Raw genomic sequence first — 60948 nt, forward strand, 5'->3', positions numbered from 1 at the left:
CACCAATCACCCCGCCCGCCTCTAAGAATCCTATCTAAACCTTAAAGTCTTAAAGCTGTCAAGTTTGAACATCCCTGGGTTTTTTTTCCTCAAGGGTTAGGGGTGCAAGGGTCTTGTAACTTGACAGCTTTAAGACTTGCGTGCTTCAAATGCCAGGGTTTCTGAGCCAACACTTTGGTTGCTAAGCAAGAGCGTTGTTAAGTGAGTTTCACCACATTTTACAAGTTGACCACGCCCACCCAGTCAGATGGCTGGCAAGCCACTCCCATCCGGTCACATGGCCAGCAAGCCACTCCCACAAAGCAGGCCACACCTACAGAAGAGATTCTAAAAAAATTTGAAACCCACCACTGACACTCACACATACAGAGAGAGAGAGAGAGAGAGAGAGAGAGATGTTGCAATATTTGATCTATTTTTTTATGAAAGATCTCAAACTGTAAACAAACTGAATGGACCCCATTATTGCTTTTAGTGTATTGTGTTTTTTGAGACCATGACTGAGCTCATCCCCTAAAAGACATCACGGTTTTTGTCACCATGGCGTAAAAAAGATGTTAAGAGTCTAGAAAAGTGCAGAGAAGAGCAACAAAGATGATTAGGGGACTGGAAGCTAAAACATATGAGGAATGGTTGCATGAGTTGTGGGTATGTCTAGTTTTATGAAAAGAAGAACTAGGAGCGACATGATGATAGCAATGATCCAACATCTCAGAGGCTGCCACAAAGGAGAGGGAAGCAAGTTATTCTCCAAAGCACCAGAAGGCAGGACAAGAAGTCCTGGTTGGAAACTAATGAAGAAGAGAAGCAAACTAGAACTAAGGAGAAATTTCCTGACAGTGAGAACAATTAACCTGTAGAACAACTTGCCTCCAGAAGTTGTGAATGTTCCAACACTGGAAGTTTTTAAGAAGAAATTGGACAATTATTTGTCTGAAATGGTATAGGGTTTCCTGCCTGAGCAGGAGGGTTGGAGTAGAAGACCTCCAAAGTCCCTTCCAACTCTGTTCTATTTTATTCTATTTGATTCTATACAGAGGTGGGTTCCTACCGGTTCGCACCAGTTCGGTAGAACCGGTTCGTCAAATCTACCGAACCGGTGAGAAGAGGTTCCACCAGTGGACCCGGAAAGCAGGCCACACCTACAGAAGAGCTTCCAAAAATTTTTGAAACCCACCACTGGTCCTTGGATATGATTATTCTACACTATCATGCTCATATTTATAAAACTCAGTGCCTCTGTGAAAGGTAAGGATGACTACTGCGTTTGTGGTGCAATCAGAACATTGCGTGTGTTGAAGTTGTTTTAACGCAAACCAAAGATGCCTTTTAAAAAACAAGTTTACATCATATTCTTATGCATGCCAGTGCTGTGGGTGAGGTAATTTAAGGTGGTTCTGACAAGTGTCGTCGGCATCTTCATATCCGGTCCCATGGGCGGCAAGCCACTCCCATCCAGTCACATGGCCGGCAAGCCACTCCCACAAAGGAGGCCACACCCACATTAAAAAAAACCAATTTTTGAAACCCACCACTGATTCTATACTTGTCACATACTCATTGTGTAAGGCCACAGTAGTGTGTTAAGATTCCTTTGACCTACACACAACCCTTATTAGGATGATGGAGAGCTGAAGATATTTTAGAATAATGATATCATCTTCGAGAAAATAGCTGGTGAAAAGCTTGGGCCACAACTAATTAACTTATTAAAACAGCTGTGTTTGTTTTCTACCTATTGAAGTGTCAAAGACTGTGTAATCAAGAATATTAGATTAATAGTACCCATGATAATCTTGTCGGGGCCACACCTATTATATAAACGAGGATTTAGAAATTGAAGTGTGGGGAGATTACAGATTCTCCCTCAGTCTTGCAACATATATAGCAATACTTACTATATGCTTAAGAAGATCCACTTATATCTAAGAAGTAATGGTTGTCGCTGGATTGTGTGTGTGTGTGTGTGTGTGTGTGTATATATATATATATATATATATATATATGTGTGTGTGTGTGTGTGTGTGTGTGTGTGTGTGTGTGTGTGTTATATTTATGCTGATAAATAAATAAAGGGAGACTAGTATAGATCTATTTCAAGCTATTTAGCTCTCATCAGCTAGCCATACCCAAGTTTTTTGGGAATCGAACCTGTGCTCCATTGCCTCCCAGGCAGGGAGTTAATCATTTGAGCTACAGAGAACGACTCCTTACATTTGTTATATTTATGCTGATAAATATGTAACAAAAAAGGCAACAGTAAAAAATATTGGGTTTCTGTCTGGATGGTCTCTTGTGACGAGCCTAATGACAGAGAGTGGAAGTGTGACCTTCCTCCCATACTTGGGCATACCAGGGGTTGTGACTTTAAGTATATACCTCCCACCCTGGCTGGCTGATAAAGGAGTCGTTCTCTGTAGCTCAAATGGTTAACTCCCTGCCTGGGAGGCAATAGAGCACAGGTTCGATTCCCAAACTTGGGTATGACTAGCTGATGAGAGCTAAATAGCTTGAAATAGATCTATACTAGTCTCCCTTTATTTATTTATCAGCATAAATATAACAAATGTAACAAAAAAGGCAACAGTAAAAAATATTGGGTTTCTGTCTGGATGGTCTCTTGTGACGAGCCTAATGACAGAGAGTGGAAGTGTGACCTTCCTCCCATACTTGGGCATATCAGGGGTTGTGACTTTAAGTATATACCTCCCACCCTGGCTGGCTGATAAAGGAGTCGTTCTCTGTAGCTCAAATGGTTAACTCCCTGCCTGGGAGGCAATAGAGCACAGGTTCGATTCCCAAACTTTATATATATATATATATATATATATATATATATATATATATATATATATATATATATATATATATATATATATATATATATATATATATATATATATATATATATTTAGTGTCACAACCCCTGGTAAGCCCCAATTATGGGAGGAAGCTAACTGCTTCCATCATCTGTCAATCGGCTCGTCACAAGAGTCCATCACGACAGAAACCCAATATTTTTACTGTTGCCTTTGTTATATTTGTGTTTTATTTGTGCTGATAAATAAATAAAGGGAGACTAGTATAGATCTATTTCAAGCTATTTAGCTCTCATCAGTTAGCCATACCCTTGCTGGGAATCGAACCTGTGCTCTATTGCCTCTTAGGCAGTTGGGCATACCAGGGGTTGTGACTTTAAATATATATATATATATATATATATATATATATATATATATATGTATGTATGTATGTATGTATGTATGTATGTATGTATGTATGTGTGTGTATATATATATATATATATAATGTGTTTTTTGTTTTGTGTTGGAGGCAGTTAGCTTCCTCCCATAATTGGGGCTTACCAGGGGTTGTGACACTAATATATATATATATATATATATATATATATATATATATATATATATATATATATATATATATATATATATGGTTGTGATTTTTCATATGTCTTGGGTTTTTTTTCTCCTTTTATTTATAAGGCACTGAGTCATTAAGGAATCAGGAGAACAGAAAATGGAAACAGTCCAAGAAATCAACCCATATGGAATACTTCTCTCTGAATGGGTTGAGAAGTTTTTCTAACATGAATGAGAAAAGGCCCTTCCACACATAAGGAGGGGCTTAAATGGAGAGGGAACTTTCATTGGTCTTGGAGGCTGGATAGATGAGGAGGAATGTTGTCCATCAATAAACCAGGATGGCTTATGGTTGCATCCTTCATAGGCAGAGGGGTATAAGAAACTGAGTCTTTGGCTTGCTCGGGAGACAGCCAAACTCCCAATAGGGCATCTGTCTTCAAAAGATGGCAGTTGCAATGGTGTGCAACCACAGCCGGGGCCTGCTTGCCCATCGGTCGCCCATCCTACTCAGCCATGACCAGCCGCGGCTCAACCATCTCCAGCTGCATTCCCCGCTCCGCGCCACCACCAGCCTCTAGCCGCAGCAAGAGAAGGACTCCTACCTTCGAACTTTCCCGCGGGCTCGGGGGCCGGGCCTTCCAGTCTGATGCCTCACAGCAGCAGACCTCCTCCTCCATCGATGATGGACACTCCCTCTCTCCAGCATTCACACCGCGTGCACAGAAGACTGGCCTACCTCAAGGACTACGCATGCGCTGTCTGGGGGGAAGGGATGTTGTGTCCTGTCAACGCAGCCGGCAGGCGGGGCCAGAGCCTCAGTCAGAAGTGGTGAGCCTCCTCATCAACATGCCACTCCAGCCCGCCCCTGCTATGAATATTCCTAGTGACGCGAGGGCGAAGAATATGAGTATTCATAGCGGGGGCGGGCCGGAGCGGCATGTTGATGAGGACGTGGAGCTGGAAGCAGCAGACTCCACAGCCCTGCCGTGAACTGAGATAAGTGTGGTGCGGTCGTAACCGACAGTCCCAGGAGTAGACTCTCTGTGCCGGCCTGACTGGAGAGAGGCGTGCACTGTTCCCGCGCTCCTCTCCTGCGGGTCCTCCCTCGCCGCGCTGATGACATGTGTGCGCACGGCACGCATGCCTTACCAGCAGCCCCTGCGCTCAGAAAGGGGCGGCGGCGATACAGTAAGTGAGTGTGGGTGGGGGAGATCACACGTCCCGCCCCCCCGTTCCTCCAGCACAGATTCTTTCATCCTCGGCGGCCTGCAGAAGTGTTTTTCTGGTTTTCTGCACTCCCGCACTTGCGCGCCAGGGAGCTACACTTCCATTTTCCGGTACTCGAACGCACGCACGTACTCCCGTTTTGGCACTTGGTGCCGAAAAGGTTCTCCAACGCTGGTATAGGGTCTCCTGCTTGAGCAGGGGGTTGGATTAGAAGACCTCCAAGTTCCCTTCAAGCTTTATTCTGGTTGATTGATTAATGAACAAGGAAGCATTACCACTACGAAGCACTTCTTTCAGACCTCTCCCTTCCAGAGACAGGACTCCAAGCCAACAGAAGATCCTACCATCAAATCCAAAGGTCTAAGCTTCATAAAAGCATATTTTTTTCCTGGTTACAAAACCAGGAGCTAAAAGCAAAGATCTGACAGACCAGGAGCAAGCTGGATCCTGGGAAGAAGGCTTCCTGCCCTCTCTACAGAATGATAGTAAATTCTGTTTCCTCCATTACTCCTGTAGACATATTTCTCCATCCCACACACAGCTGTTCCCCTGAGGCAGACACAGAAAAATGGGGGACAGTTGAGGTACCATCTACAGAGATATCAGAGGGGGGGTGCTTCCTTAAAGGAGACTGGGTTAGTTGCACAAAGGGATACAAGCTCCTCCTCAAAATCACAATGGTTGACAACAGCGAAGGTCTCAGACATAACCCTTTGGCTAGAGCAAAGGTGATATTCAGCCAGTTCTGACCGATTCTTATGAAACGGTAGAGGAAATTTTGAGTAGTTTGTAGAACCGGCAAACACCACTTCTGACTGGCCCCCACCCCATCTATTCGCTGCTTCCCAAGTCCCAGCTGATCGGCTGGGTCTTCTTTTGTTACCCTTGTGCAAGAGAAGGGAGCTGGAAAGCAGGTAAGAGGGGTGGGGAGAGAATGGGGATTTTGCAGTATTCTTCCCCTGCCGTGCCCACCAAGCCACACCCACAGAACCGGTAGTAAAAAAAAAATGTGAATCCCACCACTGGCAGAGATTAGAACCTGGATCAATATGATTATCCACTGGGGTAACGTCTTCAAGAAAACAAGCAAGCTCAGAGAGTACCAAAGATACATCGTAATGTATATTTTGTAATAAACTTCTGCTACAAGTTTCTTAATTACTTTGGAGTAGGGGTGTCAAACTCAATTTCACTGAGGGCCACATCAATAGCAATAGCAATAGCAGTTAGACTTATATACCACTTCATAGGGCTTTCAGTCCTCTCTAAGCGGTTTACAGAGTCAGCATATCGCCTCCACAGTCTGGGTCCTCATTTTACCCACCTCGGAAGGATGGAAGGCTGAGTCAACCCTGAGCCGGTGAGATTTGAACAGCCGAACTGCAGATAACAGTCAGCTGAAGTGGCCTGCAGTACAGCACTCTAACCACTGCGCCACCTCGGCTCTTCAGGGTTGTGTTTGACCTCGGGGGACCAGGGTGGGCATGGCCAGCTTGACGTCACTTGTGTTGTGGGCACCTGTAATAGCCTGAGTGCTCTGCCAGAGAAAACAGGCTCCAGAGTACTGTTTTTGGCTGCAACGGCCTCCTACAACCCTCTGCCATTGAAAGCGGAACTCCATTTTCGCTGGCAGAGGCCCTGCATGCCAGTCTTTCACGATTTCCAGGGTGGCCCCATGGCTCAGACCAGTGGTGGGTTGCAGACGGTACGCCACTGTATGGGTGTACCAGAGCCTGCCTAGAGCACCAGATACCGTTCCGGTACAGTGCTCCGGAGGGCCCACCCACCCACCCGAGCTCCTTACCTGTCTTTTATGGCTTCTGTGCTTCCGCGCATGCACATGGCGCATACAACACTTGCACAATGTTCCGCGGAGCAGCTGGAGCATCACGGAGGCTCACGGAGGCGCTAAGACACATGTCCACGCTGCGCATGTCCATGTGGATGACACCGGGCCTGTTCCAACTGTACTGGTTGGAACGAGATCTGGAACCCACCACTGGTCCAAACCTAAGCACCCTACAGACCGGATTCGTCCCCTGGGCCTTGAGTTTGACACCCCTGCTTTAGAGCTTCCAGCGCCTTTCAGTATAGACTCTGCTTTTCTGGGGGTTGTTCCCTGTGTCCTGGAATAACCTTCCAATCCCCAAAACAACCAGTGGTACCTGAATTTCAACAGTAACAAGATATCCTTGGACTACTGCAGCATTCAACAGGTATCACAAGAGGCTTACTGTAATTACTACTGCTGCTAGTAAGAAATGCTGCTCTAATGGGCATTGACTTTTGTTTCCACATCATTTCTACGAAAGCTGCAATTTTCACGTTGACATTCTCCAATTCCAGTTGCGTTTCATCCCAGTGCCCAGCTGAAGCATGACAATTGTCACTGGATGTCCTCCACCCAGAACTGCCGAATATGAACCAATTTGTATTCTGTATATTCCTAATCAGAGGTAATATTCAGCCGGTTCGGACTAGTTCAGGTGAACCGGTAGCAAAGATTCCATGTGGATGGTGCTATGCCGTCCTATTTGGCCATGTTTTTGAGGCCGGGCACATGTGTGGAAGGCACATATGCGAGCACAGTGCATGCACAGAATCCGGGAGCATGCAGGGAAAATGCGCACACGGGGTGAACCGGTTGTAAAAAATAAGTGAAACCCACCGCTGTTCCTAATGTATTTATCCAACAGGGCTAGAGATTTTGTTTTTATTTAAAATATTAATACTATGGAATGTAACAAGGATATACAGTAGATCCCTAGGAGTGGAGGTTTGCATTCTAGAAGAGAAAGACACAACATAATCCGCAACTTGGGAGTCCTCCTGGACCCTCAGCTGACTTTTGAACACCATTTGTCAGCTGTGACCAGGGGGGCATTTGCCCAGGTTCGCCTGGTGCACCAGTTGCGTCCCTACCTGAACCGGGAGGCTCTCACAACAGTCACTCGTGCCCTTGTGACCTCTAGGCTGGAGTACTGCAACGTGCTCTACATGGGGCTGCCCTTGAAGAGTATTCGGCGACTTCAGCTTGTCCAGAATGCAGCCGCGCGAGCGATCGTGGGTGCACCTCGTTTCACCCACGTAACACCTATCCTCCGTGAGCTGCACTGGCTGCCTGTTGATCTCCGGGTACGGTTCAAGGTACTAGTCATCACCTACAAAGCCCTTCATGGTATTGGATCTGGGTACTTGAGAGACCACCTACTGCCAATTACCTCCACTAGACCAATAAGATCCCACAGACTAGGCCTCCTCCGAATTCCATCAGCCGGCCAGTGTCGACTGGCGACTACCAGGAGGAGGGCCTTCTCTGTGGCTGCTCCGACCCTCTGGAACGAACTCCCCGTGGAGATTCGTACCCTCACCACCCTCCAGGCCTTCCGCATAGCCCTTAAAACCTGGCTGTTCCGACAGGCCTGGGGCTAAAGACTTGCAGCCCCACTTCGAATGGTATGATTGTTGTGCTTTTTAATTGTGTATGGTTTTTATGTTTTGTAACTTGTCTGTTTTTCCCCTCCCTCGAGTTGTGAGCCGCCCTGAGTCCCTTTCAGGGAAAAGGGCGGCATACAAATAAAGCAAAATGAAATGAAATGAAATGAAATCCAGATATTATATGCAGAGAAAAGAGGGTAAAGATAGTACATACCTAATGAAAGTATATTGTAGCTGCAAATACGTAGTAGGATCCTCGGTCTGCCAAGATTTTGGGCAGAGGTGTGAAACCATAAAGAACTCAGCTTGGAAGACTTGTCATGTTTCATTCTTGCTTTGGAGGCCGATGTAGTTTTTTGGAAATCTCTTTCGCTCATACTGAAGCTTCATTACCAAAGCAACTAAGGATGAAATGTATGTTAAATCCACAGCAGAGAAATGTTATTAGGAAAAAGCTCAGGGTTGGAACACTCTAGGTGTGGTCTTACTAAGGCTTTATAGAATGGTATTAGTACCTCCCTTGATCATGATTGTATCCCTCTGTTAATGCAACTTAGGATTGCATTGTCTTTTGTTGTTGTTGTTGTTTCTTCTTCCCAATTTCCTTTCTTTCTCTCACTGGAATCTGAAGTAGAAGTTTAACTGTTTAACTGTTTAATAAATTTATAGGCTGCCCAATCCCGAAGGACTCCGGGCAGCTTACAGAAATACATTTCCAAAAATAAAAATTAAAATAGAGAGAATAAAAACAGATTAAAAGATCACTTCATACACTCAATCTAGGCATGAGGTCAACCGTGACCCGTCAAAACCGCGGAGGACAAAATCGCGCTCGACGAAAGCGCGCATTTGACATCATCACAGTGCGACGAAAAAAATTAAAAATTGAAATAAAAATAAAATTAAAGCAAGCCGATTCACATAAAGGTAAGGGTTAGGTTTAGGGTTAGGGTTAGGGTTAGGTTAAGGGTTAGGGTTAGGTTTAGAGCGTTAGGGTTACGTTTAGTGTTAGGTTAAGGGTTAGCGTTAGGTTAAGGGTTACGTTTAGGGTTAGATTTAGGGTTAGGTTAAGGGTTAGGTTTAGGGTTAGATTTGGGGGGGTTAGGGTAAGGTTTTCGCTTTATTTTTACATTTTTCGATCACAGCGCGATGTTTTCGTCGCGCTGTGATGACGTCAAATGCGCGCTTTCGTCGAGCGCGATTTTGTCCTCCGCGGTTTTGTGGTGGAACCGAGGTCAACAGCCCCAGGCCTACCAGAAGAGCCAGGTTTTGATAGCTTTTTGGAAGGCCGTGAGAGTGGGAAGGTCCGAATCTCCGGGGGTAGATCGTTCCATAGGGTTGGAGAAGTTTAAATGAGAAGATGATTGGAAATTACACTTAGGAGGCAATTACAATTACCCAGAATTGTTCATTACATGCCCAATGTATTTGGTTGATAAGCAGTAATAATCTAATACAGTTAGTTGCAGTTCCAATACTCGCTGTCACAATACTTTCTTTCATGAAAAAATAGCAATAGCAATAGCAGTTAGACTTATATACCGCTTCATAGGGCTTTCAGCCCTCTCTAAGCAGTTTTCAGAGTCAGCATATCACCCCCACAGTCTGGGTCCTCATTTCACCCACCTTGGAAGGATGAGTCAACCTTGAGCCGGTGGGATTAGAACCGCTGAACTACAGATAACAGTCAGCTGAAGTAAGCAATATATTCCGTGGCCCCAGAATTTCTCTCTACAAGATATACAATACAGTAACTGCATTAATAGTTTTACTAAGAAGAGGAAGGAAGGAAGGAAGGAAGGAAGGAAGGAAGGAAAACAAAGAGAGATTCAGGGAGGGAGGAAGGGAAGAAGGAAGGAAGGAAGGAAGGAAGGAAGGAAGGAAGGAAGGCAGGCACGCAGGAAGGCAGGAAGGAAGGAAGGAAAAAGCTCAGATATATATCTCCCCAATCCTAACCCTAACCCATACTATAACTTTGCAACTTTGCAACTTTAATAAGATTTGTATGCCGCCCACTCCCTAGGAACTCCCTAGGGATAACCCATACCAGAGGTGTCAAACTCAAGGCCCATGGGCCACATCCAGCCTACAGGGTGATTATCTATTTAGTCACTAAGTGTCCACAATGAGTTAATGGCATATAATCACTATGCTGACATTATTTCTAGGTTGATGGTATGTAATCAAGCAATCAGATGATCTGTCAGGACACCATGTATAGCATAAACTGTAAACGAATATTCATAACATATAATTTATTGCTCCACAGCAACCACAATCAAACACATCGGCTCAGTTCATCATGAATGAATGAGCCGTTTAAGGTGTGTGCTTAGTCATCTAGTTTACAACCACTTGGCGCAGGGTGACACATCCATTTCACTTCCTTGAACCCAGCTTGCAATGATCTAATTTAGAGATACTTTCGCCATTTCCAACTTTCAGATGCAGATTTCGGCTTTCAGAGGTTCTCCTTTTCCAATAGCAATCAACTCAAATTAGGATACCAACACACAATACTCAAGTAAGAGGCAACAATCTATATACCAGGGGTGAAATTCAGCAGCTTCTGACCAGTTCTGGAGAACCGATAGCGGAAATTTTGAGTAGTTTGGAGAACTGGAAAACGCCACCTCTGGCTGGCCCCACCCCCATCTTTTCTCCGCCTCCCAAGTCCCAGCTGATTGGGAGGGAACGGGGATTTTGCAGTATCCTTCCCCCCGGAGTGAGGAGGGAATGGGGATTTTGCAGTATCCTTCCCCTGGAGTGAGGAGGGAATGGGGATTTTGCAGTATCCTTCCCCTGGAGTGTGGAGGGAATGGGGATTTTGTAGTATCCTTCCCCCAGGAGTGAAGAGGGAATGGGGATTTTGCAGTATCCTTCCCCTGGAGTGGGGTGGGAATGGGGATTTTGCAGTATCCTTCCCCTGGAGTGGGGTGGGAATGGGGATTTTGCAGTATCCTTCCCCTGGAGTGGGGTGGGAATGGGGATTTTGCAGTATCCTTCCCCTGGAGTGGGGTGGGAATGGGGATTTTGTAGTATCCTTCCCCAGGAGTGAGGAGGGAATGGGGATTTTGCAGTATCCTTCCCCTGGAGTGGGGTGGGAATGGGGATTTTGCAGTATCCTTCGCCTGGAGTGGGGTGGGAATGGGAATTTTGTAGTATCTTTCCCCCAGGAGTGAGGAGGGAATGGGGATTTTGATGAAAGCTAACTAATTGGTTTATTTTCAACCCTCTTTTTCTTCTATCTTTTGAAATGTCAAGAATTATGAAATCAAGGATGGTGGAGTAATCGCATCTACGTGATCTTGCTTAGCCACACCTGTTATATATATAGGAAGATTTAGAAACTGAACTGTGGAGAGCACATTACAGATTCCCTCTCATTCTCCCAAGACACAATTCTATAATATATATATTTTTAAATCCACTTATAACTGGTGAGTAAGGGCTGATTTTTTTTTTGGAAGGGTGGGTTGCAGGTGTTACAGATATTGAGTTCATCCTCTGGTTGGTTGTGATTTTACTTATCTGTGTTGCTTCTCTCTCTGTCTCTGTCTCTCTCTCTTTCTCTCGCTATCTCTTTCTCTCTTTCTCCCTCTCTCTCTCCCTTTCTCTCTCTCTCTCTCCCTTTCTCTCTCTCTCTCTCCCTTTCTCTCTCTATCTCTGTCTGTCTGTCTGTTTGTCTCTACTTCTGTCTCTCTGACTCTTTGTGTCTCTGTAATTATCTCTCTCTTTCTCTTTCTCTCTCTCCCTTTCTCTCTCTCTCTCTCCCTTTCTCTCTCTATCTCTGTCTGTCTGTTTGTCTCTACCTCTGTCTCTCTGTCTCTTTGTGTCTCTGTCTTTATCTGTGTGTGTGGGCGCGCACGTGTGCGCGTGTGTCTTTCTCTCCTCATCTGTCTCATCTTCCTATATATATAGGCCGAGGTGGCGCAGTGGTTAAATGCAGCACTGCAGGCTACTTCAGCTGACTGCAGTTCAGCAGTTCGGCTGTTCAAATCCCACTAGGCTCAAGGTTGACTCAGCCTTCCATCCTTCCGAGGTGGGTAAAATGAGGACCCAGATTGTTGTTGGGGGCGATATGCTGACTCTGTAAACCGCTTAGAGAGGGCTGAAAGCCCTATGAAGCGGTATATAAGTCTAACTGCTATTGCTATTGCTATTGTCTCTCTCGCTCTTTGTCTCTCTCTGTCTCTCTCTGTCTCTCTCTCTATCTCCCTCCCTCTCTTCCACTCTGTCTCTCTCTGTCTCTCTTTTGTAAGCCACCGAGTCATTATGGAATTGGAAGGTGTGCAAATGGAAATGGTTCAAATGTGTATGGAATGCTTCCCTGTGGTTAGGCTGGAAGTTTTACTAACCTGGATGAGAAGAAACCCTTCCTGGGTTTCTGAAGGAAACTTAAGCTCAACTTAAATTTTATTAATTTGGTCTCACTTTTATTAGTTTTATTGTTTTTATATGAGGTTTTATATTCTTGTAAGCCACCTAACAGGGACATATCGCCTCAATGGTTAAGACGCTGAGCTTATCAATCAGAAAGATCAGCAGCTCAGTGGTTCAAATCCCTAGCGCTGCATAACGGAGTGAGCTCCCGTTACTTACCCCAGCTTTTGCCAACCTAGCAGTGCGAAAGCATGTAAAAATGCAAGTAGAAAAATAAGAACCACCTTTGGTGGAAGATAACTGTGTTCCGTGCACCTTTGGTGTTTAGTCATGCCGGCCACATGACCACGGAGATGTCTTCAGGATAGCGCTGGCTCTTCGGCTTTGAAACGGAAGTGAGCACCGCCCCCTAGAGTTGGGAATGACTAGCACATATGTGCGAGGAGATCCTTTATAGTTATCTTTAAGCTGCCTTGAGTTGCCATTTGTGAATTGGCGACAATATAAATGTCCAAATAAATAAACTTTCCCTGGTCTTCAAGTCCAGGTCAATGAGGAAGAATGATGTGCACCAATCACATAGGATGGCTTCTCATTGCCCTCTTGATAGGCCGGGGACTGTAAGGCACTGAGTCCTGGACTTGAAGAGCTGAGGTGGCGCAGTGGTTAAATGCAGCACTGCAGGCTACTTCAGCTGACTGCAGTTCTGCAGTTCGGCGGTTCAAATCTCACCGGCTCAGGGTTGACTCAGCCTTCCATCCTTCCGAGGTGGGTAAAATGAGGAGCCGGATTGTTGTTGGGGGCAACATGCTGACTCTGTAAACCGCTTAGAGAGGGCTGAAAGCCCTATGAAGCGGTATATAAGTCTAACTGCTATTGCTATTACTTGCTCCAGAGACAAACCAGATATTGGAGGGTGGGGTGGAGACAGCATTCACTCAGCCATTATGGCAAGGTCATTTTCCTCCTAACCTGGCGTCCTTTGTAGGAACTGAATAGAAGGAATGGTATGATTGTAAAGAGCCTTCATCGTGGTTTACGCTGATGGCACCTTGCTTTCTCTTTGCAGTCAGTTGTCTGAACGTTGACGGTGGACTTGAATGAACGGGCCAGGGTTGAGCCTAGAGGATAAGGACACTCTAGTTTCTCATGACCCGTCAAAACCGCGTTCCACAAAACCGCGGTCAACGAAATCGCGTATGTGATGTCATCACAACGCGACGAAAAAGATCGAAAAATTGAAATAAAAATTAAATTACATAAAGGTAAGGGTTAGGTTAAGGGTTAGGGTTAGGGTTAGAGCGTTAGCGTTACGTTTAGCGTTAGGTTAAGGGTTAGCGTTAGGTTTTTCGTTACGTTAAGGGTTAGGTTTAGGGTTAGGTTTGGGGGGGTTAGGGTAAGGTTTTTGCTTTATTTTTACATTTTTCGATCTTTTCCGTCGCGCTGTGATGAGGTCACATACGCGCTTTCGTCGACCGCGATTTTGTCGTCCGCGGTTTTGTGGTAGAACCCTAGTTTCTTTCTTAGGCTAGCTCTGGAGATGGTTAACAAACTAGCCCTTTAGTTAACACTGTGCTTATGGTTGTCCCAAACGTGTTTTTTTTCACCAGAAGTAACTGGACTTTCTGGATTTTCTTTTTTTTATTGAAAGTTTTAAAGAGTTTTGCAAATATATACCTTCCCTCCCCACCCCCCCCACATCCCCACCTCCCCGCCGACCCCAGAACCTCCCAGAGCAAATACAGGGTATAAATATTTAACAACCATCTACCAAAATAAACTAACTAACTTTAGCATCATCCCTCGCTTGTACTTTAACTCCCCTTTTCTAAAGCTAACTTTAGATAAGTTGTAACATTCCTTGCTCATTCACTCATAAGCTACCTGGGGTTTCTCAGTCCCATATTTATTTTGAATGTAGCACTGGATTTTCTTTGAAGACATTTCACTTCTCAGCCCAGAAACTTCTTCAGGAAGCTCCTGGGATGAGAAGCAAAATATCTTCAAAGAAAAACCAGAAAATCCAGTGGCTTCTGGAAAAAAGCACCTTCGGGACAACCATGAGTTGGAGGACTGAGAATCTCCATAGATATTTTTGCTTATGGCCCTGCAAAAGGTGAGGATTGGTTGTATAGTTACTTTTTTCTTCATCTTCACACCTTGAACAGTTGCTGTACCAGTCAATCATTAGGTGAGGACTATTATGATTATAAAGGTAAGGTGGCTCAATGGCTAAGACGCTGAGATTCTCAATCAGAATGGCCAGCAGTTCGGTGGTTCGAATCCCTAGTGCCGTGGAACGGAGTGAGCTCTCATTACCTGTCCCAGCTTCTGCCAACCTAGCAGTTCGAAAGCACATAAAAACACAAGTAGAAAAATAGGAACCACCTTTGGTGGAAAGGTAACAGCGTTCCATGCACCTTTGGTGTTTAGTCATGCCGGCCACATGACCATGGAGACATCTTCGGGCAGTGCTGGCTCTTCGGCTTCGAAACAGAGATAAGCACTGCCCCCTAGAGTCAGGAATGACTAGCACATATGTGCGAGGGGAACATTTCCCTTTCCCTATTATGATTATGGTTGGCTGGATGGTCAGTCAGATGTTTAGACTGGATTTGGTATTTTTCATCCACTTATCAAGTCCTTTCCAAAAAAACTGGGATTAGCAGATGTTGATGGTATTAAATATACAACATTTAAAAGTAATATCAGTATGTGTTAAAACCACCTTATAATGCCTTGGTAAGGCCACACTTGGAATCCTGCATTCAGTTTTGGTTGCCACGATGTAGAAAAGATGTGGAGACTCTAGAAAGAGTGCAGAGAAGAGGATTAGGGGACTGGAGACTAAAACATATAAAGAACAGTTGCAGGAACTGGGTATGTCTAGTTTAATAGAAAGAAGGACTAGGGGAGACATGATAGCAGCCTTCCAATATCTCAGTGGCTTCCCCAAAGAAGAGAGAGTCAAAATATTCTCCAAGATACCTGAGAGTAGAACAAGAAGCAATGGGTGGAAACTAAACAAGGAGAGAAGCAACTTAGAACTAAGGAGAAATTTCCTGACAGTGAGAACAATTAATCAGTGGAACAACTTGCCTCCAGAAGTTGTGAATGCCCCAACACTGGAAGTCTTTAAGAAGATGTTGGATAGCCATCTGTCTGAAACGGTATAGGGTTTCCTGCCTAGACAGGAGGTTGGACTAGAAGACCTCCAAGGTCCCTTCCAACTCTGCTATTGTATTGTATTGTATTGTATTGTATTGTATTGTATGTTGTTAAAAGGAAACTATTGTGTTAAATGCATTGCAGATATTCTGGGACACCATTGTTGCTCCTTTGTTGTTGTTTACAGTCGGTCTGCACAATCTTCTGGCAACAGCTAACAAGGTGGCCTATTGTTTTCATCAACTTCTTTGCAGAGACAGCATTTGCCAAATCTAGTTTTCTAAGGCAGCTTTGCCTGATGCATTTTGTGTCTGCGTGTGCTTGTGGGTGCGCCAGCCATGGCATAGTTTGCTTTGTCCTGAGTCTTCCCTGTTCTAGTCTTCATTGAGCCTTTCTTGTGGGTCAGTTTACTCTCTCAAATGCTGGGATAATGCTCTCCCCCCACATGTCCTTCTTTTCTCTAAACTAGCCAAAACCCAAATCCTCCAACCGTTCTTCATATGTTTTAGTCAGAGGTGGGTTCCTGCCAGTTCTAGCCTCTTCTATAGAAGAGGTTCCACAAATCTTCAGTGCCCTTTAGAACCGGTTCCATCTCCCTCCCCCCGTCCATCCGCACATCATCAAGATGAAGAGCGAGAGAGGGAATTCTGGGAGTTGAAGTCCACAAGTCTTAAAGCTGTCAAGTTTGAACACTCCTGGGTTTTTTTTCTAAAGGGTTAGGGGTGCAAGGCTCTTGTAACTTGACAGCTTTAAGACTTGCACACTTCAATGCCAGAGTTCCTGAGCCAACATGACTGGAAGAGGAATTCTGGGAGTTGAAGTCCACAAGTCTTAAAGCTGTCAAGTTTGAACACTCCTGGGTTTTTTTTTCTAAAGGGTTAGGGGTGCAAGGCTCTTGTAACTTGACAGCTTTAAGACTTGCACACTTCAATGCCAGAGTTCCTGAGCCAACATGACTGGAAGAGGAATTCTGGGAGTTGAAGTCCACAAGTCTTAAAGCTGTCAAGTTTGAACACCCCTGGGTTTTTTTTTTTCTAAAGGGTTAGGAGTGGAAGGGTCTTGTAACTTGACAGCTTTAAGACTTGCACACTTCAATGCCAGAGTTTCTGAGCCAACATTTTGGTTGCTAAGCAAGAGCGTTATTGTTTTTTTAGCAGATGTTTTTTATTATTTTTTCCCTTCTACAACACCTTACAGTCATTACATCAACATTGTTATGTCATCATACCTGTACATGTATATAAAATTTCGCTTCTATATTGACACACTTTATACACAGTTCTATATATATTTATATATATTGTTTTTTGGCTTAATTAATTTTATTCTTGTTTTGCAGCCATTTGTACCAATTGTTCCAAATTTCATAATATTCCGACTCTTCTTTATCTTTTAATTTCAGTGTTAATTTGTCCATCTCTGCACAATCCAGAGTTTTTTGTATCACTAATTCATCCAAGGGGGTATTATTTTGTTTCCAGCATTGTGCAAATGCTATTCTTGCTGTGGTTAGCAGATGTGCTAATATGTACTTAATTTTCTTTGTATATTTCCCTTTGATTATTCCCAGTAGAAAGATTTTGGGTTTGTATTTTATCTGTCCTCCGGTAATTTCTTGCACGCATTTCCATTTTTTTGTCCAATAAGAGCGTTGTTAAGTGAGTTTTATCACATTTTACAAGTTGGGCCACGGCCACCCAGTCACATGACTGCCAAACCACTCCCACTCAGTCACATGGCTGGCAAGCCACTCCCACAAAGCAGGCCATACCTACAGAAGAGGTTCTAAAAAAAATTTGAAACCCACCACTGGTTTTAGTCTCCAGGCTTTTTCAACAGGTCTTCTTGCTCTTCAACTTCTTTTCTTTCACTTGTTCGAGCTTTCAAACGTAACCTGTTCATCTTATTTCCCAGACGGATCTTTCATTTGGGAGATGCACCATTTGTTTGTGTTTCCTTGTTGGTATATTTGGCATCCAAGTCATTCAGTTATAACTCCAGCCATGTTGTATATTAGTTGATTTGTTTCTTGCAACTCCCCTCCTCATGCTTGGACAGGAGACCTTATACCCGTGATAGGGGGGAGAGCCTATGGCACACATGCCACAGCCCTCTCTACGGGCACGCGAGCCGTCTCCCTAGCTCAGCTCCACCCACTCATGTGTCCATGCCTCCCACTGGCCAGGTGGTTTTTCAGGTCTCTGCTGCACATGTGTGGGTGGTGAGGCACATGTGGAAGACATATGCGCATGCACAAGGGAGGTGAGGGAGTCATGCATGCATGCATGGGGGGTACCACAGGGGATGTGCCACACACCACCACCACAGCCCATTTTTGGTTCCAGGAGGCTGCAGGGAGGCCTATTAAGCCCAAAACGGGGTACGGTGGGGGAGTCGTGCATTCATGCATGCATGGGGAGGGAAGGGGAAGTGTGGGGGTGTCACACATGCATGTGCACGGAGGCCAGGAGCACACGCAGTGCATTATGGGTCCAGGCTCGCAGGCTTTCGGCAAACAACAGCAAAACGTTTAGCCATCACTGTCTTATGCCTTCCCAGACAAATAGCTGTGCAATCTTTTTCTTTTTTTAAAAGTTTTCTTTTATTGTTTTAATTAAACAAAAACACACACAAAAAAAGAATCATCCTTCATTACATCTTGTAGAAAACGTGTTGATTGGTTACAAATACATTTCGTGAGTTTCTTCCGCAATCCTTATATATATACTTCATACTGAATTGTACATTTTAAATCGAAAATCTTTATGTATTTTACTATCAATGTACCCCAATTCTCATTCAAACTACAATTATTTAAGCGTGCTTTTATCTGAAATCATTTGTATTTAAAGACGCAACCACCTGCTGGCATTCATTCACAATTTCAATAAACCTCCAATAACATCACACCTTTTGTTCTGACCCCCCCCTCTTCGCTCGTTCACAAACGACAGTCAGACCGAACTTCAAAGGAAATATCTTTATCAGTCCTGGCTCAAGCTGGCTGCGAGCCCAAAAATAAACGTAGATAAAGTCTCTGGCAAAAAGTTACACAGCAAATGCAAAAACAAAAACTCTTACAGCAAACCAGGTTTACAGAAAGCAAATCACTTATCCAAGTGCCTCCAATTACCTCCCAAAGATCCATTAGATCGCACAGGGTCGGCCTCCTCCGGGTTCCGTGTACCAGACAATGCCATCTGGCTACGACCCGGGGGAGGGCCTTCTCTGTTGCAGCTCCGGCCCTTTGGAACGAACTCCCCGTGGAGATTCGGACCCTCACCTCTCTCCTGGCCTTCCAAAAAGCCGTTAAAACCTGGCTGTGTCGGGAGGCCTGGGGTTGATGAGCTCCCTTCCCCTCTCGACAGGTGTGGCTGTTGGCTATCTTAAATGCTTGTCTTGTATTTGTGTGTCCCCTTTCCCGCTTGAGTTGTTCGCCGCCCTGAGTCCCTTTTGGGAATAGGGCGGCATATAAATAAAACAAACCTCAACCTCTTTGAATCAGGTTTACAGAAAGCAAATCACTTATCCAAGTGCCTCTTTGAATCACGAAACTGAACTCACGAAAAAATGAACGATGAACCACAAACGATGAACGATGAACGACGTTGACTTCTGCCACTAAGGCGTGGCACCATCCATCTTTTATCTGCAGGAGAAGACCCTACTGAGCAACAGCTGCTCATTATTCCTGCGTCCCGACACAACTCACAGCAAGCTTCTGCTGAGTCACAACACCTTTACAACATATTCTGAAACAAAATCAGTTAATAAGATATCTAAGCATTTCCCCTGTGCAATCTTTTCTTGAAAACCTCCCGGCAATGGAGCACCAGGAACTCTAGATGGCAAACTGTTCCACTGATTGACGGTTTTCACCCTTAGGAAATGTTTCCTTTGTTTCAGATTGGAACCCTCCTTAGAATAGGTTGACCCCCACCCTCTTCTTTCTGACAGCCCATCAAATTTTGGAAGATTACTATCCTGTCACCCTTAATCCTTCTCTTTAGTAGACTAGACATACCCTGAAGCCATTCCTCATATTCATTCCTCAAACCCCCACAGCTTCAACCTCAAACTGTCTCCCGTGGACCTCACCCCCTTCCTAGGAGGTCCATAAAGGGGGCATACATAAGTGCACCAGCATGCCTACTGTCCCTGTCCTACAGTCCCCATATATTCGTAGCCATTTCCTATCCAATATAAAGTGTTAATGTCACTTTATAATGCCTTGGTAAGGCTACACTTAGACTCCTGCATTCAGTTTCACTTGGACTCCTGCATTCAGAGCCGAGGTGGCACAGTGGTTAGGGTGCAGTACTGCAGGCCACTTCAGCTGACTCTTATCTGCAGTTCAGCGGTTCTAATCTCACCGGCTCAAGGTTGACTCAGCCTTCCATCCTTCCGAGGTGGGTGAAATGGGGACCCAGACTGTGGGGGCGATATGCTGACTCTGTAAACCGCTTAGAGAGGGCTGAAAGCTCTATGAAGCGGTGTATAAGTCTAACTGCTATTGCTATTGCTAGTTTTGGTTGCCATGATGTAGAAAATATGTGGAGACTCTAGAAAGAGTGCAGAGAAGAGCAACAAAGATGATTAGGGGACGGGAGGCTAAAACATATAAAGAACAGTTGCTGGAATTGGGTATGTCTAGTTTAAGAAGGACTAGGGGAGACATGATAGCAGCCTTCCAATATCTCAGGGGCTGCCACAAAGAAGAGGGAGTCAAACTATTCTCCAAGGCACCTGAGGGTAGAACAAGAGGTGGAAACTAGTCAAGGAGAGAAGCAACTGAGGAGAAATTTCCTGACAGTGAGAACAATTAATCAGTGGAACAACTTGCCTCCAGAAGTTGTGAATGCCCCAACACTGGAAGTATTTAAGAAGATGTTGGATAGCCATTTGTCTGGAACGGTATAGGGTTTCCTGCCTAGGCAAGGGGTTGGACTAGAAGTCCTCCAAGGTCCCTTCCAACTCTGCTATTGTATTGTATTGTATTGTATGTGTGATATCATGTGTCTTCCTACTAGATCCTGCCACCAAGAACTTGGAAATGAAGGATCCCATGTCTTTGGTTGGCGCTTACTATGCTGGGAAGTCAGTCCTTGTTACAGGAGTCACAGGGTTTATGGGCAAAGTCTTGGTCGAGAAGCTTCTCCGTTCTTGCCACGATGTGAAAGCCATCTATGTGTGTGTGCGGCCCAAAGCTGGACATTCCATACAAACCCGAGTAGAGAATATGCTGAAATGCAAGGTAAGGACATTCAAAGGTGGGGAAGAACAGGTAGCAGCTGGTAGGGTTTCGCTGAGTCAGACAGAGCCATTTGTCCATTTGGTGCTGTGGTGAGGAAGCAAATCTATCCATAGGGGCAAAGATGAGTTTTCTTGAATGACATCCATGGTTTTACTTCACCCAGCACTCGTAAAGACAGGTAGGCTGGGAGCTGCTGCTATCAAACTTAAATATTCAGAGGGAACGCCAAATATTTATTTTCAGAAGGGAGTACGTATTTTTTTGGAGTATAAGACGCACCTTTTACCCTCAAAGAAGAAGCTGAAAATCTGGGTGCATCTTATACACTGAATACAGCATTTTTTTGCCTCCCGAAACCCCTCCCCCTTCCCCAAAATCGCTGTGCATAGCCTTTAGGAGGCTTCCAGAGTGCTCTTGGGGACTGGAGAGGGCAGAAATGAGTGAAAAATGTGCCGTTCTTTGCTCAATTTTGCCCCCCAGCCCTCAGGAGCAGTCTGCGAGCACCCTTAAAGTCTATTCTTACCTTTTTTGGGAAAACACACAGGCCCATTTTCATGAAAAATGGCCTGGTTTTGGGAGGTTTGCAGAGGTGCAAATACCTTTTTTTTAAAAATTGCCTCTTCAAAACTTTGGTGCATCTTATACTCCAGTGCATCTTATACTCTGAAAAATATGGTAAGTGTTGGAATCCATTATTGGAATGCATCTCTGTGCAACAACTACAATAATATTCAGCCAGTGGATGGCAGTATTTACAAGTTTGGATCTATGGTATAGACCGTGAATGGCAAACCTATGGCATGCGTGCCACAGGTGGCACACGGAGCTATATTTGGTGGCATGCCAGCCGTCAGCTCCGGCGCACATGCACGTGCCAGCCAGCTGATTCTTTGCCAATCCAAAGGTCCAGGGGAAGCTGTTTTCACCCTCCCCAGACTTCAGGAAGGCTCCAGGTCATGTGCGCATGCGCCAGTGGGCAGGGAGATTGAGTGGGCATGCGTGCGCATGCGATAGTGCACGTGCACACAATTTTGGCACACTGTAAGAAAAAGGTTCACCATCACTTTTGTTTCTCTTTTGTTCTAAGCAGAGTTTCCTGTTTGTGTTACCCTTATATAGTTGAACAGTAAAGCACATGGTGACTGTACTCTTTGTTTGTGATGCTTTATATAATCTGAATTTCTAATAGTAAGAAACATTTTTTAAAAATTATATCCAAAGCTAATATATTCTTAAATTAACCCATAAATTTGAAATATCTGCTCAGCAGTCATTTTGGCTCTATCTGCCAGCATATTAATAATATAAAATAAATTAAATCTTAGTGGATTTCGATTCGAGGAACCTGGAGCATTTTTGTTATTAATTACGTGACTATTGTCTCGAACTCTAGGTGTTTGATAGAGTCCGGGAAGAATGGCCCAATTTCCATGAGAAGATTAAGCCCATCAGTGCTGAGTTCACCCAGCCAAACCTGGCCATCTCTTCCGAAGACATGGAGCAGCTGCTCCCTCAGGTCAATGTGATCTTCCATTGTGCTGCAACGGTTCGATTTGATGAGCCTCTGAAGTAAGTTCTCCTTCCTTTCTTCTTTGTTTTGTTGAAAATCACCACTCTGCTATCACAAGCTTCAGGCCATTCCTGAAGTCATTCTCAGAGAGGAAAAATTAACTACAAAGAAAAAAGCAATAGATGGTGGGTTTGTTTTGGTTTTTGTTTGGTTAAACAATTTGCAAATTCAACCAAGCCATGGTATTTCCAATTTTACAGCAGAGACAGAGGTGGTATTAAGCCGGTTCGGATCAGTTTGGACCGGTTTGCCCGAACTGGTAGTGGAAATCACAGGTGGCCCTGCTTTATACCGTCCTATTTAGGAACGTTTTTGAGGCTGGGTGTTTTCACGGAAGGCGCGTGAGAAAGCAAATCGCATGTGGGGAAGGCTGGGTACATGTGCAGAAGTGGTGCACATGCCTGCATAGCAGGCGCACGCGGGAGGCCAACCAGTAGTAACAAAATGTGAAACCCACCGCTGAACAGAGACCTTTTGTAAGAAGATGTAGATTCCACCTGTGGTCTTCTCTATGAAACGTGAGATACTACTGAAGTCAATCCAGGGAGGAGAGATTTCTAAATCCAGCAATGCAGTTTTATCTCTGTGAAATGATGTTCAATCCTCGAAGACATTCTCAGAAGAGCCAAACAAGATGTGTTAGATCTCAATGTAATGTGACTTCACATGTATACTTCAGCTTGTCCAGAATGCAGCCGCCTGCGAAGCGATCGTGGGTGCGCCTCGGATCACCCATGTAACACCTATCCTCCGCGAGCTGCACTGGCTGCCTGTTGATCTCCGGGTACGCTTCAAGGTGCTAGTCGTCACCTACAAAGCCCTTCATGGTATTGGACCTGGGTACTTGAGAGACCGCCTACTGCCAATTACCTCCACTAGACCAATTAGATCCCACAGACTAGGCCTCCTCCGAATTCCATCAGCCGGCCAGTGTCGACTGGCGACTACCCGGAGGAGAGCCTTCTCTGTGGCTGCTCCGACCCTCTGGAACGAACTCCCCATGGAGATTCGTACCCTCACCACTCTCCAGGCCTTCCGCATAGCCCTTAAAACCTGGCTGTTCCGACAGGCCTGGGGCTAGAGACTCGCTGCCCCACTTTGAATGGTATGATCGTTGTGCTTTTAACTATGTATGGTTTTTATGTTTTTATGTTTTTTTGTTACTCTGTTTGTATTTCCCCTCCCCTTTTGAGTTGTGAGCCGCCCTGAGTCCCCTCAGGGAAAAGGGCGGCATACAAATAAATTAAACCTAACCTAACCTTTTTTAAAAAAAAATTCTTTAAAAATAGGATAGGCCAAGTATATTGACATGTAGCGGAAATACACCAAGGAGAGGAGGAGTGGGAAAGAAGAAAGATGGGCAGAGAGGGATGGGAGAGAGGGTGGGAGGGAAAGGTGAGAAGGAAGGGGGGGAGTGGATGTGGAGAGAGGAGTGGTAGAGCGGGAGGGGAAGTAGGGTAGAGGGGGATGATGGAGGGAAGATAGAAAGTTGGAGGATGGTGGAAGAAAAAGGTGTATGGAGAGCGGAAGAGTTATATTGGGTTTCTATTTTCTGGGGCATTGTTGACAAAGAGGAATTGATGCAATTATTGTTTAATGCTGTATGGCGTTGGCTATGTGCAGTATGCATGTGAGTGTATGAAAATGAAAATGAAAGGAAAAAAAAGAAAAAAAAGAAGAGCCAAAAGGATTAATTTGGACCTTAGTCTCATACCAGCTGGACCTCATCCTAGTTTTTTGTTCCTTCTTGAGCAGGGATGCTCTTCTCCTGAATGTTATGGGTACCCAGCAGCTCCTGAGGCTGGCCCACCAGATGAAGAACCTCGAAGCTCTCATCCACGTTTCAACGGCCTATTCAAACTGTAGATGATAGATAGATGATAGATAGAGGATAGATAGAGGGATGGATGGATGGATGGATGGATGGATGGAGATAGATAGATAGATAGATGATAGATAGATAGATGATAGATAGAGCGATAGAGAGAGATAGAGAGAGAGAAGCCCTCACATGCCTCCCTTATATAGACAGCTTCTTAACCCTGCTGACTCATTCTCATTTCATCATCTTGGTTTACAGCCTTACAGCAGCTGGTCAGCTACTAAATCATCATTGCCTTAACAGATATGCTCTTTAGGAACTATGGGGGAGAGGCTCTGATTTTCCCATTGCCAAAAAGCAAATGGCCTTAAAAGTCAGGGTCCAGGTATCTTTTAAATTCACCTGGTAGTCAAAAGTGGACTTTGTCTTCACTGTAGGTGATGCTGTTATCTTTATTTGTTGGGGGTGGGTGGAGGGGGTTGGTCAACTAATTTGTACCAAGCCACGGTCGTTTCCACTACTAGCAGAGATCTCTCATAAGGTGATGTAGACTATACCTGTGGTCTTCTCCACACTACATGAGATATCTTGCCATCAAGATGTTCTGAAGCTCCTGAGGCAACTCTCAGAAGAGCCAAGAGGACCTCACACCAGCAGGACCTCATCCTAGCTTTTTGTTCCTTCTTGAGCAGGGATGCTCTTCTCCTGAATGTTATGGGTACCCAGCAGCTCCTGAGGCTGGCCCACCAAATGAAGAACCTCGAAGCTCTCATCCACGTTTCAACGGCCTTTTCAAACTGTAATCGGAGGCACATAGAGGAGGTCTTCTATCCTGTTCCTGTGGAACCAACGAAGCTTTTGGACCTGCTGACGTAAGTAATGGAAGCAACCCTCCCTCGGTTGTGATGTATTTGCAAGTGCGTTTGAAGGAATACCTGTTGTCTTCTCCTATACACTTTCTTCAAAAAAGAGAGGATTTGTGGTAGCAAAGTTTCAGAAATGTACAAGAGTTACATAGATGCCTCATGCAAAGAGTATTGTTACAATATAGAATATAATTCCTTATTGGCCAAGTGTGATTGGACATAGAAGGAATTTGTCTCTGTTGCAGAAGCTCTCAGTATCCATGCGAGCAATAAGTAGTAAATCAGGATCATAATCATAAATACAATAATTTTATGATATAATGAGCTTTGTCCTGATATATGGTAATGGAGGAGGAGGAAACACACATACTCTGACAGCAGAGCATCAACCACCATTGTGTTGCCTTCTTGTCTCTTTGGACCACAGATTCAGGCCACCACAGTTCTCAATAGCAATAGACTTATATACCACTTCACAGTGCTTTACAGCCCTCTCTAAGTGGTTCAGAGTAAGCCTCTTGCCCCCAACAATCTGGGTCCTGATTTTACCCACCTCGGAAACATGGAAGGCTGAGTCAACCTTGAGCCCGGTGAGATTTGAACTGCCAAATTGCAGGCAGCCAGCAGTCAGCAGAAATAGCTTGCAGTACTGCACTCTAACCACTCTGTCACTGTGGCTCCATGGTCTTTTTGTTGTTGTTAGTTGCGAAGTTGTGTCCAACCCATCGCAACCCCATTTGGAGGTTGGAGGAACAATGTTCCTCCATACCTTTCTGTCCTCTGGAGTCCATTTAAGCTCATGCCGACTGCTTTGGTGACTCCATCCAGCAACCTCATTCTCCGTCGTCTCCTTCTTCTTTTGCCCTCCATCGTTCCCAGCATGAGGCTCTTCCCCAGGGAGTCCTTCCTTCTCATTAGGTGGCCAAAGCACTTGAGTTTCATCTTCAGGATCTGGCCTTCTAAAGAGTAGTCAGGGTTGATCTCCTCTAGGACTGACTGGTTGGATCGCCTTGCAGTCCAAGGGACTCGCAGGAATCTTCTCCAGCACCAGAGTTCAAAGGCCTCCATTCTTTGGCGCTCAGCCTTCCTTATGGTCCAACTTTCACAGCCATCCATTGCAACTGGGAAAACCATAGCCTTGACTATACACACTTTTGTTGGCAGGGTGATGTCTCTGCTTTTTAGGATGCTGTCTAGATATGCCATAGCTTTCCTCCATCACCTGATAAACAGTGCTCCCTCTGTCCCTGGGGTCTATGGGGAGCCTAGAAGATATATGATGTCATCAGCCCCCCGCAATCTCATATACAATGTGAGAAACATGAGATGCATATGAGTTCCCTGTCTTAAATTTAGCAGCGATTTCTAACTTCTTCTTTAGAGGCGAGTTGGAAAATTATTTTTGATTTAAGGTAGCCATCAGCAGAACAGGATATAATTCCATTTATAGAAGGCACTTCGGTTTTCTTGTACTGCAAGACTCAAAGAAGCTGATTTTTAAATTTAATTTTATTACCCTTCAATGGAGATTAATACCCTCCTTTCAGGATAAGCTTCTATTGTGCCCAACAATTGTTCCTTTTGGGAACAAATGTATTACATCCATTATCTCAGATCTGAGATACGATATTTTCACATGTTTGTGTTATTTTCCAATGTATTCTTATCGCGGGTTTATTCCTATTTCAATAGCTATAACTGTAACTATAACTCCCCTAAAGTTAGCTTAATAAAAGGGGAATTAAAGTACAAGAGTGAGGTAGGATGCTAAAGTTAATTAGCTTATGTCAGTGTATGATTGTTAAATGTTTATACCCTGTATTTTGCTCTGGAGGTTGGGGGGAGGGAGGGTTGGAGGGGGGCAGGGCTGGGGCGGAGGGAGGGAAGAGGAAGGGGAAACATTTGTAAAATCTATTAAAACTCTTTAATAAAAAAAATAGCTATGGATGATCATAATGAAATATGATTTTCATTCAATGGAAGATTTATTGGGTTCCACCACAAAACCGCGGACGACAAAATTGCGGTCGACGAAAGCGCGCATTTGACGTCATCACAGCACGACGAAAACATCGCGCTGTGATCGAAAAATGTAAAAATAAAGCGAAAACCTTACCCTAACCCCCCCAAACCTAACCCTAAATCTAACCCTAAACCTAACCGTTAACCTAATGCTAAACCTAACACCAACCCTTAACCTAACGCTAAACGTAACCCTAATGCTCTAAACCTAACCCTAACCCTTAACCTAACCCTAAACCTAACCCTTACCTTTATGTGAATCGGCTTGCTTTAATTTAATTTTTATCTCAATTTTTAATTTTTTTCATCGCGCTGTGATGACGTCAAATGCGCGCTTTCGTCGATCGCGCTTTTGTGGACCGCGGTTTTGACGGGTCACGGATTTATTGTACAATTCCAGTGCACACATGTGACATTGTGAACATATTCCCCATGTCTTTCTCTTCTTTTAGTTTTCGCTTTTGGTTTCTTTTGAATATATCAAAATCAAAACCATTAAAACACTTACATACATTGCACCGAATTCTCTGTTCTTCTTCACCTGCAGCCATTTCTGCTTATTTACGTCTACTTAGTTGTATAAAGGAAGCTAAGCCATGTAATAGAAATTTAACTTTTACAAGGATATGCATATGAAAAGATATTAGGACAACTGCTTCCCGCTCCCATGGATAGCTCCAGAGGTGGTCTTCAGCCACTTCTGACCGGTTCGCCTGAATCGGTAGTGTAAATTGCAGGTGGGCCTTCCCACCCACCCCAGCTCTATGTTTTTGTAACCAGGCAGATGTGTGTATGGCACATGAGCAAGCAAAGCACATGTGTGGAAAGTGCATGCACATGTGTGCACATTTGTGAACCAGTAGGGAAGGTAAGTGAAAACCACCCCAGATAGCTCTAAATATATATATTTGGTTCAAATCCCAGTAAGGGTATGGCTAGCTGATGAGAGCTAAATAGCTTGAAATAGATCTATACTAGTCTCCCTTTATTTATTTATCAGCACAAATACAACAAAATGTAACAAAAAGGCAACAGTAAAAATATTGGGTTTCTGCCTGGATGGTCTCTTGTGATGAGCCATCAAACTCAAGAGCCAAGGTGGAGCAGTGGTTAAATGCAGCACTGCAGGCTACTGCTAGATCAGCAGTTCAGCGGTTCAAATCTCATCGGCTCAGGGTTGACTCAGCCTTCCATCCTTCCGAGGTGGGTTAAAATGAGGACCAGATTGTTGGGGCAATATGCTGACTCTCTGTAAACCGCTTAGAGAGGCCTGAAAGGCCTATGAAGCGGTATATAAGTCTACTGCTATTGCTATTGCTATTAGATATTATATTAGATATTATATTAGATATTAATATGAATTGTGTGTGTGTGTGTGGGTGGGTGGGTGTGTTTTCGTAGATTTTCATGGGTACAGGTATGCAGGTTTTGGTGTATTCGGATCTTTTCCCGTGTAGGTTTATATATCTATATATCTATATCTATATCTATGTCTATGTCTATGTCTATATCTCTCTATCTCTATCTCTATCTCTATCTCTATCTCTATCTCTATCTCTATCTCTATCTCTATATATCCTTATATCCTTATATCTTTATATCCTTATATCCTTATATCATATCCATATATCCATATACCCTTATATCTATATCTATATATCTATATCTATATATCTATATATCTATATCTATATCTATATCTATATCTATATCTATATCTATATCTATATCTATATCTATATCATCTATCTATCTATCTATCTATCTATCTATCTATCTATCTATCTATATATATATATATATATATTTGTTGTATTTGTGCTGATAAATAAATAAAGGGAGACTAGTATAGATCTATTTCAAGCTATTTAGCTCTCATCAGCTAGCCATACCCTTACTGGGAATCGAACCTGTGCTGTATTGCATCTTAGGCACATGTGTTAACCACTAAGCCACAGACTTCTTCTCCTTATCAACTGAGCCAGGGTGAAAGGTACCTTCTGGCAGCTCTGTGCATGCATGCCCTGGGAATAGGCTCCCCCCTGTTCCTCTGCCTCGCTGATGTCAGGCTCCAGAAGCTCCGGAGGCAGCACATAACTTCCAGATGGCTCTGGCCCCCTCTCTGCCTCCAAAGCAGAGCCTCATCAGAGCCTTCCCCAGACTCCAGGACTGGCCCATGTTCCTCCCCAACCTCCTCACTATCCGATTCAGCGGCCAGCTCCGCAGCCACTGGCGGGCCACAACAGGTATATCACATCTTAGGTGATGGATGTGTCCCCCATAGAGCTTTTCCAGAAAAACGTGTATAAAAATATGTAAGGACAATGTTTTTCTCCTCATGCGTATCTTTTACTGTTAATTCTTTTTTCAAAAAACATCCCCTTAGGTGTATGGATGAGCCCCTCACCGAAGCGATCACCCCCAATTTGATTGGAGACTGGCCTAACACATACACTTTCTCCAAAGCTCTGACTGAACATCTGATCCAGCAGGAGAAAGGGGACTTGAATGTTGCCATCATTCGACCCTCCATCGTGGGGGCTAGTTGGCAGGAGCCCTTCCCGGTAAGTAGGTTTGCTCTACCAGTGTTTGCTTCTTGTCGAACATCGAGTAAAAGGGTTGATTTGGAAACCGTTCCCTGTAAACAAGAATGCCATTCTCCTGCACTCGGAGGAGGGCCTTCTCTGTGGCTGCTCCGTCCCTTTGGAACGATCTCCCCGTGGAGATTCAGATCCTCACCACCCTTCAGGCTTTCCGAAAAGCCATCAAGACCTGGCTGTTCCAGCAGGCCTGGGGCTGCTGAGTCCCATCCCCTACTCGAATGGGTATGTGTGTTGAGACCTTTTAGATTGTTTTGTACTGTTGTTTGTTTTTTGTGGTTTTCCTTTTTGTATTGTCCTTCCCCCTCCCTGGTTTTGTTAGCCGCCCTGAGTCCCTCAGGAATATGGCGGCATACAAGTCGAATAAAACCTTCAAACCTTCAAACCTGCAGGAGGGAAGCCTTCATCAATGAGCTCTAAAGCAGAGGGAGTGAACCTGGATGGGTTTTTATCGTGGTACCTCATGATTTGGAGGCCATCTTTTTTTTTTTTAGTTTAGTTTAGTTTTCACTTTATTTGTATGCCGCCCTTTTCCCTGGGGGGACTCAGGGCGGCTCACAGTTCAAAGGGGGGGGGGGGAGGACAAACAATTTACAACATAAAGAAACAACATCATTTAAGAACTCAACAGTCATACAATTCGAGTAGGGGTTAGAGTCTTTAACCCCAGGCCTGCTGGGATAGCCAGATTTTAAGGGCAGTGCGGAAGGTCTGGAGGGTGGTGAGGGTCCTGATCTCCACGGGGAGTTCGTTCCAGAGGGTCGGAGCAGCCACCGAGAAGGCTCTCCTCCGGGTAGTTGCCAGTCGACACTGGCTGGCTGATGGAATTCGGAGGAGGCCTAATCTATGCGATCTTATCGGTCTAGTGGAGGTGATTGGCAGTAGGCGGTCTCTCAAGTACCCAGATCCAATACCACGAAGGGCTTTGTAGGTGACAAGTAGCACCTTGAAGCGCACCCGGAGATCAACAGGCAGCCAGTGCAGCTCGCGGAGGATAGGTGTTACGTGGGTGAATCGAGGTGCACCCACGATCGCTCGCGCGGCCGCATTCTGGACCAGCTGAAGTCGCCGAATATGGTCACATAATTCCAAAAGAACTCCAGTGAGGTGGACCTCATTCTCAAGACTTAGATTATAGATCAAACTCAAGGCCCGTGGGTCGGAGCCGGCCTGCGCGGTGCTTAGATCTGGCTCTGGGACCGCCCTGGAAACAGCCCTGGGTAGTAATGCTCATAAATTTATCTTTCATCTTTCCCATTTATGAATGTACTACTGACAATAAAATAAAATAAATATTTCAGCCAATTATCTTTTTTTTTTCCATGAAAATTGCTAGTTTAATCTAAGAAATTCAGATGTTGGCCGGGAACCAGTGACGTTGCGGTCAGCTTTAGGCCTGGTGAAGCACGTTTTAGACTTGTGGACTTCAACTCCCAGAATTCCACAGCCAGGCATGCTCAGTTCCGATTTAAAGCGACAGCATTGGATATATTTTCCAAAAGCTTGAAAGCAGCTCCTCTGCCATACCCCCCCTTCCCCTGCTGACTTCCGATCAAACTTTTGAATTCCTCCCCCCCTCCCCACACACGCACCTTTTCCAGCTATTCAGAGACGATTTCAACTCTGCTTCTCCCTGCCCTGCCCTCCCCTCATGAAAGGCCAGAGACTGAGCTAGTTGCTCCCCGAGAACTCTAAAAAGCCTCTAAAAATGCCCTCTACAGGAGGCAAGAGAATACGTGCCTCATTTGCATAAGAAATTCTTCGCATTTTAACCCTTGGTTATCTCTTAAAAGGCGAAAAATTCCTTATGCACAGGAGGCCTCTATTTCTCTGGCCTCCTCCTATGGTTAACACAAAGCACTGTTCCAAGTCACTGTAAATCTGGTAGCAACTACCTTGGCTTTAATTATTTAAAAAAAAATTCTTTAAATTCCTTTTCCTCATGACTGGTGAGGCCACGCTTTCCCCTGCCTCTAGTGACTGCACGTCCCTGCCGGGAACAGTCAATTTTTTTTTCTACTGAGAGACTAGCTTGAAGTTTAGGTCCCTTCACGAAAATTCATGGAGAAAGAAATCTGATAACTTCCATATTAGTTTCCAAGTTTGGGCAGAATTCATGTCTCCTTGTTACAACCAATTTTCTTTCTGGTTTGTTAGCCCTTAACAAATATTAGTATTGTGCTTGTAACATTTTCTCAATAATTCTATGAGCAGCAAAATCCTGCATGAGAATCGTGATTCCCAATTTTGAAAGTAGTGTGCCTCCCTCCCCAATCCCAATTTAGCAAGCTGAAATGAGATGTGCTAATGCTACAGTTTTTCCCATGCTTTAACATTTTTATTGAGTTATAAAGTATCATAAAATACAAAAAAAGTAAATAGAAAAGCAGTTGGGGAAGAGAAGTGAGGAAAGAGAGTGTTCTGACCCAGCTTTTAGCAGAAGCAAGAAAGAGAATCCTTGTCTTTATTTATTTCTTGTGAATTAATGGCATTCACCACTGAAAAGTCCAAGCAACAGTCCTGCAATGAGTAAACTGCAGTAACAGACTTTATCAGTTGCTCGAGATAATTGCAAGGCCATGTGCTCCCAGCCGAAAGGCTGGCAAGCAATCTTTGTGGCCCGAAACACAATGAGCAAAATCTTCAGAAATATGAACTGTTGTCTCCTACGACAACCACTCCCCCTTTCCTTCTATTTATTCCCCAGCCAGGGAGGGGCCATTCAGTGTCCACATATGCTTTGCTTCCTGAGTTGACTCCTTGTCCTCCATTGTTCTCCTCTCCTAACTGCTCTGCGCATATGTGCATCTGGAACAGGCCCCAGACGTTCTTCCTCCTCACTCATCTCAGCCTCCAAAGGCAGCTGCCTTTCCGATGCCTGGGAAATGTGGGACGGCCCTGGCTCTATCTCTGCGTCTGATGCAGAGCCTTCCTCAGACTCCAGAACTGGTCCAACCTCCTCATCGTCAGAGTCTGATGGGCCATAACAGATAGGGGAAAAGAAAAAGAAGCATTGACTTCCGACTCTCTCTGTTACAGTAAAATAAGGCATTAACATCAAATCACAACTTTTTACTTCGCCATAATAATACGAACAAGCCATTTCTGTAAGGATCTATCAATCTATCATATTTTGTGGAATATAAGACGCACCGGAGTATAAGACGCACCAAGATTTTGAAGAGGCAAATTTAAAAAAAGTTTTTTGCCCTCTGCAGAACTCCCCAAAACAGACCTGTTTTTTTAAAGGGCCTGCATAGCCTTTAGGAAGCTTGTAGAGTGCTCCCGGGGGGGGGGGGGGGGGGAGCCAAAAAGAGCAAAAACTGGGCCAATTTTTGTCAAACAAATTGACCCTTCAGAGTCTTTAGGAGGCTTATAGAGTGCTCCTGGGGGCTGGGGGAGCAGAATTGAGCAAAAACAGCTCATTTTTCGCTCATTTCTGCCCTCCCCAGCCCCCAGGAGTACTCTGGAAGCCTCTTAAAGGCTCTGCATGGCCATTTTGGTGAAGGGGGTAGGTTTTTGGGAGGCAAAAAATGCTGTCTTCGGTGTATAAGATGCGCCCAGATTTTCAGCCTCTTTTTTGAGGGAAAAAGGTGCCTCATACTCTGAAAAATATGGTAACTGGTAAAACCCGAAGTCAGCATTTCATTGTTCTCCACATCAAGCATGAAGTTCAGAATTGGTTTCCATCTGGCAACAAAAGCACGTATGTTCTTTTCTTTAATCAAAGTAGTCAATGCTACAGTTTTTCTATGTTTTGCTTTTCAGGGTTGGATTGATAACTACAATAACATAAGCGGCTCATTAGTTGCGGTAAGTAGAGATGAAAATAACATTCAGGTCTTCTGAATCTTAGGTCAGCAAAAGGAAGAAATCACAAGAATCAATGCACAAAACTCCTCCAGGTTCTTGGATGAGAAGCGAAATGCCTTCAAAAAAAAAAAAAAAACAGGAAAGAGGAAACATGAAATATACTTATAATGGAAAATTATTGAGATTATAAAGACAGAACTACAAATTTGGAGCATATAAAGATGCATAACTATATAAATATAATAATGAGAATAGCTGGGAATAATAACCAGGTCTACATCTCTGCCAAAATAGTTTTTTTTTTGGGGGGGGGGTTTTAAAATATAATTACTATATATGTATACTTTTTTTCTTTTAAAAAAGGAGGAATATATATGTTAAAATTAAATATGTATATTGAAGAGGAATTATAAATTCCGTCAACATAAAATGGAGCTTGCTCAGAGGCTGAAATACACCAAGTAAATGAGATGAAGAGTGGGAAGTAGAGGAGAGAGGTAAGGGAAGAAGAGAGGGATAGGAGAGAGGGCAGGGGAGGAAGAGGAGGAGAGAAAGAAGGAGTGGAAAGGAGAGAGAGGGGGAGAAGGAGATAGGAAGGGGAAGTAGAGAAGGGCGACAGAGGAAAGAAAGGAGGGAGGGAGGGGGAGGAGAGAGGGAGAAGGAGAGAGGAAGGGGAAGTAGAGGAAAAGAAGGACAACAGAGGGAAGAAAGGAGGTAGGGAGGGGGAGGAGAGAGGGAGAAGGAGAAAGGAAGGGAGGGAGGGGGAGGAGAGAGGGAGAAGGAGAAAAGAAGGATGACAGAGGGAAGAAAGGAGGTAGGGAGTGGCAGGAGAGAGGGAGAAGGAGAGAGGAAGGGGAAGTAGAGAAGGACAACAGAGGGAAAAAAGGAGGGGATGAGGGGGAGGAGAGAAGGAGAAGAAAGTGATGGATAGGGTACAATATGGTGTATGGAGAGCAGAAGAGCCAATAATCATTTTTTGGGAATGATGGCAAGATGAATTGATGTAAATATTAACAATATAATATAATGTTGGTTATGTAATAGTATACATGTGGTTATTTGTTACGAAAAAAAAAACTTTATTAAAAAACCCAGAAAGTCCATTTTTTCCTCTTGAAATTTGTATGACATGTATGATATATTATACAACATGGAATATATTAGAGAATATAGAAATAGAGCTTATGTAAATACGAATCATATCAACCATACTGATACGGACTGGCTCTAACGAATGGGAATTTGTCTTTTGTTTTTTTTTTAATGTTGAAAAGAGCTTAATAAAATATTTTTTTTTAAAAAAGAGAGAGAGAGAAAGGCATCTTGGGATATGCTAAGTAAGGAAATAAAATTATATGTATTCATTAATGTCTTCCCTTTTTCTAGATTGCAAAAGGGATTTTACGGAGTGTGAAATGCAATCCAGGTGCAGTAGCTGATGTTATCCCAGTAGACCTGGCTATCAACTTAACCATCGCCGCTGGCTGGTACACTGCAGTTCACAGGTTGGGGCCTCTTTCTTGAGCAAGAGATAAGCCATTGAAGAAGAATGTTTTTTTCCCCCCAAGGTTGCAGGTTTTTCAGGAGCTGCCAAAGCTGCTGATTCCTCATATCCTCATCCAGGTCTTTAAAGCTTCTGAAAGTCCAACATTGCCTCCTACTGGCCGTGGTGCATTCACACAACTCCTTAGTGTTGGCTTCTGCCCCCTGCCTTGTGAAAGAACCAGCACATCTGCAATCTTCATTGTTGGGGTTTCTTTCCTGGGAACAGGTGAACACTGCCATGTTATAGAGAGTTCATAGACAGCATGATTTCAGCAGCTCAGTACTAACATCAAGGGCAGGAATCACCACAAGGAAGAGGAAGGCTAAATTCTTCTTTGGTTCAATTTGTATTCAAAGCCTGCCAAAAAAACCCAAACTTTCATGGACTCTGATGGCTTTAAAAGAAACTTTTTTTAAAGAATAGAGTGTAGAGTAGAGTAGAGTAGAGTAGAGTAGAGTAGAGTAGATAATAGAGTAGAGTAGAGTAGAATAGATAATAGAGTAGAGTAGAGTAGATAATAGAGTAGAGTAGAGTAGAATAGATAATAGAGTAGAGTAGAGTAGAATAGAGAGTAGAGTAGAGTAGAGTAGAATAGATAATAGAGTAGAGTAGAGTAGAGTAGAGTAGAGTAGAATAGATAATAGAGTAGAGTAGAGTAGAATAGATAATAGAGTAGAGTAGAGTAGAGTAGAGTAGAGTAGAGTAGAGTAGATAATAGAGTAGAGTAGAGTAGAATAGATAATAGAGTAGAGTAGAGTAGAGTAGAATAACAGGGTTGGAAGGGACCTTGGAGGTCTTCTAGTCCAACCCCCTGCTCAGACAGGAACTCTAAATCAAGCTGGTTTGGGAATTCTAGGCTGCAGCCCTTTGGAGAAATATTTGTTTGGTCAAGAAAAAAATAGCTAGTTGAATATTTGTCCTTATGATCCAAGGCTGTTTATAAACAGTTGTAGAAAGTTAACACCCACTCCTCTTTTAGAAGGATGAAATAGGATAGAATAGAATAACAGACTTGGAAGGGAACTTGAAGGTCTTCTAGTCCAACCCCCGGCTAAGGCAGGTAACCCCACACCACTTCAGACAAATCGTTGTCCAATCTCTTCTTAAAAACTTCCAGTGTTGGAGGCAAGTTGTTCCACTGGTTAATTGTCCTCACTGTCTCTATTCTTACAATACAATAGCAGAGTTGGAAGGGACCTTGGAGGTCTTCTAGTCCAACCCCTGCCTAGGCAGGAAACCCTACACCACGTCAGACAAATGGCTATCCAACATCTTCTTAAAGACTTCCAGTGTTGGGGCATTCACAACTTCTGTAGGCAAGTGCTCCACTGATTAATTGTTCTAACTGCCGGGGAATTCTCCTCAGTTTAAGTTGCTTCTCTCCTTGATTAGTTTCCATCCATTGCTTCTTGTCCTGCCCTCAGATGCTTTGGAGAATAGCTTGACTCCCCCTTCTTTGTGGCAACCCCTGAGATATTGGAACACTGCTATCATATCTTCCCTAGTCCTTCTTTTCATTAAACTAGACATACCCAGTTCCTGCAACCGTTCTTCATATGTTTTAGCCTCCAGTCCCCTAATCCTCTTCGTTGCTCTTCTCTGCACTCTTTCTAGAGTCTCCACACCTTTTTTACATCGTGGCGACCAGAACTGGATGCAGTATTCCAGGTGTGGCCTTACCAAGGCGTTGTAAAATGGTGTGTTAGAGAAAGGCATTGCAAGGAGGGGAGCTCTGGGTTCAAAACCTCAAGGAAAAAAGAACAAAGCTTGAGTCGAGCAAAGACTGGATCACTTGAACATTGGTGCACTTCATCACTGGGATCTGAATGTGATCTACTGATCACTCCCTTGTTGGGCCTGATACAGACCAAACAGAAAAATGATTTCATATCTGGAAGAGGGACTTGTAGGGAGGAGTAATATCAAAAGAAGAGCGGCTGGGTTGAATAGCATGTCCCTTTTTGGGTGTGTTATGTGTTAAGTTCCAGTATGGTGAGGCTTTAATCAATCCTCTGTCCCTTTTAACCTGCTTTGGCAAACGCTTCTGATTCTGCTATAATGGTGGATGTACAATATATAAATCCCACTTATATGCACCACTATAGCAAATAACATATTTAATACATTTGGTGTATTGTCTGAATGCTGAGTTGTCTTTATTTCCATTATTTTTCAGACCAAATCGCCCCTGATTTACAACTGTACCTCGGGGAGCCTCAACCATTATATTGGGGAGAAATAGGTGAGCTTTCTTTCTAACAAAGGGGGCAGAGATGATGCTTTCTTGTCTTACCTTTCCAAATCTCAAGATCTGGGACAGATTAACAGAGTTGGAAGGGACCTTGTAGGTCTAGTCCAACCCCACCCCACCCCCATCCAAGCAGGAGACCCTACACCAGTGGTGAGTTTCAAAAAATTTTGAACCTACTCTGTGGGTGTGGCCTCCTTTGTGGGAGTGGCTTACCGGCCATGTGACCTGGTGGGAGTGGCTTGACAGCCATGTGTTTTCTTTCTCTCTCTCTCTCTCTCTCTCTCTCTCTCTCTCACTCACTCACTCATCACTCACTCTCTCTCCTTTTGTCTCTGTCCCTTTTCCTTTTTCTTTCATCTCGCTCACTTTTTCTTTCTTTTTCTTTTTTCTTTTTTCTTTTTTTTTTTCTTTATTTTTTTCCTCTTTCTTCCTTCCTTGTCTCTCTGTCCCTTTTTCCTTTTTTCTTTCATCTCGCTCTCACTTTTTCTTTCTTTTTCTTTATTTCTTTCTTCCTTACTTTCTCTTTCTCTGTGTGTGTGTGAGAGAGAGAGAGAGTGTGTGTGTGTGTGTGTGTGTGTGTGTGTCAGTGGTGGGTTTCAAAAATTTTTGGAACCTCTTCTGTAGGTGTGGCCTGCTTTCCGGGTCCACTGGTGGAACCTCTTCTAACCGGTTCGGTAGATTTGACGAACCAGTTCTACCGAATAGGTGTGAACTGGTAGGAACCCACCTCTGCCCTACACCATTTCTGATAGATGGCAGTCCAGTCTCTTCTTGAAAGCTTCCATTCACATTTCCATCCATTGTCGTTTTTTTTCCATGTCATTACCTCACCAGAAACAGTATCTGTTTTCTACAATTTTTGCAGTAATCCATATGAAGCACATGTTTGAAAAAAACCCAGTGGAGAAACCCTTCCGAATACCAAATGCCACCATGACCTCCAGCCATTTGATCCATCAGTACTGGACGTTTGTCTGTCACACCATTCCTGCTTTTCTCTGCGACCTCTACCTGCAGCTGATTGGAAAGAAGCCACGGTGAGTTTGTGTCTACATTGTAGGGTATAGGGGACATGCGGTGAGGTTTATGGCTGGTGAGGCAGCAATTTTTTTAGACTTGTGGACTTCAAGTCCCAGAATTCCACAGCCAGGCATGCTCATTTCCGATTTAAAGCGACAGCATTTGTTTTTCTCCTTTGCTAAATAAGTTTCCTTCTTTCTTTTTCCTTTTCTTCTCCCTTCCCCTCCTTCCTCCCTCTCTCCCTCCCTCCCCCCTCTCTCAAACACACACAAACACAAAGTTGCACCAGGAGGGTGAAGTTTGAATTCCTCCCCTCCCTCCGACCCACACGTACCTTTTCCAGCGGTTTCAGAGAGGATTTCAACTCTGCTCTTGCCTGTCATCATGAAAAGAAAAAAAAATGTAAAAGGAAAAAGGCAAAAGCTGAGGTCAGGCTAAGCTAGTTGCTGCCAGAGTCACCATCATCTACGTCAGGAATTTTTTGGCTTTTAACCCTTGCTTAACTCTGCTTGAGTGATCAAAAAAGTCAGACTAGATGAGGCACGTCATTCTCCTGCCACCTCCTGTACAGGGTGCTTTTTTAGAGGCTTTTTTAAACAGTTAAGCATTAAGCAGAGTCATCCATGGTGACTCTGGCATCAACTAGATCAGCCTGACCTCAGCTCTTTTTTTCCTTTTACATTTGTTTTTCTTTTCATGATGACAGTGGTGGGCTCTGCCTCCCCTGCCTCCCCTGACTGCACGTCCCTGGGGACAGTTCCAAAATAGTACAGATAACAGTTTTAGGGAAGCGCCCTTAAGGTTAGGTTAGGTTAGGTTTAATTTATTTGTATGCCGCCCTTTTCCCTGAAGGGACTCAGGGCGGCTCACAACTCAAAAAGGGAAGGGAATACAAACAGAGTAACAAAAACAAAAACCATACATAGTTAAAAGCACACAATCATACCATTCGTAGTGGGGCAGCGAGTCTTTAGCCCCAGGCCTGTCGGAACAGCCAGGTTTTAAGGGCTATGCGGAAGGCCTGGAGGGTGGTGAGGGTACGAATCTCCACGGGGAGTTCGTTCCAGAGGGTCGGAGCAGCCACAGAGAAGGCTCTCAGAAGACATTTTTTTCCCATGGAGGACTTACCTTCTCCATCAATTTGACAGCTGTGGGGATTTATTAGAAAAAGGATCAGACTGGCATGCAGCTTTGTTGATTGCTATATTTACAAATACTTTTTTTTGTCTTTTTAAAAATGTTTTTATTAAAGTTTTTTCTCCTTTTTTTTAAACACAAATATCATCTTGCAACATTTCCACATCATTAAGCTTCCATTATACTTTTTTATCTGTACATGTATACCTTTATGTACCGTATTTTTCAGAGTATAAGACGCACCTTTTTCCCTCAAAAAAGAGAGTGAAAATCTGGGTGTGTCTTATACATTGAATATAGCATTTTTTGGCCTCCCGACCCCCCCGCCTTTTGCAAAAATGGCCATGCATAACCTTAGGAGGCTTCCAGAGTTCTCCTAGGGGCTGGGGAGGACAAAAAATGGCCGGTTTTTGCTCATTCCCCCAGCCGCAGGAGTATTCTATAAGCATCCTAAAGGCTATGCATGCCCTTTTTTGATGAAAAACAGGCCCGTTTTCACAAAAAACGGGCCATTTTTGGGAGGTCTGCAAAACCTTTTTAAAAAATTGCCTCTTCAAAATCTTCGTACGTCTTATACTCCAGTACGTCTTATACTCCGATGCATCTTATACTCTGAAAAATATGGTATCTATGGTGTATATATGTACACATTTTTCATCTACTCATATGGTAACTTATTCTTATATTTCTTCTATACATATTACTCTTTCAATGGACTTATTTCCATACAGTACATCTTATATCATTCTATGTACATATATTTCTCTTGTAACTATTATTCTGTACCATTTTATATACAATCTATCTTACATTTCCCCCTCCCTCTTATTAATTATCCGGCTTTATGACTATTTTTTAATTTCTTAAATCTTTTATTCCCTTTAATGCTTCCTTATCCTTTGCCCCTTTCCTCTAGCCATTTGTACCATAGATTCCATACTAAGTAATACTCAGATTCCTCTTTGCCTTTTATTCTTTTGTAAGTCTGTCCATTTCAGCGCATTCTAAAAATTTGTTTTATCACATTTTCTTCTGTGGGTTTAAATTTTGTCTTTCCAGTTTTGTACATATATGATTCTTGCTGCAGTTATTACATGCAATGTTAAGGTGGGGGTTTGTCTTGTAATGACCCCGTAAATACCTTGCATTGGGGTGGAGTCAGGGCAACTGAATCAGGAGTGGATTGCAAAAATTTTAGCAAGGGGTTCTCTGCCTGGTTGGGGTGGGCTTGGCCATTGTGGGTGTGGCCTAGTCAGCCTCCTGCACCATGCGGGGGGGGAGGTTTGCTTTTTGCCCTCCCTGGGCTCCAGAGGCTTTCCACAAGCCCGTTTCTGGCCTTCCTGAACTTCTGGTAGGCCCGCTTTTCACCCTCCCTCATCCTCTGTGCATACCCTACACTTACCTGCATACAAAATGGGCTGTGTGGGGACTCCTGGGAGGGGCGGGGTGGGCGGGCCAGCTAGGAGTGGGATTTGGGGGTTCTCTGAACTGCACAGAATCGTAGCTAGAAGTTCTCCCAAACCCTGTGAACCCCCAGCTGCCCACCCCTGAACTGAATAGAGCTGAGTATTTACTGGCCAGATGCCTTTCCTGTCACCAATTCAGAGTCCACCGCTGATATTTACTCATTGCGCCCAGAGAGAGAAATACCTACCACTCCCTGGGAGAATCACGCCTTCTGATTGTGAGGGGAGAACTCCACCTCTAGACCACTCCAAGAATCTCACAAATATAGGATAATAATTCCCCCAACAGCTGATAAACAACGGAAATTGTTGTAAATTAAAAAAAAAACCCACAAGTAATTAAATTAATCTGTAGGAGCCAATGGAGGCAGTCTTCAAGAAACAAGACTTCCTGGCATTCCCAGAAGTACCATCAGAATGGGATCTGTGGATGTCTCAGGGAAAGTCATCCAAGCCTTGGGTAGAGCCTAGTAGAGTAGCGGCCACCAAACCTTTGGGCACCATGGACCGGTTCCGTGAGAGAGTGTTTCGTGTGCTGCCTACATCCTACATGGATGGGGCTTTGCTTGTTGCACGGATCGGTATCTGGTATGCTGTAGACTGATACCAATCCACAGACTGGGAATTGGGGACCCCTGTAATAGAGGATAACCCACCTTAGATCCCAGAGTAGAGGTTCCTAATCAGGGATGCTCTCACCCCCTTAAAAACCTCCTTAAAAAAGCAAGAGGCAAAATCTCTTTTATTTACATGACTCTGAATTCCTTTTATTCACAGTCAGCAAGGCTTGGCAAACAGTCTTTCAGAGGAATGTTTATCCACACAAACCTTATCTCATTTGGAAAGCTACCGGATAACTAGTTTCCAAACACAGGGCAAGGCAACACTTGCCACAGAGTCTCTTATAGTCACAAAGAGAACTTTCCACCCCTGAAATGACTGAAGGAATGAATTGTTTCCTGCAAAAGCTCCCTTCCCATTCACTCCTCCTTTGTTTCCTATGGGAGGGGCCAATCACCTCCAAGGTTCAGCTTTACTCCCAAGTCGACCCTGGTTTCTTAGTTGTTCTTGTCTTCTGGCAGCACTGCACATGCGTACATTGGGAACAGGCTCCAGAAGTTCCTCTCTCACTGCTGTCTAGCTCCCTTCTGCCTCCAACGCAGATCCCTCACTTGAGCTTTCCTCAGCCCCCAGGACTGGCCCATGTTCCTCCCCAACCTCCTTACTGTCTGACCCTGCTGCCAGCTCTGCTGGCTGCTGGCGGGTCAACCTCCCCCCCCACCCCCGGCCGGTAATGAGACAATATTCCAGGGGTGCAAAAACCTGGGTTTAGAAGTTTCAAAGCTAACCATACCCTTCCTGGGATTTGAACTTGGGCTATTTTACATGTTAGGCAGTTATATTAACCTCTAAGCCACAAGCTCCTCCCTTATCAGCTGAGCCAGGGGAATGATTAGATGTTTTGTCAAGGCACCTGGTATGCCTAAATATATATATCGAGAATATATCAGAAGCATTCTAGGGATGCAGGGTATAGAAAAGGTTGGGACCCCTGTCCTAGAGGATTGTGGCACCAAGAACTTTTCAAATGATCCCCTGCCCAGTTGTTTTGACATAGGATGCTAGAACCCCAGATGTTTCATATGTTTCTATTCTGTCTTTCAGGATGAGGAAGCTTTTTACTCGCTTGGAAAAGGCCATGAGTCGCCTTGAATTTTTACCAGTCATTCCTGGGATTGGAGCTCCGACAATACAAACATGTTGATGAAAAGCTCAATCAAAAGACAAAAACGTAATGAGAGAGTTTGTTGCATACAATCAAATCCAGAACACCCACACAGATAAATGATTCAGCTGGATTCATTAACTTCTTTATATATAAGAATAGATGAATAAATGTACAATACCAACAGGTGGTTCTTCCAAGTAAACCCAAGGCAGGAGAGTTACAGCAAACACAAGCAGTTAGTTCCATTTCAGCAGGAAGCCCAGACAGACTGCTAGTTTACTCAGAGCAACAGCCTGCTTAAGTTTCTGTTTCAATTCTCTGCACAGACTCAGATCTGTTTAAGCTCCCATTGGCTGACTTAGTTGCTATGCCTATTCATTGGCTGACTTTGTTCCCATGTCTCTCCCAGTCCTGAATATTTTACTGAACCATACATCCTCATGGATATTTAAAATGTCTATTCAGGGTAGATTCTAGTTGCTTTCCGAAAGGACAAATTCCTTTCTCAGAGCCCTGTGGAAGTGGTCAGTCCATGTAATGATGTGTGGGAAAGACCTTGGGAGATGCATTTGAAGAGATGTTGCTTAGAGAATGGTCAGATAAGAGGCAACGTAGCCCCCAGCTGGAAAATGGGTGAGGCAAGAGGTTCAGAAAAGACCCTCCTCAGTTTTTTTGGCCTATAAAAATAGAAAAAAGGAGAACGGTATTTCAGGCTCACAAAACTCTGCTAATGTAGCTGTCAAGTTTCCTAACAATACCATAATTGATTCATAATATTCGAACCAATGTTTTAATACAAAAACCAGTGATTTATTGATAGCTTAATTAGGCAAGATTTGTTCGCAGTCAAATCTTTGCTTTGTTTTATTTGCTTCTGAAGTTTACCTGTTCCCCCCTCACCTCAGTCTGTGTCATAAATCACGCTACCCAATAGATACACCTCTCCCAATCCAGCAGCAGTAATCTGAGATACCATTCCATCTGGCAGTATCCATGGAATGCACTCCCACTCATTCTGTCCCCATGACAACACGTAGAGTTGACAGTAGCTTTATAAAGTAGAATTATCTTATCTGGACACATTTCCTGTGTGGAAATATGGTAGATAAAGGGAGACAGTTCTAGAGTTAAGGACTAGGGCACATTGAATTTTTTTTTTGTAACAAACAAACATCTAATTGAGGAAATGGACAGCTACATACAGCCTCTCCTTCACTGACAATTCAGCGAGCAAAAGAAAATTAAGAAAATAATCAAGTGGAAGTCCTCGGCATCTGCCTAACCATTTTTTTCACTTATTTTCACTCCCCGCCCCACATTTTTCACTTATCTTTGCTAGTCTCAGATATGAAAAATGAGGGATACCCAAAGCCTAGAGTCCTGTCCTGGTTAGTGGGATCAGCGAGATTAATGAGAATTTTCTCCTCCAAAGCTAAATTTATTATTCAGAAGTCATTTCATGTAATATTCAGCGTAAAGCAAATGTTCTGACCTAGGCATCACAAAATCACGAAGCAGACTCCTTGTCCCAACAAAACTCTTTTTTTTAATTAAGCTAATGTGAATTCCTCTCATTCACATCCAGCAAATTTCAAGGGTGAATTTACAACCACAGACCTTATCAGGCTTGGAGAGCTGCCAGGCTGACATCTTCCAAACACAATGGCTGTAACAAGAAAATACTTGGCAAGGAGTCTCGGAGAGTCACAAACAAATCTTCACACTAATTAAATGGACAAATTGTCTCCTGCAAACTCCCCTCCCCTTTCACTCCTCTTTATTCCCTATGGGAGGGGCCATTCACCTTCCACCTGTGCCTTTACTCCCCAATCTGTTCTTTAACTGTTCCCTTCTCCTGGCAGCTCTGCCCATGCACACATCAGGAACAGGCTCCACTGTTCTTCTGCTCCACTGATCTCCAATTCCAAAGGCAGCTGATAAATGTCGGATGGCCCCCTCTCTGCCTCCGACACGGAGCCCTCGTCAGAGCCTTCCCCAGACTCCAGGACTGGCCCAGGTTCCTCCCCAACCTCCCCACTGTCTGAGTCTGCCACCAACTCCTCTGGCCACTTGCAGGGCACAACATCATATAGTTGGTTTGATGAGAAGAAAATAGATATAACAGTAAAGGATTTTTGTTAACCATTATTAATTGTAACAACTAACAATGGAATGATAAGGATAAGGGATACAGTTAATGATACATGCATGTACTATCATAATAAAAGGAACGTGGACACAAATTGTAAACAGTGATTTGAGGGGAGGAAAGGGCTCAGATTTTGTCAACTAACTTTTGTTTAGAATGTGTTATAAAGGTTTAAGGCTATTGGATGACTTTGTAATAATTAATGAAATGCCATTAGGTGGCTGTGTTTTTTTTTAAACTAGGGATTATTCTAGGCAAAAGGACATTAAAACAATTTCAGTTAAATGAGAACTATCATATGTTGAAAGTAAGACTCATTAAGAACTTTGATACTCGATATGAATGTAAGTAATGATTCTGGAAGACATGCACGAAAGCTAATTGTAACCATTGACACACTTTCTACAAGATGTAATGTAAGATGATCATTTTGTGTGTTGTTTGTTTAGTAAAATTTTTAAAAAATGTTTATTAAAAAAAAAAGAATGAAATAGCCCTTCCACCCTTCTTCGATATTCTCTTCTCCATTTTATTCCAGTTATTCTCCTTTGATGTTTGTCAAGTGAATTGGTCAGAATACATACAAAATTACTACTTGGGAACTAAGAAATATCTGCTGAAGGAAGACATGGCTGGAATTCCTGCGGCCCAACAGCATATTAGAATGTAAGTGTCCATAAAGATTCTCAGTCATCCAGTTTCATGGCTGTCCCAAAATGCTTTTTTCAAGAGGCAACTGGACTTTTCGGTTTTTCTTTGACGACGTTTTGCTTCTCATTCACTAAACTTCAACTCTGACTGGATGGACTGGATCCTTCCATTCCCCACCATCCAGTCAGAGCTGAAGAAGCTTCTCGGATGACAAACCCAGAAAGTCCAGTTGCCTCTTGAAAAAGCACCTTTGGGACGATCAGAAAGTAAGGCATATACCATCTTCTGTGTTAACTTTCCTCACCCGAAAGCAGATGCTTTCAGTGAATTAAATTGTTTAGTCACCACAAAGCAGAGGTGTGAAATGTGGATGCTTCTCTTTTTCTGCTTCTGATGAGGGAGCCGGAGGCTAAAACATATGAAGAACAGTTGCAGGAATTGGGAATGTCTAGCCTAATGAAGAGAAGGATTGGGGTGACATGATAGCAGTCTTCCAATCTTGGAGAAGTTGTCACAAGAGAGTAGAGGATCAATCTTTTCCCCAAAATCTCTGAGGGCAGGATAAGACGTAACTGGTGGAAAACTACCAAGGAGAGATCCAACCTAGAATAAGAAGAAATTTGAGTGAGAATAATTAATCAGTGGAACCACTTGTCTCTAGAACACATCAAACGCAAGGAGGCCCAGGGGCCAGATCTGGCCTTTGGGGTGCTTAGATCTGGCCCACTGGGCCACTTGGAAACAGTGAAGGATCAGCCCACAGTGCCACTGCCAGCAGAAACGGAGCTTCATTTTCACTGACCGAGAGCTGCAGGAGGTCATCGCAGCTGAAAATGGAGCTCTGGAGCCTGTTTTCACTGGCAGAGTGCTCAGGCCACCACAGGCGCCTCCAACACAAGTGATGTTGAGCTGGCCATGCCCACCTTTGCACACTCCCCCGCCAGTGGTGGGTTTCAAAAATTGTTCGAACCTACTCTGTGGGTGTGGCCTCCTTTGTGGGAGTGGCTTGCCGCCCATGTAACTGGATGGGAGTGGCTTGCCGCCCATGTGACCGGATATGAAGATGCCGACGACACTTGTCAGAACCACCTTAAATTACCTCACACACAGCACTGGCATGCATAAGAATAGGATGTAAACTTGTTTTTAAAAGGCATCTTTGGTTTGCGTTAAAACAACTTCAACACACGCAATGTTCTGATTGCACCACAAACACAGTAGTCATCCTTACCTTTCACAGAGACACTGAGTTTTACAATATGAGCATGATAGTGTAGAATAATCATATCCAAGGACCAGTGGTGGGTTTCAAAAAAATTTTGGAGCCTCTTCTGTAGGTGTGGCCTGCTTTCCGGGTCCACTGGTGGAACCTCTTCTAACCAGTTCGATAGATTTGACGAACCGGTTCTACCGAATAGGTGTGAACTGGTAGGAACCCACCTCTGCCCCCCGCCCCTGAAATAAACCATAACCCTGATGCAGCCCTCAATGAAATCGAGTTTGATACCCCTGCCCTAGAAGTTGCAGTTGCGCCCACCGCTGGAGGTTTTCAAGAAGAGTTTGGACAGCCATTTGTCCAGAATGGTATACTCTTTTCTCCTTAAGCGGGTGTTGGACTAATTGACCTCCAAGGTCCCTTCCAATTCTGTTATTCTATTATTTTGTCCTGTTATTGATATTCCATCACTCTCTATAGTCCAGGTTTTGGTTGATCTGTGTTGTTTTGTGAACTATCTTAGCATTGATATTTCAGCTCCTCTTTTTCTCTTCTCTGTTTTCTCAGGCTAAAGACCATCCACTGTGCACTGAAGGCCCTTCTCTTTGTGATCACCTGGCGTATATTCGTTGCAAGATCAAAAGTCGCTCAGGATTTATTGTGTGTTTTTTATTAAACCTCTGCTACAAGTTTTTCAGCTACGCTAGAGCTTCCAGCACCCTTAGACATTGACTGCACTTTCCTGGCAATTGTTTGCTAGGCCCTGGAAAGACTTCGTGACTTCCAATCAACTTTGGTATCTGTCGGCTTCAAGATATCTTTCAACGGTTTACGCATTCGATAGATAGCACAAGAGACTTACTCTAACCAGTATGGCTTCCTTAGAAAACAAGAAGCAAAGTCTTGGTCCTGACAAAGCCTCTTGTATTTACACGATTCACGTTCATTCACAGTCAGCAAGGCTTTAGCAAACAGTCTTTCAAAGGAATGTTTATCCACACGCACCTAATCTCGTTTGGAGCACTGCAAGATAACTAGTTTCCAAACACAGGGCAAGGCAAAACTTGACACAGAGTCTTATAGTCACAAACAGAACTTTCCACTCTTGACACCACTGAATGAATGAATGGTTTCCTGCAAAAGCCCACTCCCCATTCGCTCCTCTTTGTTTCCTATGGGAGGGGCCAATCACCTCCAAGGTGTGGCTTTACTCTTAGGTCAACCCTGTTCTTAGTTGTTCTTGTCTTCTGGCACCTCTGTTTATGCACACACTGGGAACAGGCTCCAGTTGTTCCTCTGCCTAACAGCTGTCTAACTCCCTCTCTGACTCCGATGCAGAGCCTTGCCTGAGCTTCCCTCCGCCCCCAGGACGGGCCCATGTTCCGCCCCAACCTCCTCACTGTCCGATTCTGCTGCCAGTTGCTGGCTGCGCGGCAGGCCACAACACGGTACTGTCACCACTATTATTAAATGATTGTTGCAATGGGCATCGACTTTGTGTCTCTACCTCCGTACATCATCTCTATGAAGCTGCATTTTTCACTATGACATCTACCAGTCATGTTGGCCTCTCCCGGATTTCTGGCGTGCATGCAATGATCAGCTGACCTTTGTGCATGCCACAAAGGTCTGGTTTCTGGTGCGCGTATGCGTGCCGGCCAGCTGACCGTCCTGTGTACATGCATGCCAGAAACTGGAAGAAGAGCTGCCCCATGAGCATGCACGCACTGGAAACCGGAAGTTCATTTTCCGGAAGTTCTTAAGGATCCTATGTCCATAGCATTTGTTCCTAAAAGGAGAGATTCAATGAGCAAAGTTACACCTCTGGTGCTTAGAGATGTACTTTATCCAATCAATTTTTTGTTCACATTTCTGTACCTACCGTCTCTCTCAAAGACTGCTGACGTGTTTTAAGGTGAGAAAGAAATAAGTCAGAAGCTAAAGAATGGTTCTGACCCAGGCTTCCTTTGAAAGCAAGAAGCAAATCTTGGTCCCGACAAAACCTCATTACGACTGTGAATTCCTTTCACTCACAGTCAGCAAGGCTTTGGGCAAACAGGAATGTTTATCCACACGCACCTTATCTCATTTAGAGCATTGCCAGGTACGCAACTAGTTTCCAAACACAGGGCAAAGCAAAATTTGGCACAGAGTCTCTATAATCACAAACAGAACTTTCCAGACCGAATGAACAAATTGTTTCCTGCACAAGCCCCACTCCCCATTCGCTCCTCTTTTGTTTCCTATGGGAGGGGCCAATCACCTCCAAGGTGTGGCTTTATTCTTAAGTCAACACTGCTTTCTTAGTTGTTCTTGTTGAGCCGAGGTGGCACAGTGGTTAGGGTGCAGTACTGCAGCCACTTCAGCTGACTGCTAGTTCTGCAGTTCAGTGGTTCAAATCTCACCGGCTCAGGGTTGACTCAGCCTTCCATCCTTCCGAAGTGGGTGAAATGAGGACCCAGATTGTTGGGGGCAATATGCCGACTCTGTAAACCGCTTAGAGAGGGCTGAAAGCCCTATGAAGCGGTATATAAGTCTAACTGCTATTGCTATTGCTATTTTGGAGCTCTGCACATGTGCACACTGGGAACAGACTCCAGCTGTTCTTCTGCCTCACTGCTATCTAACTCTCTCTCTCTGCCTCCGATGCAGAGACCTCATCTGAGCTTTCCTCAGCCCCCAGGACTGGCCCATGTTCCTCCCCATGTTCCGCCTCACTGTCTGACTCTGCCGCCAGTTACACTGGCTGCCGGCAGGCCACAACACAGTACTATCACCATTACTACTATTAAATGATTGTTGCAAATGGGCGTTGACTTTATGTCTCGACATCCGTCACATCATCTCTATAAAGCTGCACTTTTACTATGACATTTACCGGTTTTGTTGGGGCCAGTTTGAAGCATGAAAATTGGCCCTGAATATCTTCTACCCAGGAATACTGAATGGTATAATTTTCATGCTGGATGCGAACTGATTTCTACTGGACTTGCACTAAGAAGGTTAAAGAGTTTGTTTCATAATAAAATCTTCACTCAGATTGGACATACAAGCATGCAATGGATTAAGCGATTGGCCAGCGGGCCACAACAAGAACAGCACAGAATTAAGTCAGTGTATCATGTTTATTTAATTGGTTTGATAATGGAGCCGGTTGCCAAACCAAATCAGAAATTCGCACTATGTTGTTAACAAGGGTTAAAAAGGCACAGTGGAAGCTTCCGTCACAACTTCCCAAACTACTTAACCAAATGCCCCAGGGATCCATAGAATGTCATAGAAGTTAAGCAAGTTTTTAAAAAAGGGAAAACAGGTCTTCTCCATTCTCTGGACAAAAGAAGAAAAGCTAAAAAACGCTGAGGTTAAAAATACAAGCAAATTAAGTTGGTGTTCTTCCCCCGAAGCTCATTCTTTCAAGACGCCAAAGCCTTGGAAGCCTTGGGGCCCGAATAAGATTTGACCTATTCAACTAACGTCACTCAACTTGAAGTGAGTGTTGGCGAGGGTGCCCACCTTGCTGGGATAACATTTGTCTAGGGACACTGACATCTAGAGAGACGTTAAAGCAGTGACTATCACCACAGGCCCAGCCCTCGAGGTGGATTTAAAAATTAATAGCTGTTGGTTAGTTGTGTGTTAAAACAGATATCTCACAATTTAATATTACAGAGTGCTTTTCAGGAGTGGGATTCAACCGGTTTGGAGCGGTCTGGTGGAACCGGATGTTAATTTTACATCTGGTTTGCCGAACTGACTGGCTGGCCACACCCACCCCTCCCAAGATTCTCCACGCGGCCTGTTCATCATGCCAAGTAAGTGCAGGGCCTGCGCAGAGGCTCTGGGAGGGCGAAAAAAGGGAAGTTCTCCCGGAAGTTCTGGAAATCCAGAAACTGGCTGGTTTCCAGCCTCTGGAAGGCCTCCAGAGCCAGGGGGAGGCTGTTTTCACCCTCCCCCTGGCTCGAGGAAAGCCTCTAGAGCCTGGAGAGGGTGAAAATTGGGCCATCTGGAAGTCCAGAAATGAGCCTGTTTTCAGCCTCCATTGGGCCTTTGGAGCCTGGGGGAGGCCATTTTCACCTTTCCGGAGGCTCCAGAGGCTTTCCTTGAGCCTCCGAGAGGGCGAAAGCCTCTGGAGCCTGGGGAGGAAAGCCTTCGGAGTCTGGGAAGGGTGAAAATGCCCCCGCTATGGTGCAGGAGGCCGAGTAGGCCACACCCACCATGGCCACGCCCACCCAGCCTACCGGGTAGAGAACCGGTTGCTAACATTTTCAATCCCACTCCTGGTGCTTTTCCATTCATATAAAGAAAAAAACACAAGATCTCTCCACGGTTCAACTACAAATGCAAAGGCAGATGGAACAATCTTGGGCTAAACTGGGTCTAAATGAAACAAGACAGTCCCATTCACGCAAGGAAACCTACATTAAAATTTGGGAATAGCTACCATGGTGGAATGAGTCAAGCCAATTATATTAAAACAACATTTGAGCTGTGTGGTAGACATACCGTTGCGTCTGTTCAAAACAATGTCTTCAGGAAAGGTTTGTGACATTCTAAAAATAAAAACAAAAACCGGAAGCTCATCAGGAGGTCCCGGAGCTTTATATGGGACAAAGAGGATATTTAAGAAGAAAAATGAGGTGTAGGTTCTGGAAGGAGATCCCTGGGATTGTGAAAGAAAGGGGCAGAGATGGATTTGATTGCTGCTGTTTGCTGACTCAACAGAAGGCCAAGGCTGTATACGTAGGAATTGATTAAATCATTTCCAGGCAGAACAACATCCAATTGTCTCTGGATTCCCTGCAAAACCTGGAGCTGGACTTCTTGGTTGAGGATAAGAGGTCAAAATTATTCCTGATCTTGGTCACTGTGGAGAAAGAGGTTGGTGTTGTCATTTCCCATCACAACACAACACAACAATCCAACTGAATGTTTAAACACTTACCTTCCTCAAGCAGGAATTCAGTATGCTCCCTTCCCGCATCCTCTTCTCCACCTTTCTGGTCAACACAAGGATTCCCTAGAAGGAAGCAGGGGAAAAGACTACATGTTAAAGCAGGGGTCACCAACCTTTCAGACCTCAGGGACCACTAAACTCATAATTTTAAATCCCGCGGACCACTAATAGGATCTGCCTAATGACAGGCTGGGTGGGCGTGGCTAGGTGGTCATGTGATTGGGTGGGCATGACCAACTTGATGTCACTTACATCGAAGGGCGCCTCACCGCCTCTACTTGCCCCTCCCCTCCCACCCACTCCTCCCCTGCCCACTCGGCTCCTTAGGGCCCCAACAGGAAGCAGTTGTTGGAGCTAAGCAACCACCATGAGAAAGAGTTGGCAAACAGCTCAGTTCAAAATGGATCTGACGAGAAGGAGGCTCAGCAAAGCACCTCACTGAGCATAGGCTTTCCAAGCAGAGGGAAGACCTGCGGGAGTGCAAGACCAGAAACCGGCGCCTGGAGGCTCAGCAGGCTGAGATGGTTAGCCAGTTCCAGGCCATGATGCAGTCCCACTGGAAGGGGGTCCTCCGGCTCTTCATCACCAGCGGCACTTCCCTCCAGCCTTCACCCAAAGCCCCGCACCAGGAGGCTGAAGCAGACCCCAAATCAGAATTTCTGCCCCCCCTCCATCTCGCACAAAAAGGCCCCAAAGGGGGAAGACTCTCTGCAGCAACAAACGTTCATTGCACATATCCGTCCCAGGGGCCGTAGTTTGAGGAACCCTGATTTAGTGCGATATAAAAATGCAAATAATTTTTCTGCGGGACCACTAAAATTTTCTTGTGGACCCCCATGGTCCACGGACCACCAGTTTGTGACCGCTGTGTTAAAGGGTTACCGTGGTTTGAAGCTTCAAGAGTTGAGCTTGGAACTTCACAAACCCTCCAGCGGGCAGTTAATGAAGTTAATTTTCTACAGTGGAGGATGCTGAGCTTCTTCGCCCACAAAATACAAGCACAAAAAAGGTTTGTTGTCTTGAGTTCTTGGCTTAAGCAGCAGCCTGAAAAGGGTCAGTCATTGTTGCCAATAAAGTTCCAAAGGTGCTTTTTCCAAAAATCAGCTGGATGTTCTTGTTTTTTCCCCTTTGAAACCCTTCTGCTCCTCATCTAAGAAGCTTCTTCAGTTCACGAACTCAGGTGAGAAGCGAAATGTTTTCAAAGGGGGAAAAAAAATCCAGTTGTCTTTTGGAAAAAGCGCCTCTGAGACAACCATGACCTGAATCATGGAAAATCTTCATAGACATGAAAATAGAATAGAAAGAGTAGAGAGAAGAATAGAAATAGAATAAGGGATAGGGGATAAGGGAGAATGAATGGGAGGGGAGGGGAGGGGAGCAAAGAAGAGGAAAGAATAGAATAGAGAGAGATAAAAGAAAAGAGGAGAGGAGAGAGGAGAATAGAGGAGGGAAAAGAGAAGGGAAGAGAAGAGAAAAGGGAGAAAGAGAGAGAGGAAAAGAAAATAGGAGAGAAGAAGAAAGAAGGAGAGAGAAAAGAATGAGAAGAGGAGAGAGAGAGAGAAGAGGAGAGAGGAGAGAGGAGAATAGTGAGAGAAGAAAGAGAAGAGAAGAAGAAGAGAGAGAGGAGAGAGAGAGGAGAAAAGGGAAGGGAAGAGAAAAGAGGAGAAAAGAGGAGAGAGGAAAGGAGAATAGTGGAGAGAAGAAAGAAGAGGAGAGGAGAGAGAGGGAAAATAGAAGAGAAGAAAAGAGGAGAGTGGAGAGGAGAATAGTGGAGAGAAGAAAGAGTAGAAGAGAGTAGAAAAAAAGAGAAGAGGAGAGGAGAGAAGAAAGGAGAATGGTGGAGAGAAGAAGAAGAAGAGAGGAGAGAGGAGAGGAGAAAAGGGAAGGGAAGAGAAAAGAGGAGAAAAGAGGAGAGAGGAAAGGAGAATAGTGGAGAGAAGAAAGAGTAGAAGAGAGTAGAAAAGAAAGAGAAGAGGAGAGAGGAGGAGAAAGGAGAAGGGTGGAGAGAAGAAGAAGAAGAGAGGAGAGAGGAGAGGAGAAAAGGGAAGGAAGAGAAAAGAGGAGAAAGAGGAGAGAGGAAAGGAGAATAGTGGAGAGAAGAAGAAGAGGAGAGGAGAGAGGAGAAAATAGAAGAGAAGAGAAAGAGGAGAGTGGAGAGGGAATAGAGGAGAAAGAGTAGAGAGAGAAGAAGAGAAGAGAGTAGAAAAAGAAAGAGAAGAGAGAGGAGAGAAGAAAGGAGAATGGTGAGAGAAGAAAGAAGAGAGAGAGAGGAGAGAGGAGAGGAGAAAAGAGAAGGGAGAGAAGAGAAAAGAGGAGAAAAGAGAGAGGAAAAGAAAATAGTGGAGAGAAGAAGAAGAGGAGAGTAGAAAAGAATGAGAGAGAGAGAGAGAGGAGAGAGGAGAATAGTGGAGAGAAGAAAGAAGAGGAGAGGAGAGAGAGGAGAAAAGAGAGAGAAAAGAGGAGAGAGGAAAAGAAAATAGTGGAGAGAGAAAGAAGAGGAGAGAGTAGAAAAGAAAGAGAAGAGGAGAGAGAAGAGAGGAGAGAAGAAAGGAGAATAGTGGAGAGAAGAAAGGAGACGAGAGAGGAGAGGAGACGAGAGAAGAGAGATTCATGCGACCAGGGATGCCGTTACAGTTGTAATCTGAAAAACGAGCATCAATCCCTTTCTCTAATCCTGTTGTACTTCAAATGCTCACGCCACGCACTGCTGTAAATCAAGGACTACCTTGTATTAACTTCACTGCAAATTGGTTGTTAAAAACACCTACACCAAGTGACCGCCTCTGCACCCCACCAATCCACCATACATCTTTGAGCAATTTGTGTGAACCGCCCATCTTCTCCCAAAAGCCAAAGGCCAACCATACCTGCTTGAGGTTCGTCTGGCACTGGTGGCAAATGGATTGATTTTGATGCTTGACGAAGTTTCTTGAAGAAAAAATACCCATGCACTTCTGGCAGCGGTACGTTCCCTCTGCTCCGTGCTTCCTCGTCTGGCTTTTGACATTGTTGGTTGCCTTTAGCAAGTGGGCTGCCGTATAGATTGGAAACCTTACTCTTCGGCCAAAGGTTGGCCCAAGGCTTACCAAACCATCGTATTTCGTGGCTCCGCCGATGTACTAACCAGCTCGATCTTCTGCTGAAGCTCTTCCACAGGCCACACACTTAAACCACCTGTCCCAGGCGGGTCCCTTCACCTGTTTTGCTAGCCCAGTTTCCCCATGGATAGTCGTCATAAGCTCCTTCTGCTTATAAGGCTTTATTCGGGAAGATTTGGAGGACTCACTGGGTAGGAATCTCCTCCTTCGGGAGGCACTTCACTCATGCTTCCTCTCCAACTGGTTTTCCAATGCAGGGAGACCCTCGGGAGCTTCCGTGCCTCATTGGAGAAGATGTCGACACTTGTGGAGTTGCCATGGGAGATTCCTCTTTGGAGATGATTCTTCCAGTCCACTTGTGGTTTTTCGCACCAGCTGGGATTAAAAGATGATGGTTACAGTGGTTAGGAAATTGTGTAGTCGTTCAATTAATCTGGCTTCTCTTGTGACTTGGTCAACTCCTGAAGCTGACCTGACCGTGGCCGTTTGAGACTTTGGTGTTGCCACACTGGAGCTGAGATATAGGGAGGGTGGAATAGAGATAGCTGGGGTTTTGTAGCCAAAACAAAAATACCGTATTTTGGGGAGTACAAGATGCTCCGAAATATAAGACGCACCTAGCTTTGAGGAGGAAAAGAAACTTTTTCTTTAATTTGCCTCTTCAAACCTTGGTGCGTCTTATACTTTGGTGCATCTTATACTCCGAAAAATACGGTAATTAATATGATGTGAGGGAAATAGATTAATATTACTAATTGTGGATAATTCACTAAGTGAAAGGTTTATTATACAACATTAAATCTGAGGATATGTTCTATAATAAAATGGAATAACAGATGGAAATGAAAGATTAAATTTGATTAATTTGGAGGGACAAATAATGATATTGTTTATGCATTAAGAAGAAATTAAACTTAAGATGGAAAATATGGAAAGAAATTACTATGGCTGAAACTGGAAATGGAAATATGATCAAATGAACTATGCATAGAGAAGATGTTAAGGGGAAAACCCAGGAAAGACTTTGTTTATAAAATAAGGTAAATATGCAACAAAAATTAAAAAAAAAACTTTATAGTTTATAGTTTATAGTTTATTTATTTGCATGCCGCCCTTTTCCCAGGGGACTCAGGGCGGCTCACAAGTTAGGGGAAGGGAAGGACAAAACAAGTTATGAACATAAAACAATACATTGTTAAAAAAGAACACAACAATCATACCATTCGGGTGGGGTTAGGGTCTTTAGCCCCAGGCCTGCTGGACAGCCAGATTTTAAGGGCAGTGTGGAAGGTCTGGAGGGTGGTGAGGGTACGAAGTACTCCACGGGGAGTTCATTCCAGAGGGTCGGAGCAGCCACCGAGAAGGCTCTCCTCCGGGTAGTTGCCAGATGACATTGGCTCGTTGATGGAATTCGGAGGAGGCCTAATCTGCGATCTTATCGGTCTAGTGGAGGTAATTGGCAGTAGGCGGTCTCTCAAGTACCCAGACCCAATACCATGAAGGGCTTTGTAGGTGACAAGTAGCACCTTGAAGCGCACCCGGAGAGCAACAGGTAGCCAGTGCAGCTCGCGGAGGATAGGTGTTAGGTGGGTGAAGCGAGGTGCACCCACGATCACTCGCGCGCGGCCGCATTCTGGACCAGCTGAAGTCGCCGAATACTCTTCAAGGGCAGCCCATGTAGAGCACTTTGTTCAACGAGTCACTTTTTAGGTGGCATTGTAACTTCAAATGGCAACGAAATGAATTGTTTCAAGTCGAGGACTATCTATATTGATTGGGCTGGTTTTGTACGAGACAGGAATCTCCAAACTTGGCAACTTTAAGACTTGGGACTTCAACTCCCAGAATTCCTCAGCCAGCATGGAAGTTCAAATCCACAACTCTGGGAATTGAAGTCCACAAGTGTTCAAGGTAACAAGTTTGGAGGCCCGTGATGTAGGCAACCCTCCTTATTGATAAACAGGGTTACAGCAAGGATGTGCAACATAAACTCATCCAAACTCAAGGGAAATCAGAGTGGGTTTCCTGCAGGTAATTTGGTAGGTTTTCAAATGGCTTAGAGGTTGAGCTCTCGCCTCACGATCAGGAGGCTGTGAGTTCGATCCTAGGTAGCAGCAGATATTTCTCTCTCTGGGCATGATGAGAATATATATGATCTGCTGAATATAACTCTGCATTGGCGACAGGAAGGGCATTGGGCCAGTAAACACTCTGCTAGTTCCATTCAGTTGCCCAGACTCCACCCCACAAGGGATTATTGGGGGGGCAGGCGGTCATTGAATGAAGATGATGAATTTGGTAGGTTTTCAAGGAAGGGAGGTAGGTTTCTGCTTCAACTAAGCAATAGTTAAACAGCAACAGGGCCATACCCTTAACCGTGTTTGCAGTAAGAAGCATTACCTGATTTCAAGCACCGCCTGAAAGTCCCTTTCAACTGTGGAATCTTTGCAAGAGGTGGAACTGGACCCAAACCTGGAGAAACAGCACATATTCACAATTGGAGTTGGGGAAATTCACACCTGAAAGCTCTTTCGGTTCATGTGCATTGCAAGCAGGAACAAAAACCCTGGCCTAATTTAAACAGGTTACTTCCCCTTTTCACCAGAGCACAGGTCGGCAACCTTAAGCACTCAAAGAGCCACAAAGGTCCTAAACAGAAGCCCCCTTGTTCAATTCTGGAGCCGACTGGAAGTCCAGTTCCCGCATAGAGGCTCCTCCTAGCGTGGTGTCCTTTTTCCTCTACCCGTCCTAACCAAAAGCTCTATCAATTGTGGAGCTGACAGGTGACAAGGAGCTGCAGTAGAGGAAGGAAAGACCCACATGCAGCTCCAGAGCTGCAGGTTGCTGACCCCTGCACTGAAGTTTCTCAAACCTGGCTACTTTAAGATGGATGGACTTCAATTCCCAGAATTCCCTAGCCAGCATGGGAGTTGAAATCACCCCGCCTCCCTTTCTTAAAATGGTCAAGGTTGGGGAGCCTGGGTTATGGGATCTCCCTTGTGAGCGCACACAATGTTGCTGATGCACTTTGCTCCCAATCTTGGATGAGATCCAAATGATTCCTGTTACTTACTGTATTTTTCAGAGTATAGACGCACTGGAGTATAAGACACACCAAGATTTTGAAGAGGCAAATTAAAAAAAAGTTTTTGCACTCTGCAGACCTCCCAAAAATTGTCCGTTTTTCACAAAAACAGGACCGTTTTGGTCCACAAAAGGGCATGCATAGCCTTTAGGAGGCTTGTAGAGTGCTCCTGGGGCTGGGGAGGCAAAACAAGCAAGAAACAGCCCATTTTTCACAAAAATGGGGCCATTTTTTTGTAAAAAAAAAAGGGGGGGCATCCATAGCCTTTAGGAGGCTTATAGAGTGCTCCTGGAGGGGCAAAAAAATGGCTTGTTTTTCACTCATTTTTGCCCTCCCCAGCCCCCAAGAGCACTCTGGAAGCCTCCTAAAGGCTATCTGCCTCTCCATTTTTGCAAAGGGAGCGCAATTTCAGGAGGCTAAAAATTGAGTGTATTCAGGGTATAAGACACACCCAGATTTTCAGCCACTTTTTTGAGGGAAAAAGGTGTGCCTTATACTCCGAAAAATACAGTACTAGCCAATAACCCAGCATTGTCTGGCTATTTATTTATAGGGGGGAAAATGTTTGGACCAAACATAATTTACAATGTTGGATTTTCCCGCTTACAAGGAGGAGGTCCCTTGTGGAATGCTGTGAAGTCGTTACCATGGCACTGCACTGCACAGTCGAAGCCATATTATGGCAGTATAGTAGAAGGCATTTTAAGGCACAACAGGCTGTATCTTAACAGAACACACACACCCTTGAGGGGTGTTAGGGGTGTCTTACCCCCACAGTATTTGTGCCACACAATTCTGGGCACAGAATTTTTACAAAAATAATGGCAGTATTCTTCCACTGTCACACCCACAAAGCCATGCCATGTCCACAAAGCCACACCCACAAAACTAGTAATAAAAAAAAATTGAATACCACCACTGGTCCAGACCTGCCCCAATAGCCAAGCAACATCTAAAAAAAAATCTGGCTGTGTTGGAAAACCTACAAACCCATGTTTATCAGAAAGAGCCGAGGTGGCGCAGTGGTTAAATGCAGCACTGCAGGCTACTTCAGCTGACTGCAGTTTGGCTGTTCAAATCTCACCGGCTCAGGGTTGACTCAGCCTTCCATCCTTCCGAGGTGGGTAAAATGAGGAGCCGGATTGTTGTTGGGGGCAATATGCTGACTCCGTAAACTGCTTAGAGAGGGCTGAAAGCCCTATGAAGCAGTATATAAGTCTAACTGCTATTGCTATTGCTATCAAAACACTCACAAGTCAAGTATACGGGTACTTAAAGAGACACAAATCACTTCGTTAGGACATGCCCAACATACTTGGTTAAAATGTGGTTCTTTGATTGTGGTTCCGTGCTGTATACCGCCACAGTGGTCTAATCAAAAGCTCACCATTCCCCTCTCCCTCTTTGGCAGGGTAAGTGCTCCAAGGATCCACTTAACTTAATATATAGTTGAATCTTCCAGTTTTCCCCAAAAGAGGGTGAGGGATGGGACTCCAGAAGCTTTAGCAAAACATCCAAAGAATTTTTCAAGTCACAGGCTTGCAAAGTGAAGTTAAAAACCTCAAGAGCTGATAACAGCCCAGCCTGTTGCTCCACAAAATCCCAAGCTTTTAATTTATCTTCCCAAAGTTAAGAAAGGAGAGACACCAACATGGTTACTTGCTAAGCCAAACACCTGATGAGATGCAAGAACTTCCTTTGGGATCTTCCTAAGAATGGCTGTTCCTCATATTCCACCTCATTCCAGCTGCTGCCAATCAAAAGAAGAGCCTGTTTAAGTAGGCTTCGGGCTAATAGGGTTGATGGCAACAGAACTTTGTTTTAACTAGAGGGATATTTTTTAAAGCAACCTCTTAGAAGGCTAGGACTTCCTCCAAGCTTAAAGCTTAGCCTTAGGATAGGGTAGGAAGTTAAAACCCACCCTCTCCTAGTAAGTAAGTAAAATTTATTATGGTCAAAGACCAGCAATACACATTAGTTTTTACATTATGTTAAAAAAATACTAACATTAAAATATAATTAAAAAGTATTGACATTAAAAGTGGATAATAACATAATGGTCCAAAGATTGTTAGAGGTATGTCCAGATAATTGTTACAAGATGGTACTATACTTCTGTAGCCAATTTTTTTTCTTATGGACATTGCAGCAGCACAGAACTTTGCCACTGTGTAAGTGGTAACCGGGTTAGTGTCCTGGAGGAGAAAGCCTAGATAAAATTGTCTGCCCTCCCTGCAATCTCTCTAATAAGGAGAATATGTGCAGACCTACAAGCTCTGTGTAGCTCACAGTGTAATAGAACATGTGAATTATCTTCCACTTCTCCTTTACCACATATACAAACCTGTTCTGCTATCGGTGTTCTCTTATACCTGCCCTGGAGGAGTGCTGAAGGAAGAATATTAAATCTGGCTCTGAAGAAAGCTATTCTTTGTTTTGGGGAGATCAGGTCATTTAGATATCTTGCCGATTCCCACACACCCTGTTTGATTCTGTCCCTACTGTGGGAGGCATTATCCTCCCATAATTGGGGAAGCTATAGTCTCCCTTTATTTATCCACAAACACAACACAGAGAGACAGAGACAGACAGACACACACACACAGACATATATTATTATATATATAATATATATATATATATATAATATATATATTATATATATTATATATATATATATACACACACACACACACATACATACACACCACACACCGCACTGCCTTCTGTGAACATGGCTGTGCTCCTGATATGCAAGGAACTGCAGCCTCCATGTTTTATCTAAGATTTCACACGGAAAAGGGAGGTTAAAGCTCGCACCCTGTAATTTACCAAGCAAGCAGTTTTTAAATTGGATTTATTGGGATGAAAACTGGTTCCCGGCGCTTATGCAATGCCGAAGAGCAGTTGCCCATATAAAGGGGTTAGAGATTATGTTGGATTGGGAAGCTTCGGCTGCAAATGAAAAGCTCTGCTGTTTGGCTCCAGGGCATAGGAAAAAATGCTGTCCAGGTTTGTGTAGGTAGGGATTTCTGACTTATTGCTCTCTAAGAGGATGTGTTTCTCTCAGGACCTAGAAATCAAGTCTTGAGTCCAGCTG

At 44.2% G+C, this 60948-nt stretch overlaps 1 protein-coding gene across 1 annotated transcript; it reads left to right on the forward strand.

The window, feature by feature from the left end:
• Positions 1 to 20664: 20664 nt before the first annotated feature.
• On the forward strand, positions 20665 to 47443 carry LOC116511758 (fatty acyl-CoA reductase 2-like). The gene is given in 15 exon segments (XM_032221940.1): positions 20665 to 20853; positions 22247 to 22422; positions 24938 to 25117; positions 29520 to 29697; positions 33502 to 33546; positions 34933 to 35051; position 35341; positions 37269 to 37305; positions 37308 to 37334; positions 38209 to 38380; positions 42632 to 42678; positions 42681 to 42769; positions 45383 to 45510; positions 47279 to 47366; positions 47369 to 47443. Coding segments are annotated over 15 exon segments (1551 nt in total).
• The last annotated feature ends 13505 nt before the right edge of the window (positions 47444 to 60948 follow it).

The sequence above is a fragment of the Thamnophis elegans genome, chromosome 7 (genome assembly GCF_009769535.1).
Source record: "Thamnophis elegans isolate rThaEle1 chromosome 7, rThaEle1.pri, whole genome shotgun sequence".
Lineage (NCBI taxonomy): Eukaryota > Metazoa > Chordata > Lepidosauria > Squamata > Colubridae > Thamnophis > Thamnophis elegans.